Source organism: Melospiza melodia, chromosome 10 (genome assembly GCF_035770615.1).
Source record: "Melospiza melodia melodia isolate bMelMel2 chromosome 10, bMelMel2.pri, whole genome shotgun sequence".
Classification (NCBI taxonomy): Eukaryota; Metazoa; Chordata; class Aves; order Passeriformes; family Passerellidae; genus Melospiza; species Melospiza melodia.
The window spans coordinates 9,554,201-9,626,128 of record NC_086203.1 but is presented as its reverse complement, the minus strand read 5'-3'; the positions used below and the strand labels follow the sequence as shown (position 1 = coordinate 9,626,128).

General features: G+C 47.4%; 1 long non-coding RNA gene across 2 annotated transcripts; it reads left to right on the top strand.

Moving 5' to 3' along the window:
• Nucleotides 1–13,179: 13,179 nt before the first annotated feature.
• LOC134422303 (uncharacterized) lies at nucleotides 13,180–40,468 on the top strand. 2 transcript variants are annotated; one of them, XR_010028776.1, is made up of 3 exons: nucleotides 13,180–13,520; nucleotides 23,583–23,705; nucleotides 40,347–40,468. It is a non-coding gene; the product is annotated as an uncharacterized LOC134422303 (long non-coding RNA). The 2 variants fall into 2 exon arrangements; XR_010028775.1 differs by having other exon boundaries at nucleotides 23,554–23,705.
• The last annotated feature ends 31,460 nt before the right edge of the window (nucleotides 40,469–71,928 follow it).

Sequence of the window (71,928 nt, the reverse complement as noted above, 5' to 3'; positions counted from 1 at the left end):
CATGTATTCCCAGTCTGTGCACCAGTGATATCAAACTGTTTAGAGCTCTTCATGTGAGCAGTAGTTAACTGACTTGGATTTGTAAACACTTGAAAAAATTCTTGCAACTTAAGTAAATCTTATTATGACTGGGGAAAATTCCTATCCTTTCTCCACGTGCTAAACAGTCAGAAAACAAGGATGTTTTAAATTCCTTCAGTTTAAAGGAGTTTGAGGTGTTCTTTGAAATGACAAATGCATTACCTCTTCCTGCCCCAATTTCCATTTGCTGTCAATGGCTGAAGTTACTCTAAAACTGTCTCATATTTCATATAGCAGAAAAATGGATAGCAAACAGAAGGAACACAGACATTTCAGAGCTCAGTGTGTTTGTTTCTTTCCCTCCCCAGCTGCTTCTGTGTTGGTTATCAGACACAAACGGGGCCACTGCATTGTGAACCAAGTCCAAACCCCACTAAGCTTGCAGTGTGTGTATGGGAAAGGAGAAGGAACAGAGGAAACACCATTCTCATTCCTTCTGGGAGGGTTTCTCCTTTCCTAAGTGTGGCAGCACCCGGCCTTGGGGCACTCAGGGAGTCTCCCATGCCCTGGTCCTCCCTGCCCCTCTCTTCTCCTGCCCACATGGTCATTCACAGGAAAACAGACCAGGAAATTCTTTTGGCACTTCAGTTCAAATCAGTGTCCCAAATACTTCACTCTCAAGTGGCACAAAGCACAGGTACAGCTGAGTTTCCCCTGCCCAGGCATGGCCGTGCCTGTGATCCCACTGAGAGCTCCTTGCCAGGCCAGGATCTCTCCTGTGCCCAGAGGAACTCTCAGCTCTCATTCCTTGCATTTTTAAGGGAAGCAATTCCTGCACTTCACAGAAGCAGAACCAATGCTCAGTTGTTTTACCTCTTTTCTTCTACCAACAGGTGACTTTGAGCCGAATTAAAATAGGACTGGTAATGAAAAATAGCCACTTTTGCTCTGCAGCCTCTAATTGCTCAAGTCATTAAGCAGCTGCTGTAGAATGGAAAAGCTGCAGTGTTATTTTCATTTCTCTTTCCCCTTGTTGGTAACCCGTGCAGCATCCAAGGCACTGTCTTTGTGCACACTGAGCTGGGGCTGTAAAACAAAGTCTGTACTCCACACTCCATCCCACAAGGCTGTTTGAGGCAAAGAGCCCCCTGACACCCTTTGAGAGTTTCCCTCCTCTTATTTCTTCTCCTTTTTAATTCCATCTCAGCAATCACCAGAGCTCTGGCTGAATGCAAGGCCCTTCCTCTTCAGAAGCTGACTGTAGCAAGACTTAGATTCTACCCCTTTGGAAGAAAAATGCTTCTTGACAGCTCTTTGGAGAGCAGGGGGAGTTACGTGCAGGGGTGACACTGGCAGAAAGAGCTGGCTCTCCCCGTTCCTTGAAGCTGCATAATGAATGAAATGTTTAACAGAAGAGAGGATGTAGGCCTGGCAAAACCTATTAGTTAAAGGGCTTTTTGAAGCCATCTGTCCACCAGCTTTAGCCACCACTGAATGAAAATTGGTTTTGAAAGCAAAAGGAACAGACACTCTTAATCTTCCAGCTCCTCATCCTGCACCGCCAGGCAGCCAAAGGCACTTGCAGAGCTCAGGGAAGGAAGGAGTTCCTCAGCTGAGGAAGGGGTGCCTTGCCCTCTTCAAATGGCTCTGCTCACAGTATTTTTATCAGTTAACAGCATTTACAAGTGCAATGTACCAATGAGGACTGAAACAGCGAAAGCCAGCTGCATAAAAATCTGCTATCCCTTATGTGAACTTCAGAGGGCAAATCAAAAGAATTTTAGACAAACCAAGGAGAGCTGCAGTCTCTTTTCCAAAAACAAAACTGTGCTTTAGTGCACCAGTCAGAAGCCCTGACTTTTGACTCCTCTCTTTAATCACTGAACCAAAATTTCTGGGCTAACACTGGTCGTGGCCCTGCTAATGCTCATTTTGGGGGTGCCTGTCTTAATGGTTCATACTCACCTCTGTTTCTGCAAAGATTGAAGGACAATTCCTGTAACATGGGGATAATTTGTGATATTTGCTTTTCACACAGCTTAGGCCAAATGAAAAACTTCTAGTTGCTGAGTGCAAAGCTGAGATCTGCTAAGGGCATACAAGCAGTTTATTCACAAGTTTATGAACCCACCCAGAAAGAGGATAAACTGCAGGTTTTAGAACTCTACCACAGACTTGTAAGTCAAGAGTGAGAAACAGAGATGGTTTCCCACACAGCAACATGAAGACACAACAACTCTGTGATGAAGCTCATCGTACTTGAGACCCGCTGCTGATTCAGTACAAGAGCAAGAGAGAACAAATCCCTGCTGAACCACAAACCCTCCATCACCAAATGTGGGAACATGACGTGTTAATGTATGCAACAGGATCTGAAGAGCAATGTAAAAGGAAAGAAAACCATCTCAGCAAATGTCTTGGGTGCGCCCTGGCCTACTGGATCCGTGCACCTGGCAGATCAGCAAACTAAAGCAAACAAAAGTGGGAAGTAAGTTCATGTTTCTGAAGAAAAGAAAATAAGACAATTTCCCTCACCCCCATTCCAAGTTTGCATTATTCTACTTTCCCAGGGCTATTCCATTTTGGTTGTTACCCTCCTTCCCAGCCGTTGTTTAGACAGCTTGAGCAGTGGCTGCAGAAGTGCAGTAGGTGTTTATGCAGTTGAAACTGTAGCATACAAGTGCATCTTTGGTCCTAATTTCAGCAGGAAGAGATTATATGGAGAGAGAGAGAGAGACTTAAAATAGATATAGACTCCAAGGAAGAATAAGTCCTTGAAAGCTTTAACCCACAATGTTTAAAAGTAGCATTTGAACAGAGTGCTCCCTTAGTGGTACCTTGGAGCCCAAACAGCTCCCACCAAACTGCAGCCTGGACAAGAGAGAGAGGAGCTCCAGCCCTGCTGACAGAACATTCTGCAATCAGCCTGGCAAGGCCCAATTTGTTAATGACAAAGTGTGTGAGTGTGTGTGTGTATGTGTGTGTGTGTGTGGCAGGAGCAAATCAGGTACATTGGGAAATATGTGGGCTCTTGGCAAGGCCCTGAGTCTGTACCTGACTCACAGCCCTGAGGGACAGCCCTGGCACTCAGCAGCCACCAGCAGGGCCAGCGTGGTCCCTCTCGGGTGGAGCACAGAGGCAAACCTGGAAGGAGCCCCAAGGAACTGAAAATTCAGACCCCATGGTGAATGATGGACTTACCTCCCATTCAGGGGCCTAAAAATCTGAGCCTGGGACAAACCTAAAGCCAGGCTTGGCTGCAAGAGCAGGCACAGGGAGAGGGACCAGCAGGGCTGGGGCTGCTCAGCATGCAGGGGAGAAGGGTTAGGGGAGATTTCTTTGCAGGATTCCAGGGAGAGCTTATGAAAAGGAGGAAGAGGGGCCTTTTATATAGGCAGAGAGTGCCAGGACAAGGGGGAAAGGTTTTAAACTGTCAGAGGGTGGGGTTGGATTGGATATTAGGAAGAAATTCCTCTCTGTGAGGGTGATGAGGCCCTGGCACAGGGTGCCCAGAGCAGCTGTGGCTGCCCCTGGATCCCTGGCGGTGCCCAAGGCCAGGCTGGACACTGGGGCTTGGAGCAGCCTGGGACAGTGGGAGGTGTCCCTGCCATGGCACGGGTGGCACTGGAGGGGCTTTAAGGTCCCTCCAAACCAAACCATTCTGGGATTCTGTGATTCAGTGATCTTTAAAAACCTGGAGGAGTGGCCTTAGGGAGGGAGCTGGAGAGGTTCAGCACCCAGGAACAGCTCACAGACAGTGAGTTGTTTGCTATTGCTGTTGCTTCATTTATTACCATTGATCAAAATATTTATCTGCAAAGCACAGATTTATTGAAGAGCTCAGTCCTTTGCTGTACTCAGAGTACCAAATAACTACCAGCCTTTTCAAAAGAGTACATTGCAGAAAAATAAAGGAGCAAACTGAAGGTAGAAGGTACCATCCACCAATTCAACACCAGCCTGAGCAGGTGTGTGTGTGTAATTCACTGCTGGGGAAAAATGGTCACTGTGACTTGTGTGCTACTTTCTGCCCTTTATTTAATTTAAACAGGGCTGGACAGAACAGATTAAAACATAATATAATGAAATACAGAGAATGTGCTTTGCCCAGATGGAAGTGGCGTTTGAATGAACGGTTGTACAAAACAGAATGTGTATTCTTGTTTATGTGAAATCAGTATCTGCAGACTAAAAGGACTGAAAAGTATCTATATAGGTCTACTTAAAACTGGAAAGAGAGAGGCAATTTGGAAAATAACTATTTTATCTCTTAGCAAGCTGATAAGGGAAGCGGTGTGACTGAATGTCGCTTTTGTCTGAAAGCACCCGCAGAGATAAGAACCAGAATCCTTGCAGGGATGTGTGGCCAGGCTACATTACCCGCTGGACACCGCTTTAAAAACCCACCCCTGACTAAAATGGCAAATTACCGACTTGGCAAATGGAGCACCAGAGCCCCGGCCGGTGCCAGCTGCGGGCCGGCCCGGCGAGCACCTGAACAAAGGCGCCTCAGAGCGCCGTAACCGAGGATGCTCAGGTGGATGCGGGGCCTCCGGAGCGCAGACACAGACAGAGCCACGGGCAGGCAGCGCTCAGCCTCGCCTGGCAGCGGGACGCGGGCTCCGGGGCCGTTCCCAGCACAGAACACAATCACTGGCAGGTAATAAAGGAGGCATTTATGCGATATGTCAGCGGTTAGTGCAGAGCTTAAAAGAAATGAGATCATGTGGCGAGATAGCATTCTGTGCCTTCCCCCGGGGGAAGCGGCAGCGCTGTTATTACTGTGAGCCATTGTTACCGCTACTTCTTTGAAATAAAGCGTGCCACGGCCGCGTCAGCCGATACCTGTGCGAGCGGGGCCGTGCCGGAGCGGGGCTCGGCTCCGGGCTGCCACCGCCACAGCTGCGGGGACAGGGGGACAGGGCTGCCACCCTCCTGTAGCCCATGGGGACAGGGCTGCCACCCTCCTGCATCCTCATGGGGACAGGGGGACAGGGCTGCCACCCTCCTGTACCCCATGGGGACAGGGCTGCCACCCTCCTGCATCCTCATGGGGACAGGGCTGCCACCCTCCTGCATCCTCATGGGGACAGGGCTGCCATCCTCCTGCATCCTCATGGGGACAGGGGCACCGGGCTGCCACCCTCCTGCATCCTCATGGGGACAGGGGGACAGGGCTGCCACCCTCCTGTACCCCATGGGGACAGGGCTGCCATCCTCCTGCAGCCCCATGGGGACAGGGGGACAGGGCTGCCACCCTCCTGTACCCTATGGGGACAGGGCTGCCACCCTCCTGCATCCTCATGGGGACAGGGGGACAGGGCTGCCATCCTACTGCATCCTCATAGGGACAGGGGGGACAGGGCTGCCACCCTCCTGCAGCCCCATGGGGACAGGGCTGCCACCCTCCTGCAGCCCCATGGGGACAGGGCTGCCATCCTCCTGCATCCTCATGGGGACAGGGGCACCGGGCTGCCACCCTCCTGCAGCCCCATGGGGACAGCTCCCAGCGCTGGGTCCGGCTCTATCCTGAGCCAGGGCCATCCCCGGCTCTATCCTGACCCCCAGTCCTGCTCTATCCTGAGCCTTCACCCGGTCCTGCTCTGTCCCGGACCTGCTGCCATTCCCTGGTTCTCCTGCCATTCCCCGGTCCTGCTCTGTCCTGGACCAGGCGCTGTGCCAGTCACAGTTCCATTCCCTCCTTTCCCTGAATTTTGAAGTTAGGTGAGAGATGAGCAAAGGACATGGTCCAAGAGCTATTGGCTTTAGCTCATTGCTCTCTGGGGAACCATTATTGCATGTGTAGAGAAGGTTTCATTCAGTAAGAGACCCTACAGCTGACAACCTGCACAGTGGCCCCAAAGTGAACTAAAGCTAAAGCTGAAGTGCACTAAAGCTCTTATTCCCATCAGTTTATATGCTGTGAGATATTTCACACCGTAAACTCCACAGACTGAAGCAACAGGCTTTGATGTGTTTAGAATTAGCCCCATTTCTCTAATCACACGAGGTCACAGTTTTCTCTCAGGACAGTTTAGAACCTCACAGTCAGGTGTTAGTGCCCAGAAGGAGTGAATTGAATACCTGGAGAGTTGTTGATGCCTCATTTATGATTAACAGCGTCAGTGTCCTTACTCAGCTGCCTGCCAACCATGTGCCAGCTGCTGTTTTATCTCACACCTCAGAGAGGGCACAGAAGAAGACCAGGTGTGCTGCTCGTGCATGGAACACGTTCCCAAACCAAGGGCTGGCAGGTGCACAGGGGATTACTGAGGAAACAGGCTGGCTGTGGCTGGAAATCACAGTGATGCTGGGCCAGGAAAAGGACTTCTGGTGACCACTTCAGCTCTTGCATGACCAGCTTGAAACAGAATTGCTGGAGGAAACTGTGGGAGCACCTCACAGCAAGAGGAAGTCAAAGGGAGATTGCTGACGGAGAAAAGCACTCCATCTCCACTCCAGAGCAGCTTCCACCAGTGACTTCAAAAACTTCCAGGACCTCCAGGTAAGCAGGGAAAATGATACCACAGACTGAGATTTATATTGAAAAGCAACACATTCCAGCGCACAGGAACCTCACATCTCAGTTTACTGAAAGCCCTGCTCTTCCCTGCAGGCAGCTCATAAAATGAAGAGAGCAAGTGGGATTTTATTTCCAGTTTGTACTTAGCAACCAAATTACCATGCAGGCTTGGGCAGGAGAGCCAGGCTTTGCTCCATTCACACGGGGGCAGGGTGTGGGAAGAGCTAAAATCACCTCAGTCCTGAGAGCTCATTCCTTTGTTGGTAGCACTGCAGAGGTGCTTCAAAATGCCACAGTCCTTCAAGCCCTCCAACCCACCCATTTTCCACTTTTGAATTTTTGTTAAAACAGAAATGAATGACACAGTCTTTCCTTACAGGACCTAATGACAGTCTTCTTCCACCCTCAGAAGATTTATTTCTGGGGCATGGAATTGTAATTACACAGGGGATTCCACTAAGACAGTATTTCAGCCTTGAAACAAAAAATTAATTTTGCCCAGATTTTGCCAAGATAATTGCCCCTGGTATTCCAGTTGCAGTTTTAGATCCCATCACTTGTCCTTGTGAATATCATTACCTGACCTATAGACAGGACCAGCAATTTGAAAAATGATGTGTTTAACTATATTAGATTGTAACTCTATAGACAGTGGCTACTTTTCCCCTTTGACAATATTAGATCAAGAAAATCTAAAACACAATCCCTAGGGGGAAAAAAACCCAACAAACAAATAAAAAAAATATGATGTCTAATTAAATGGATTTTTTTTGTTGTTGTTGATACAGCACATACAGATACTTCTCTCGTCTGATCTGCCTCAACCCACAGCCTTACCTACAAGGAATCAAATAAAGACCTCCTGGAACAGCAGCTCTGGCACTGCCCAAAGATTTAGTCCCTCAAGGCTGATTGCCATAAATGATGAGATTTGCCAGAAATTCTCTCTACCTCCCTAGAATTCTGTGAGTAAGTCTCAGTTGCTGGAAAACTGTTGAATAATGAATTAAAAGGATGTTCTTTCATTTGCTGCAATCCAGCTTCGGTGGGCTCTAAGAATTTTTTAAAAAACGAGTGGATTAAAAATTAGCGTGAAGCCCACTCATTACTTAATGATAACAGATTTTAAACATTCTTTGTTTTCAAAATATTATCCTATTAAACATTAAAAACTGCAGTCTTAAAGGGGGTGGGAAACCTAATATGGGCTCCCACACAGAAGACTCCTCCTAGTCTCCTACACCAGGGCATCTGACCTTGATTTTCATTACATTTTCAGCCTGGGACAGATAACTCACTTTGTGGTTAATTATCCTGCACGGGGTCCATGGCAGTGGTTGGAGTGTAGAGCTCTTGTGGGCACAGCAGATCCATTAGAGCCTCACTGAGGACACGAGCAGACCCAAGCTGAAGAATTTACCAACTCACTCCACATAATTACTGCCAGCCTGAGACAGGCAGGTATGGAAGGAGGAAGAAAAAGGATTTTTTTCCCTTCCCTGCAAAGTGTCTGGTTATAAATGGAAGGCAGTGCTAAGGTGAGGACAACCTGAAATTCCTGTATAAGGAGACAGGATTCTGTAAGTTCCCAGCCTCCAATTTCTCCTTCATGTTTGTGATTTAATAAATACCTGAGCAGACCTGCAAGTAATTAGTTCAAGCAGGGATTGCTTTTGGAAGAGGTGGAAAGTTAAGGACGTGTTGTGCCAGAAAGGCAATGAGCAAATCACAGGGAAAGTGGTCAGAAGATGCAAAGAACACAATGGAAAGAGCTGAAAGGTATTTTGGAAGCAGCAATTGCAACACTGCAGACAAGTCTTGGCACAGAACTCATAAGCAATTAGAGAGAATCCTAATTGCAATTCAAGTATGTTGAAAACAGCCTTGCAGTTCCACATCCATGTGAAGTGGGGCTGGAGTGCAATTCCCTGCAGAGCAGAGCCAGCCTCTGCAGGGTGGCAGGGTCCCTTGGCAAAGCTCACCTGGGCAAAGCTCACCTGGGCAAACCCCAGCAGAGCCAGCAGAGAGGGCACAGTGCCCACACAGAGCTGTGCTGCTGCTGCTGCTCCCCACGTGCCACGCTCCAGCAGGGTGACAGTGACACCAACGTGGCCTTCAGGGCTCCTGGCCCTGCACAGGCAGGAGAGGCTCTGCCTTTGGGGGTTCGGGGAGTTCAGAAGGTGTGGGAGCCTCGGGAGGAGTGTCCAGGGCAGCAGCTGTGGGCTCAGCCCTGCTCCAGCAGCACCCCCTGCTCCCCCAGCCCCAGCACAAACCCCACGGCTGTGCTCAAAAGGAGCTGCTGTTCCCGTGAGAACAGGGGCTGCCCTCCAAGGTGTGCCTCCTGTGCACCCCAGAGTGGCTCTGGAAACAACCAGGACAACCAGGCTGCTGTTGTTAATGACTACAGACTTTCAAATACATATTCCCTTAAAATAAATGAAAAAAAAAAAATCACCTTTTCACGGTGAAATATTTGCCAGCCGCTAAGAGAGCTGCTAAGAGAACAATCTGCAGGTTCTCTTTAGAGAAAAGAGGCAGAATATGATGGGGGTTTATTTTCAAGCAGATGTGGTCACCAAAGCCAGCCTGGGCAGCTGCCACCCTTTCAGTTCAACAGCAGAATTCTTGAATTTAATTTTGGGTTCTGGTAGCACTGCTGTTCACCAGGATTTGCCATCTCAGCAGTTGGGGGTGAGAGGGAAGAGAGAAAAGGCTGCAGAATGGGATAATTCAGTCATTTTTGCCCACCAAGTGCTGAGCTGTCTTTTTGGTCCTTGTGCTCCTGCCTCCTAGCCTGTGCTGGCACTGTGAGGGAGGAACAGCTCCACTCTCTGATACAAACATCCCCAAAAACTCTCTGTGAGAGAAGTCCTTGTGTTTGTGTCCCCAAAAACACTCCGTGTTTCTCTCTGTGAGAACTCAGTACAAGCTAAGTACAATTACCTGGCTGCTATTTGTACCAGAATGGTATTTTAATTTCTTTCACACAAGCTGAAGTTTTGCAGGTCCTGGACAGATTTAATGCAATATTTTCCAGCAGGACAGACAGCTTGGGAGTTCTGGGAGAGGCTCTTTCTGGTGCTGCAGTGGGATCCTGACACTGTGAGCTGCTTTGCCAGTTCTGTGGCATAGCAGAGCCAGCCAAGCAGCTCCAGCCTCCTGGTCCCACTGAGCCCACTTTGTTGTCTCCTAGGAGATCAAACCCCTTATTTTCCATGTACCTCACTCTACAGGCTCAAGAAGGATTCATTCAACACTGTCCTGCAAATACTTTGAATATTCAGTTTGCAGTAGATTTATCGGAGGCTGAGATAAAGCTTTTCAGCATTTCAGTACTTGTTCAGTTTCACTTGGAATTTACTTGAAGTATTAAAAAGAAATTAGTACAAACATGACCTGTGCCTATATAAATATTTGCCCATATTTGGTAAATGTTTATATATGTAATTTCTGAAAAGCACCTCTTACTATGACAATTTCCAGGTTTTAGAAAGAAAAAAAGGATCTTTCCTCCCTGCTTTATTCACACTGTTACAGGAAATTAGTGGTTAAGCAAACTTTTCTAAAAGGGCTTAAAAAAGCACGTTTTGCAAGTTCGTTTAGTTTTGAATGAACTTGACAAATTTTGAAAGCAAACATCACTCGAGGTTGGCTAATTTAAGAGGACCAGGGAAAACCTCCTTTGCTATTTGAATTTTAAAGATTGGCCAAACTCTTATGTCAGCTGCCTTGTTCTGCAGCCTGTCTTTGAATCCTCTTAGGAAAGTCAGGGATACCCACTAACAATAGAATTAAAATCTGTCTTTAGGACTGGCAAACCATTCAGAGCTGTCTGGCTGCTTAGCATAGACTGTGCTAGGCCTCAAGAAGAGAATAGGCCCCTAAAGAAGCAATAATTTTCAGATTGTTGTGTACAATGCAGTGATAAAGCTCCCTGTCACATTTTTCTTCCCAGTTACTGAAGTTCCCATTCAGACGAATTGTCACAGCTTCTTCAATCCAAACAAGCACCCTTCCGGCCTTGTTTGCATTAAAATGTGATAAAACCAAAGGTGACTTTAGCACAGCTGTGCAGAAAAGTGGATTAGGTCAAAGTGACAGCGTTTGTTAGGCCTTGCCACAAAGGTGGTTCAAGATTTGTCTAGAGCGCTGATGTGGGAGAAGCAGGAGCTTCTTAAACCCAGACATTGGTAATAAGGCCACAAACAACAAACAGCGTTTCTTTCATCAGACATTGGTAATAAGGTCACAAACAACAAACAGCGTTTCTTTCATCCCCACGCAGGTTTCTGATGCCCTCAGGCCTTGCTGCTGACCTGCTGTCACGGGGGATTGGGGTTTGGGGTTCGGGCCAGCCCCACACGGGGAGGCCCTGCCGTGCCCCATGTCCATCCCGGCCGTGCCCCATGTCCTGCCATGCCCCATGCTGGGTCCTGCTGTGCCCCATGTTCTGCCGTGCCCCATGTCCTGCTATGCCCCGTGTTCTGCCGTGCCCCATGTCCATCCCTGCCGTGCCCCGTGTCCATCCCTGCCGTGCCCCATGCTGGGTCCTGCTGTGCCCCGTGTTCTGCCGTGCCCCATGTCCTGCTATGCCCCTTGTCCAGCCCTGCCATGTCCCATGCCCTGCCATGCCCCCCATGCTGGGTCCTGCCGTGCCTCATGCCTGGCCCTGCCGTGTTCCCATGCCCTGCCGTGCCTCATGTCCAGCCGTGCCCCATGCCCTGCCGTGCCCCTTTGTCCAGCCCTGCCATGCCCCCATGCCAGGCCCTGCCGTGCCCCATGCCCGGCGCTGGAGGTGCCGGATTTCCCCAGAGCTGGAGCTGCCGGCTGGTCCCACAGAGCCGCAGCTCCAGGCTCCCTGGGCACAGCACGGAGCCGCAGCTCCAGGCTCCATGAGCACAGCACGGAGCCGCAGCTCCAGGCTCCCCTGAGCACTGCACGGAGCCGCAGCTCCAGGCTCCCCGGGCACAGCACGGAGCCGCAGCTCCAGGCTCCATGAGCACAGCACAGAGCCGCAGCTCCAGGCTCCCCTGGGCACAGCTCGGAGCTCCCCTGAGCACAGCACGGAGCCGCAGCTCCAGGCTCCCCTGGGCACAGCACGGAGCTCCCCTAAGCACAGCACGGAGACGCAGCTCCAGGCTCCATGAGCACAGCACGGAGCCGCAGCTCCAGGCTCCCCTGAGCACTGCACGGAGCCGCAGCTCCAGGCTCCCCGGGCACAGCACGGAGCCGCAGCTCCAGGCTCCCCGGACACAGCACGGAGCCGCAGCTCCAGGCTCCCCGGGCACAGCACGGAGCTCCCCTGAGCACAGCCCGGAGCCGCAGCTCCAGGCTCCCCGGGCACAGCACCCTCAGGCAGAAGGGAGGCAGGGCTGGTGTCGGCAGCGCGGAGCAGCCGCCGCTCCCTCAGCCAGCAGGGCCTCTCCGCACCGTCCCTTCAACTCCTGCTCGCGTTTTATTTTACTGCTGAGGGAAAGCCCCACCGAGGCAAAAGCCCTGGGAAAGCGTACCCTTTGCATGCCCCCTGCTGGACATTCTTTGTATTTGTCCGAAGTGGGGGCAGAGCGTCATTTTCCGCAGGGCGAAAAGCGCTCCTCATGCCAAAGGCTGGCACAATAATCACTGCGAGTCCCACCTGAGCACTTCGGGTTATCTATGTGCGATCGGGGAGAGGCCACCAAAACCCACCTTCTCCACAACACTCTTCAGGTCATATGTGGTTTCTAAGCCAGAAGACAGAGATCTGCCATTAACCTTTACAGCCCACAAAAACTGCAGAAATGCACTAGACTATTTTACAGGAACAGCATTTACACCTCAGCTTCTCCATGGTGTACTTTTACTGGTCAAGGTAATAGAAAGCTTCCACATTTATGGGACTTATTTCCAACCCAAATTTTACAGATAGCTGTCATCATTTCCATGCCCTGTGCTGGTGGAAATGTGCACCAGGAGTTGTGGTCCTTCAGCAGGGGTGTCTGTGCCATAGGATGCTGCTCCATCCCATGGGACCAGCAACAATCACTGCATGAAGGAGCTCTGTGAGGCTAAACTGAAGAAAAAATAATAGAGAGCACTTTAAAGAATTTTGGATAAGTTATAAAAGTAAGAAAAGTATAAAAGATAAATCTCTGCATTGAATATTTCTTATTAGCAGAAGAAAAAAAATAATGTTATACCTTTGTTGGAGCTTATTAAAGGTATTGGTCTGCTCTTTTGATGTACATCAGTCATTCTCCAGCCCAGTGAAAGCCAAGCAGAAGCACATCCCTATTTTTGCATGTCTAACCAAAGTTAGCTGTCCACAGCTCTCCTCAAAGGTTTCCTCCAGCTGGTAAAAGCTGGAGATCTGAGCATATCCTATTGAACCAAACCCAAAACCAGACACAGCACCACTGCCAGAGAGCTGAGCACCAGGAAGGGTCAGGATTTGGGAGAGACACACTGGTTCATTGGGAACAGAGTGAAGAGGTCAGGCAACTCTCAAAGACAGCATTTAATATAAACTTAGACAATCCAGTGCACCTGCAGACAGTGAGTGTGCTCTGTCCGTGCAGGGACAGCCAGGCTGAGGGTGTCCAGCCCAGCACAGCCCTGGGAGCAGCAGTGCAGCCCCACAGCACAGGGCAGGGCACACCAAACCCGCTCCTGGCTCTGGCAGGGCTGCACAAGCCTTCCTGCAGACCTGCCTGAAACAGAGGCCTGGGGCGGAGCTGACGTTTTTGGAAAGAGTTCAGGAATTCTGAAGGATAGAACCTCAAAACAGAGGGCAAAAGCCTGACTTTGGAAATGAATACACCCTGGAAGCACGAGTGCCTGAAGCCCAGCCAGACAGAGCCAGCTGACATCTGAAGAGCTCTGGAGCTGGCAGATGCTCTCTCTCAGAGCTGGCTGCATCCAGCGCCCATCCAAAGGTGCAATCCCAGCACCTCCCCCTGGAGCTCCACACGGCCAGCTGGGCAACAAGGAAAGACAGGTGAGACAGATTTTAATGACTACATTGTCCACAGTTTGATTTATAAATGCATTCTCCATGGAAATTAACCCCAGAACTTCCAGCTAGGTATTTTTTCCCCCAATTACTACTGAAGCAGTGCACAGCAAATCTTGTATTTTTCTCTAAATAATGCCTTATTTGCCACAATTCAAAGATTCCCTCTACAGGGAATTTTTAAAGCCTCAAACTTCAGGATCCACCTTGTTTGTGATATTATTCCTCACAGAAGATTCATTACCCCCTTTCCATCTCTTCAAATGTATTGAAAACTTGAGTTTGAGGTCGTGATCAATTACAATTAATTAACCTCAGCCCACTTGTGCCTTTGCAAACTCTAACTAGGCAATCCACAAGTGCAAATATTTATTATAAATCCCAGAATGGTTTGGGTTGGAAGGACCTTAAAGCCCCTCCAGTGCCACCCCTGCCACGGCAGGGACACCTCCCACTGTCCCAGGCTGCTCCCAGCCCTGTCCAGCCTGGCCTTGGGCACTGCCAGGGATGGGGACTCCTTCTAGAAACTGCTGTGAAGGAAAGCAAGGGGAGAGAACAGAACATGGATGAGAAGTATATCAATGTGGAATCAGGTCTAGAGATTACTACAAGGATTCAGTCTTACTGTGGACATATCACAGCGTTATTACTTTGATAATTAGCCTGGCCAGGCATAGGGCCAAGGTGTTAACACTACTGACTGACTTTAATAATTGATACTAGGATAGAGTTTCTGTAGTTTATAACCTGATTCTTACACACTTACACAGCTTAATTGAAGTGCAAACTCTGCAAGCCTGTAAGAGTGGTATAATTCCCTTAAACAAACCCTCACTCCTAAGACTGACCTTTAATTTTATATTGATTAAATACAATTTATGTCTATGGCCCTGCACGCCCCCCGTACTCTGAGCACTGTAAGCACTGCAATGACACTCCCAGAAGTTTTTATCCCTTGGTCTCTTAACAATGATGATATTTATGATTCTTGGAGGGATTTTCACCTTGCCCCGTTCTCCGGAGGCAGGGATGAGCTGGCTGTGCTGCTCCTGTGCCTGTTGCTGCACGCCCCCAGGTCAGCAGTACACTCCTGCTCTAATCATGCTGAGATGACGTGAGCTGCAATTTTTCCCAACCTGAAGGCAAATGCCTTCTTCATCACCAGAGTGTGCTTTCATTCCAAGGCACACAGAGTTAAACCTCCAGGCTCTGGATTCAAAGTAAATGCATGAAGCACGATTTGGTGCAGCAGTTAGAGGGTGCCCACTGTTTAACCTGCAGTCAGGGCTTTTCCTTCTGCTTCTCCCAGGAAAAGAGAGAGAAAGAAATGCCACTCACTTTCAGAGATATGATAAATGGGACCAGCTCAGTTTGGCATTCTGTTTCAAGAAGTGCATTTTTACAGTCAAGTGAGGCAACACTTCACTGTAGAATAAACATGGGAATATTTTACATGCAATTTACTTAAACCTTTCTTTAAGTTGGAAGCTAACACTTCAAAATGTCTTTAGTGTTAATGATTCAAGAGCCTAACGTATCCTGACTACTAAATACAACTTTCTGTCGTTCTTTTCATGTACCCACTTGCCTCAGACCAAATAAATGTGAAAATCCAAAGCCCAGAGAGAGAGATTTTATAGCTCCTGGCCTGTGTGCACTCTGACAGAACTTTGATTAGATACCAGATATCACAGTGACAAGATCACTATTAGTGTTAAAGCTTTCAATTCATGCAGTGATTTTTTTTTACGTGATCTTTTCACTTCTCCCTTCTGCATCTCCCCAAAATTCCTGGGCTGGAGGCTGTGGGACGAGCTGACAAATGACACTGTGTGTTAATAAAGCAGGGAACTATTTGGGCAGCTGTCCAGGGGGGCAGAGTGCCAGCCCCAGAACACATCCCTCCTCTCTGGTGGACCCCAGAGGGTTTTCTGGGGAGTCTGCAAGGACAGGTCCGTGTCAGGGTGGTGCACAGGTGACCTGTGAAGCTCAGGTCACCCATCTCCCCTCTGTCCAGCCCTGTAGAGCTCTCCAGGGCTCTGCTGCTGCCTCACATAGTTGCTAAATCAGAGCAAACACACTCCAGTGCTGCCCAGGCACATCTCTGGGAGGGCTGGTATGTGGAGAGCAGCCCTGCTGGCTCTGGCACCGTGCAGGAGCACAGGGAGAGCAAACGGGGCTGTTCCACAGGGCAGGGCTGGAGCTGCTGCACCCAGGGCAGCTCAGCCAGCTCTGCTCTGCCCCCCGAGCATCCTCTGTGTTCAGCATTCCAACAGGGACACTCAGGGATACTCCCAGGCCTCCAGTCCCACCTGTTACATAAGAATAATTTATGTGATTCTGGTTAAAGAATGTTACAGTCAATGAAATCTAAACAAGTGCTGAGAAACTTCCACCAGCTCTGAACATTGATTTGTGTGTCAGGAGCATCACTGCAGGTATAAACACACTGAAATATCCATCCTGGAGTAACAACCTCTCCAACAACAGCCCCACAGCCTCCCTACCTCTGATTTTAATGAGAGATCACGGCTACAGGAACATCATCTCCATGGAAAGCTTTAGAGTGACTTCTTATCACTTCCAACAAAACCCAAAGCACCCTAAGCTTTCCAGAGCACTCCCAGAAGTGCCCACAGCTGACCCTCCACTCTGACCCAGACACTCAGTGATAGCAGAGTTCTGTGCTTAAGTCCCTTCACTGCTCTCCTCAGGGACTGCTCAGAGATGTTTCAGAGCTCAGTCAGATCCTACAAATGTTCACCACCATTTTCCCACCCTGCAGTGCCTCTCAGATTTTGTGGGAATGTAAACGATGGTGGGGGAAATCAAATCTGGACATTCTGGAATTTCAGTGCAGACATTGTGATAGTAACCTAAGACATTGTCAAAATCCTAGTGAGATACATAAAAAATTGAAGCAACCTTTTAATTCCTGCACTGATACTGTGAAGAAATCCCATGGGCATGGAACGTCTTTCACTTGGTTTAATTTCCATTTCAAATTACAAAGGCTTTTCTGTGCTCTTACTTTATAGTGAGTGTGGCATAATGATTCCATCCCTGATCAGAGATTTGCATAACTTATGTTAATAGTAGTTGGGTTCATGTTACATTCTTCATCTTAAAATCTAGAATTGATCAGAGACAATCACTATGATGAGCCTTATTAAAACATTCTTCCCCTTTCTCACACTGAATTTTACTGCCCCATATGTTGTGCTATACAGTGAAGGCAAAGAGCTCTAAAGGAAACCAGGGCTACACTCAATTTTCTATATAAGGAGGTCACCCTATCTTTATTCTTTTTAACCTTTCTCCAGGTTTGAAGAAGTAGGAGCATCAATGTTTGTTTCTAAATAGAATTGAAAGTGATTACTGCAAAGCCAAGCAGCTGAAACCTGCTCAGTACTGGTGAGCAATGCCAAAATAACTGCTAATAATTGCATAATAATTAAATAAAGGGAATATTATTTAAGCTCACTTGATTATAAAATCGATCAGAAATTAAGATAAAAGATGCCAACATTTTTAACAGCACTCCAGTCCACATGTATTATTACAATTTTAGAGAAATATACATAAAAGCAGAACAAGCAAAGCCAAAACACCAAAATCTTTTTTGTATAGTCCATTGCATTGCTTATCTTTATTTAACAGAGTCTTCTTTATTTTTTGAAAATTTGGTTGCTTAGTGTGTGGCTTCATCCTCTGTGCAGACCCATCAGAAAAATGAAGTGTTTGTTTTCTAAACACAACATTGTCCAGCATGGAAAATGTTTACACCAAAACTTTCCTTCCTTTTCACTTTCAAAAACCTCTTCCTCCAAGCTCAGACCTACTGAAATGTCTCAATGTAAGGTTTTCTCATGGGCAGAAATATTGAATTCTTACCAGACAAAACTGAGACATTTGCATGAATCACAGAACCATAGCATGTCCTGAGCTGGAAGGAACATACAGGTATGAAAGTGTAGGTAGGAAGAAAATAGAAAATAATAAATCCTTGAATCACACTAAAAAGGCCCAGTTATTTCCACCTTTGCAAATGTCTTTGGTCAAGTTTTGACCAGGAGCACAGTCCTAGGATAAGGCTGAGGGCTATTCCCTGTCACCTCCATGGGGAGCTCCCATCCAAAGAGCTCACAGCATTTCCCAAGTTACTTGTTTAACTTCACCCTGCCGCTGTTTGAAAGTTAGTAAATAGACCCGTGAATTTTATTCTTTTTCTATTTCAAAAGAATCCCCAGGGCTCAGTTTTTAGCTCCTGCTGGCAAGATAGAAGGTGAGCTTTGCACAGACTGCTCACATTCCCCCTGCACACAGGGGAAAACTTTCCTGAGACAAACAGGTACAGAAATTACAATGATTTGTGCAAAAATAAAAGCCAGTTCTGGTATTTCATGTGTTTGCAGGAGCTCACAGGAAGATCTCTTGGGGTAGAGTTTGGCCCACTGGTCACTGACACCCTGAGTGAGGCATTTTGTCATTCTTTTGGCTGAATATAAAGTGACATCTGCATTGTTGCTGTCACAGTTTGCTTGCTTATCATTGCTGTCACTATTACACACTGGAGATTTTACTCCCCAGTGATGGCTCAGAGCAGAAAGCAAAGTTGTTGGCAATAGGGTTTCAAGAATTCCCTTTCAAAACACTGCTGAGACAAAGCTGGTCAGATGCTGGAACACAATCCAAGTGCACCCAAATGTAATAATTTATTTCTGACTTATTTTGTTCTGCAGACACAGCCCATCATTACATGCTCCCAGCATGGGGGGTTCAGCTTTTAAAGGATTGGTGGGATTTAGCCCCAGTTTCCATTAACACCAGTGACCCACCCACCACCACATTGGGAGTTACCTGGGGCAGTTTTCCTCTCTGGCTGCACAGGGGTTTGTACCCCCAGCTCCCCCCACGGTGAGGAAGAATTAACTTTGTCTCTTTTAGTTCCCTGATCAGAGAACAGTTTTTGTAACTTCTGACTGATAATCTTCTAAGTCCCAAACTTAGGTGGCTGTTTTGCTTTAGGCAAAGGAGGATCAGCAGGCTCAAGGTTTTCCAGCCTTAATATCCCTGTTGTTAATGCTAAAGAGCACAGCACATATATTTTCAATCTTGCTGAGTTAAACCCTCATTTAATTAACTATATGTACATACACACAAACCATTTCTGTTTTACAGTCCTTAGCCAAAGCTGCATGTCAATCTAAAAATTAAATAATAGAAAACAGACATTTAGCTTAGTTTATATAACCTGACAGTGCTCCTATCCTTCCTCTGCTTCACCTAGTGTCATCTTTCAGTGTTCCTCTCTAATTTTATTTGGAACAAAATAAAAAGATTAAGATAAAATAATTCCCAAAAGATAATTGCAAAATGATTTATGTGCAGGTGTTAAATTATTTCTGGCATTGATGTTCCATAGAGTGCAACGTTACAACATTATGGTATTCAAAAGAGCATCTACATTTGATAATCCTGCTAATCATCAAAAGACACTGGATCTGAATCCCGAAGGCAATGTTACATTTTGATTAAATTTTATCATCCGTGATTCTGTTTACGGTTCACTAAGGTATGAATTTCTTTCACATTCCATTGGGTTTACAGCTTATTGTGTTTGACTTGGAACACAGTCAGCTGGAGCTCGCCCTGAGCCACCAGCTCTGCAGCTACTGCTTTTGCGCACTTCAGAGCAGTGATGGGTGTGAGCAATCCCAGCCCGTCCAGCACCTCCTGCTCCATCCCCACAGGGTTAAAAGCTGAGCCCCAGCACAGGCTGGGTCCCTGCTGGCTCCCCAAGAGAACACATTTCCAACCCCGAATTGCCAAATGGCAGAACAACTTGTAGGGCAGGCTGTTAGCACAGATTAGCGCTGTGTACGCTGCTGCAAGTGCTGCAGTAATGCTCGAGAGAGCTTGTTGTAATTAAACTCTACTCCTAGGAATCTTAATCCCGAGGCTTTCTGATTTGTGATCCCAACTTCACGGCTGCACAACCAATTTTCTGTTCTCCAGATAGAGCCCCGGGCTGTGGGATCTTTCCACAGCAGGGTGCACACGGCCGCAGCTCCACTTTGAAACCTTGTGCCTGGCTGGGAGAGCTCCTGGAGAGCAGCTCCGTGCCCCCTTCACAGTGATTCCACACCAGAGCACTGCGTGTCACAGCTCTGCCCCTCCTCACTGCATCTCACACCGCCTCCAGTGCGTCCCTCCACTTCTGCACACAGCTGGCAGCCCTGGACACAACACTCAGATGTGGCTGTTCCCAGCCAGTGGGAGGATTTGAGAGGCTGAAGGAGGGGAATTGCTGCACTGGGAGGTGAGGGAGCACACCCAGACACACACACCATGGGGGAGTGCAGCCCACACTGGCACTCAGCCTCTCACTGCAGCCATTCCTGGAAGTGGGACCGCACAAAAAACCACCCCAGACCCCTCCTTGCCCTGCACGGATTCTACCATCATTTGTAATAATAACAACAACAACAACAACAACAATAATAACCACAAACTACAAGAATCCCTCCAGACTGCCGAGCTGGCTGCCAGCTGCAGGTGCCAAGCTGCTGTCCCTGTATCTGACGGAAGTTGCCCCTCTGTCCCATCGTGGCCCTGGCTTTGCCTTCAAGGGCATTTGTGCCATGCCAAGTAACCAGAGTGGCTCTGGCAGTTCAGACCTTGGCACCAGAGCTTGTTTTTGATGTAGCACAAGGCAGCAGCTAAACCTCTGGCTGGGGGAAGGTGAGAGGAAAACAGGAAGATGGATGGTTCTTTCTATTCTTCAGTTTACACGTTTCTTACATTTAGAGGAATAGTTTCAAGTTGCTTTTTGATACATTATGATGTCTTGCATCAAACAAATAAAGAATAAAAAGAAAGGAAAATGCTTAGAGAACAAAGAGAAATGCCTTTAGCGCTACAGGTTAAAAAAATGAAAATATGACTATGAACGTTAACTTTATTTTCAACATTCCTCACATTTTTTTTGGTGATAAATGACTTCACATGTAGTTGCCTTAGGGGTTATATCCACAACTTCATTCTTCTTGTTATTCTGAATAAAATTTAAGGTGGACACTAGAAAGACTTTGGTAAAACCCAACTGGTGCATGCACACAACCCCCATTTGGTTTGCACGGGGTAGAAAAACGCTGAGAAACAATCATGAAACACTTGTTGCAAGCAAAGCTGGGATTTTCCTCTTGCCTACAAGTGCATTGTTGCAGGGTTGGCCTTTCCTGTTGGATTCAGACAAACTTCAGGGACACACATGGAAAAGGTGAATGGTAACAGCAACCAGGCTACTGAGGGAGCGCTGGAATTTGTGAAGTAGCCTGGATTCTTTCCTGCACACAAATAAATAATGATTTCTTGTAATGAATGGGTGGCTTTAGTTACAAGAATAAGGCAGAGGGAATGGTAAGAAATCCTCATATTTCATCACAAGTAATGAAAAATACCAACTTAACGCCTGTAACTTTCTACCAGTCAATCAATGGGGGCACACAGCCAAGCAGTGTGGGGGACGTGTCATTAGCCTTTGTTTTATGAATTTGCTCAGCTCCACTTAATTGTTTCAGAGGTTCAGTTTGAATGCAAACAAACATTTCTTTATTTATTTTCTTTTTCTGTGTAAACAAGAGTTTGGCAATGACAAAACTTCCAGCCTGACGGCTGAGCACCTGCAGCTCCCCAGCCCTGAGTGTTTCACGTGCAGTTACCCTGCTTGGGGTTGGGCTGGGGTGGTGGCGGAGCACCTAGGATATGTTCACTTTGTAGGAAATTCAACCTCTAAGAGATCTTGGGGCAGCAAGGGCAGTGGGAGGCTCCTGATCTTTCCCCTCTGTGGGAAGACTTAAGGTCCCACAGAATCCCAGGATCATTAATGCTGGAAAAGGACTCCAAATCACCAAGTCCATCCTGTGCCCGACCCCACATGGCTGCCCAGCCCAGAGCACTGAGTGCCACATCCTGGGTGTCCTTGGACACCTCCAGGGATGGAGACTCCAGCACTGCCCTGGACAGCTCTGTCCAGTGCCTGACAATGCTTTCCACTGGGAAATTCCTCCTGATGTCCAACCTATACTTGTCCTTGTGCAGTTTGAGGCCTGCACCCTCCTGCCAGGGAGTTGCAGAGAGTGAGAAGATCCCCCCGAGCCTCCTTTCCTCCAGACTGAGCAACGCCAGCTCCCTCAGCTGCTCCTCACAGGACTGACTCTCCAGACCAGCTTCGCTTTTCTTCTGTTACTGGAACCCCAATAACATCCTCTGATTCCATGGGACAGCTGGTTCCTACCAAACCAGCTTTGTGGTTAATTTGTGACCCAGCTCTGGCTCCCAAAGGGTTAATGCCCACTGCATTCGCTGTCTATCTGTAAAGCTGGCATTTTTCTCCTCTTTTTCTCGCCAGAAATTTTCAGTGAACATGAACACTTTACAGGACAAATAACTCAGCTGGGCATGAAGTGTCTGGTTCAGCGAGAATTTGCTTTTCTTCCTGCCATCCAGAGATTGGATGCATGGGCTCCATTATACAGGGAGTCACAGAATCCTGGAGTGGGTTGGGTTAGAGGGACCTTAAAGCCCATCCAGTGCCATGGCAGGGACACTTCCCACTGTCCCAGGGTGCTCCCAGCCCTGTCCAGCCTGGCCTTGGGCACTGCCAGGGATGGGAAGGCACAGCCTCTCTGGGGAACATTGATACCAGCTCAGTTCCTGTTTGTCCATCAGATGTGAAAATAGATTAAAAACACCTTCCTCCAGAGGGGCATTGAAAAGTGTTTCCCCAGGACTCCAAGATTATAGCTTGTCCTATGGGTTTTTAAAGATTTCTTTATTGTGTAACAATTAACCGAACCTTAGCATGCTTTGTCAGAAGAGAACTTCACCACAGCATGTTTTATTTGGAGCACTGTACTCTGAGGGCTTAAAAGCTGAAGTGAAGGATGACAGAAACTCTTGACTGGATTCTTATCAAAACATCTTCCCTATAAATACCTCGGCATTATTTCCTGCATGTAACGTGACTTTTATATCAAAATGGGAAAAAAATCAAAAGGCAGTACAGAGCACACAGTAACTACAAGCTGACAGACAGTTCAATTTACACTTGAGTGAGCTGTAATCAATTTATTCTTTCTCCATGCTCAGCTGGATCTTTCAGCCCCCATTGGTGCTGTCTGCATTGCCAAATACGACTCCCAGAATTTCACTGTCAGCCTCTAGGAGACACAGTCAGTGCCAGACCTTCCAAGTAAAGAACCCCTGGAAATAATCTTCTAACTGTAACCTCGAGGTTAGAGGGCAAAATGGGCTCATTTCTCTGTGAGTTAAGTGTGTGGATGTACCCAGAAAGTCACGAGTGGGGCTAAGCTTTCCAGCAGCATCACCATTGAGGGGTTTTGTCAGGAGGCAAAGTGAAAGTGGGGTGAAAGTGAACCCACCTGAGAGTGCAGCACCTTGGAATGAGCCATTTCCCTGCTGCAGAAACAAAGTCTGAATTGTGAAGGGAGATGGCAAAGTCTCCTCTCTGCAGGCTGCAGGGTGGGAGCCCTGCTGACAGTAGCAGAGCAAGGGTAGATTGGTATCAGGGCAGTAATCGAAGGAACTGCATTCACAGCAAGGAGTTTGGGAATTCAGAAGAATAAAATTCTTGGCTTACCTTTTTTGTTAGCGACAGAAGGAAAAGAGGCAGAAATAGCTCCAGGAACAAAGATCCTGGCTCTCTCCAAAAAGATTCCAGTCAGGTTATGGCCATTTTGACTCAGTTATCTAAAAACACCGGAGGGACAAAGATTATGGGGATGACAGGTACGCTATTATATTGTTTATATGATCTGTCTTCTAATAATCTATATTGAATTCGGTAGGTAATTTTCTGAAAGATGATGCTTACTTATTTGAACAAATTTAGGGAGCCACGAGCTGCTTTCAGGCAGCAAAGATCTGTGCTACTGGATATTGGGATCCAGCTGAGTCTCCACTGCTGTGCTTATCTGAAATAATGTTTTTTAAGATGCCCTACAGAAGGATGTGCTTCTCTAGGAATGGAGCCCTGCTCAGAGGAAAATCCCTGCAACTGGATCATGTAACAAGAGGTCTAAAAACCCTCCTGGAAACAGCTGACAGCTCCTGGCTTTGGAATCCTCACAGTCTGCTAATGTAAAGGTGAGCAGAGAGAATCAAACTGCAAGGAGCTTGTGAAAAAAACTCCCTTTTCTGTCTTTGTATGTCACTTTGCAAAACAAATACAATTTGTGTTCTTTGTGTAATTTATTTCTGAAGCCACTGTAACAATCTTGTATTCATAGTAATCTTTTCAAGAAGCAGGTATGGATTTGGAAGCCTCCCTTGTTCTCTACATTTTTGGAAAGCTGGGTTTTGGTTTAGTAGTACTGCAGCTCTGCCTTTTTTTAACAAGAAATTTATATAAGCATTAGAAGACTCCATATTAGACTTGTTCTGGAAAAGCTAATATGCTAAATAATCACCAGACTTGCTCCTTGCTTGTTCTGGAAAGCAAAAAATACTGCCCATGTTCACAGATGACACTTCCAGTTAAAAGAACATACTGGGACAAACCCAAGTGAATGGCAAAGATCAAAAACACCTAATGTCTTTCATTACATATTGTTATTGGTCTTTACAAGGGGCAGTAAGTCATCATTGGCCAATAATATCCTCTAGATACATGGCCTGTGCCTTCTGCAGAGACAGGGACAAGTGAAGCTCAGTCCTGCTCTGCCAGGAGAGGCTGCAGCTCTTGGCCTCCTTGAGGAGCCCTGGATCTGCACAGGTGAAAATTGACTTCTGCTCTAAATGTGACATTGTATGGGTGGTTTATTGCTTCATTTATTTATTTGAAGACAGCTTCATTTCATCCTCATGAAACAAAAGTGAAATCCCATTTCTTGGAAAGGAACCACTGTTATGAGCAATACAAGGGGAAGGTCTTTGTTCGTGTCAAGCACCAGTCAGATTTTCAGTTTACAATGCAAACAGCTGCAGATTTCAGTTTCAAATTCTTGAAATTCAGTTCAAACCTGGCTTGGCTGAGGAGAGCTGCAGCTGCCCCATGGCTGAGGGCTGAGTTGCAGCCAAGCCTCAGCCACCCTCACCAGCGTCCATCCATGTTCCAGGATGGGCAGCACGGACCAGGTGAGCTGGGCACTGCTCCAGCCCCTGTTCCTTGAGGGGCTCCTCTGACACCTCTGGCCATGGAAGGCTGCAGGGGGACACAGTATGGGTAAATGAAGGTGATGTAGAATGTCATCTTAGCCCCTAAAGAGTTGCAGCTGGACCATATTAATAAAGATTAGGAGCTGGCTGGATGGTAACAGGCCACACCTGTAGCCAACAAGAACAGTGGTGTAAAGGAGTGGATTGGTGGGAACTGGAGTCAGAGGGCTCAGGAGGCTGCTGCAAGGATCAGGAACAGGCAGTGCTCAGAAGAGCTGCCTGTGAGAAACATCAAGGAGGTATAAAACTGAGGATATGGAACCCTTTTACCATAATGATAAAAGAATTCTTGATCTATAAGACAACATATAATGGTGATAGAACTGTTGCAATATATAAGACAACGGAAGGCAGCAGGGCACAGAGCTTGTTCCAGCAGGGTCTGGTCAGCAGCCCCCATCCCCAAGGGCAGCAGATGCACACCTGGAGGCACCTCCAGCTCCTGGGCTGCAGTGGGAGATGTAAACACGTCCACTGACTCAAGCTAAAGCATGGTGAGCCTGAAGCTAGGCATGCTTAAGGAATCTGACGAGGAGAAAAGGAGGATGGAAAGAAGTGAAACACAGAGAAACCTGCAATTATCAATAGGATGGATTTTCTTCCCTTTTTGACAGGGATAGAGTTACCCAACCTATTATTACATGTACTTAATTACATATCTCTGCAATAGATCACTCAGGTAAGGAGAAATATCTTCTGCCTGGGAAACATCACTAATTGTTCCTTTTTTGTTGGCATACTTTCTGATTGGAGTAATTATAGAGCTGCTTCCCCATTCTCTTTTGCTCTGAAGATTTTGAAGACATATTTCTTCACAGATTCCATAAAATTAAGCACCTTGAACCTCTTAAATTTGGCTTTTTTTGTTCCCCTTTCCTACCTTTTCTTCCCTTGTACAGAATATTTCACTGTGTGTGAAGAAACCTAATGCAACAGCCTCAGCATCCTACCATGCTGTGCATTGTACATGCTACAAAAAGTCCTTGATTTCCACCATTATGAAATTCTTACACTAATTTTAGAAAAGCTTTTGACTTCCAAAATTATCACAAGTAGCAAAAAGGGAATAAAAGTTTAGATCCATTAAGCAGCTTATCTCTAATATAAGTAGATAGCTAATTGGCTTTGGTGCACTGAAATCAAGTTCTGACAGTCTGGGAGATGCCTATCTCAGGTGTGTCAGCGAGCTCTCTATCTGGCTGCACACCCAGCAGAGCTGCACAGCACCCACTCACACAGGTCACAGAGCATTCTGCAGCCCAGAGGGTGAGCAGGAGAGCACAGGAACAGAGCCAGGCCCTTGGACAGGCAGGATTTACAGATTATGGCTGATTCTTCTCTCAGCTCCACAGCCTGCGTTTCTAGCAGAGCTCAGAGGAGGACAGTGCGCCATGGCTGGGAGACCCTGCAGTGATGAAGACTCACAACCTCTTCTGACAGGTCTTTCCCACCTAACCTGAGAGTTCTACATCCACCCTTTGTTGCTGTCTTGAAGATAAATTAAATCTCCTGACCTACAGAGATCTGCAGCTGCAGTCACCCTGACTTGGACCCTGATGGTCCATTTTATTTCAGCTACAAACACTGATCTTCATTAATATCCTCAGGTCACTTCAGACCTAATCCTGCTCTCCTGCCGTGTTTTTTGCTTTTCTTTAGTTTCTAAATCCATCAAAATAGGAGGAAAATATTTATGCCACACTTTTGGGTTTTGCTGTAGAAATGAATCAGTTAAAATCTCCAGCCCTTCCAGGAGGTTGCAATCTCCTGACCATGGATCTCTGGAAGCCTCATTCCTCTATACAATGAGATGCTACAAGGTTGAGTAACTCAAGTTCAGTTTTCCTGGCATGGGAGTGCACTTATTCCATGAAAAATCACCATGAAAAGCCAAAGCTCAGCAGTGCCCTTGCCTTTCCTCTAATCCTGCACCATGGGCTTTACCATGGGTTGAAAGACAAATCCTCACCTTGTTCTCTGCCCATCCCATGCCAAGTCTGCTCTCACCTGGGGGTTTCTGCTCAGATCTACATGAATGGAACGGGCAGAAAAGAAATTCAAGAGCTTGGTTTTATTAAGCAAATCTTAAAACTAGATCCAAGCACCAGTCCAGTCAGGGGGAAGATTTCTTATACCACACACAGGTTGTGGCTGAGCCTGAAGTATGGGATGATTTTGTTTATTTACTGAATCGATCTCCCAACCAAGAAATGTACTAAATTTTCCAAGCATCTGCATAACCTGATGATACAAAGCTCCTTTATGAAGATGTGTATCTTTGGAGTAATTAATTTATCATGTGATGGAACTGTTGCCCTGGTTACTACAGAAATTATTCAATAACAGAGCAAATTGGTATGTAAACAGTAACAGTTAGATAACTCATTGGCACAAAAATAACTGCTGACAAGTGCATTCCACACACTCCAAAGGCTCTGTCCAGCTCCAAAGTACTTCCTTTTTCAGACTCCTCCTTTATTCATATCCCATTCCTTATTTCAGTGAAGGGCTCCTCAGCATCCCAAACCCCCTGACAGCACCACTGCCAATAGAACTGCTGAATTTATCTTTTCCTTGGCCTGGAAGCCCTGCAGACATCAAACACATGGAGCAGTGTCCAGTCCCTCATTGTTCAGCAGGGTGATGCCAGCAGCAGCTACTCCTTATCCTAATCCTATTCTTTATTCTACTCCTCATCCTATTCTTTATTCTATTCCTCATCCTATTCCTTATCAGATGGAGTGCCAAACTGAGGAGAGCGCTGCTCCCAAGGTCACAGAACCCAAGAGTGCTGCCCCTCCTGGCTGGCATTCCTAATGAAGGATTCCTGGTGTTGAAAACAAGGCTCACCAGGAGATTCACAGATTCCCTCCCTCCCCCAGAGGAGGCTGGAAGGGTCCCCAATGGCAGGTCAGACCTGGTGTCCATATAAATAACAGGGTCCCACTATGCCCAGTGGGGCAGGAGTCACCAGAGGCCGTAAACATGTGCAGTTGTGGATGCTTGAAACCTGCACAGGATCAATTACATAAAGAAGCAGCCCCAGAGCTGCAGACACACCTTTCTGTAGAGCTCCCTGTGCAAACACAGTGTGTGCTCCCAGCACTCTGGGCTGCTGGGCAGCCATTCCCGTGGAATGCTGAAGGCATGAGCACCTCGATAGTTTTTCTTCTTCAACTACACTGATTTTTTTTTTTAATAGTCTGCAAAAACACAACCAACTACTGCCTTGGTAAACTATTGCATTCATATCATGCAACTACATAAGTATCACATATCATGCACTACAGAGTGCTTTTAACCCTTAAGGTAGCCTAGTTATTGGCTTCTTTTAAAGAAAATCTCTCTAAAAGCAATTTCAAATGTTATGGCCTGTTCAGTAGGAATTTCCACAATGCCTGGCCTGGATCAGCCACTGCTGTGCAGGGACACAGGGGCTGAGGTGGTGATTTCTGCATATTGTGATGGACAAGACCAAACTATTGCCCAAGAGTGGGCCTTGGCTGTGTCTGAACATCCCTGTGCCCACCTGGCTGCTGCTCCTGTCCTAAAATGAGCCTGTGAGAAAGTTCCTACCTTTTAAATTTGCTAGAGGATTTAAGAAACACCATAGCATTGCATGGCAGAGTTTTTAACTATTATTTTGTGCACATAAAAGTAGCACAGAGAATTTAAAGGTGAATCCTAAGTTCAGACAAACTAAGATGTTTATTTCAACTGGATAAATTTAGACTGATGGGGTAATGAAAGGGGCATTGACAACCACTTGTGAGCTCCTTTAACATATCTATTTCCAGGAAATGTAACATCTGGTGTGTACCACATCCATTATCCTATCTGTCCAACTTAAGTGCACACAAATAATATATGTGCATGACTGATTTCCCTGCTGATGTCTTTATTATTACTTTGAGCACATGAAATCTAGACCAGTCTTTTACTGTTACATTTTGTTTTCTGCATTCCAATGTCAAATTGCTTAATTATGTGATATTTGGTCACACTCTGCAAATGTTTCTTGCTGTCATTTTAGTGCCCAGTAGTTAGAGCAACAGGTAGAAAAACCAGTCAAAGTGCAGAAACATGAATTATTTTGGTTCAAAATGGTGTAAGGTCATAACTACATCACTTATAAAAAAACAGAAGCAAATCTTAAGTGATTTGTCAGACACACAGTAGCTAAAACTAGAGTTTGCTTCCTGTGATTCCATGCAGTCCAACCCCTGGCCCTGCACAGGACCCCCAACAATCCCACCCTGTGCCTGAGGGCATTGTCCACACTGAAGGCAGCACTCGTTTGGTTTTACAGAACTTCCTGAGGATCTAGACCTCCACAGGATAATGCTTTGCACACAATGAGACCTCAAAAAAGAAAAAAATCATCCCAGGCTCATCTTGCCTCCCTCAGTAGATACATGCTTCTATTTTGAGAGGAAAACAGCTCTTAGAGGAAGCAACTTGTAGATTTAGAGCACTACACAGCAGCTTGGAAGCAGTGCAATGCAAATGAAAGGAGTGGGAGATGAAAGATTTCAACAAGCATTGAGAGCAGGAGAATTTGAATCAGTCACAGCGGTCATTTCTCGGCCACGGGACCGAGTGCCAGGGGTGTGAGCAGGGTGTGAGCAGGGGGTGAGTAGGGTGTGAGCAGGGTGTGAGAAGGGTGTGAGCAAGGTTGTAAGCCGGGTTGTGAGTAGGGGTGTGAGCAGGGGGTGAGCAAGGTGTGAGCAATGGTGTGAGCAGGGTGTGAGCAATGGTGTGAGCAGGGTGTGAGCAGGGGTGTGAGCAGGGGTGTGAGCAGGGGGTGAGCAGGGATGGAGCAGAGTGTGAGCAGGGTGTGAGCAAGGGTGTGAGCAAGGTTGTAAGCCGGGTTGTGAGTAGGGGTGTGAGCAGGGGGTGAGCAAGGTGTGAGCAATGGTGTGAGCAGGGTGTGAGCAATGGTGTGAGCAGGGTGTGAGCAGGGGTGTGAGCAGGGTGTGAGCAATGGTGTGAGCAGGGTGTGAGTAGGGGTATGAGCAGGGGTGTGAGCAGGGGGTGAGCAGGGATGGAGCAGAGTGTGAGCAGGGTGTGAGCAAGGGTGTGAGCAAGGTTGTAAGCAGGGTTGTGAGTAGGGGTGTGAGCAGGGTGTGAACAGGGGGTGAGCAAGGTGTGAGCAGGGATGGAGCAGAGTGTGAGCAGGGTGTGAGCAAGGGTGTGAGCAAGGTTGTAAGCAGGGTTGTGAGTAGGGGTGTGAGCAGGGTGTGAACAGGGGGTGAGCAAGGTGTGAGCAGGGTGTGAGCAGGGTGTGAGCAGGGTGTGAGCAATGGTGTGAGCAGGGTGTGAGTAGGGGTGTGAGCAGGGGTGGGAGCAGGGGGTGAGCAGGGATGGAGCAGAGTGTGAGCAGGGTGTTAGTAGGGTGTGAGCAGGGTGTGAGCGGGGTGTGTGCGGGGTGTGAGCAGAGTGTGAGCAGGGGTTGTGAGTAGGGGTGTGAGCAGTGTGTGAGCAGTATGTGAGCAGGGTGTGAGCAAGGTTGTGAGCAGGGTGTGAGCAGGGTGTGAGCTGGGTGTGAGCAGGGTGTGAGCAGGGTGTGAGCAGGGGTGAGCAATGGTGTGAGCAGGGGGTGAGCAAGGTGTGAGCAGGGTGTGAGCAATGGTGTGAGCAGGGTGTGAGCAATGGTGTGAGCAGGGTGTGAGTAGGGGTGTGAGCAGGGGTGTGAGAAGGGTGTGAGCAGAGTGTGAGCAGGGGGTGAGCAGGGATGGAGCAGAGTGTGAGCAGGGTGTTAGTAGGGTGTGAGCAGGGTGTGAGCGGGGTGTGTGCGGGGTGTGAGCAGAGTGTGAGCAGGGGTTGTGAGTAGGGGTGTGAGCAGTGTGTGAGCAGTATGTGAGCAGGGTGTGAGCAAGGTTGTGAGCAGGGTTGTGAGCAGTGTGTGAGCTGGGTGTGAGGAGGATGTGAGTAGGGTTGTGAGCTGGGTGTGAGCTGGGTGTGAGCTGTGTGTGAGAAGGGTGTGAACAGGGTGAGAGCTGGGTGTGCACAGGGGTGTGAGCTGGGTGTGAGCGGGATGTGAGCAGGGTGTGAGGAGGGTGTGAGCAATGGTGTGAGCAATGGTGTGACCAGGGTGTGAGCAGGGTGTGAGCAGGGGGTGAGCAGGGTGTGAGCAAGGTGTGAGTAGGGGTGTGAGCAGGGGTGTGAGCAGGGGTGTGAGCAGGGGGTGAGCAATGGTGTGAGCAGGGGGTGAGCAAGGTGCGAGCAGGGTGTGAGCAATGGTGTGAGCAGGGTGTGAGCAATGGTGTGAGCAGGGTGTGAGTAGGGGTGTGAGCAGGGGTGTGAGAAGGGTGTGAGCAGAGTGTGAGCAGGGGGTGAGCAGGGATGGAGCAGAGTGTGAGCAGGGTGTTAGTAGGGTGTGAGCAGGGTGTGAGCGGGGTGTGTGCGGGGTGTGAGCAGAGTGTGAGCAGGGGTTGTGAGTAGGGGTGTGAGCAGTGTGTGAGCAGTATGTGAGCAGGGTGTGAGCAAGGTTGTGAGTAGGGGTGTGAGCAGTGTGTGAGCTGGGTGTGAGGAGGATGTGAGTAGGGTTGTGAGCTGGGTGTGAGCTGGGTGTGAGCTGTGTGTGAGGAGGGTGTGAACAGGGTGAGAGCTGGGTGTGCACAGGGGTGTGAGCTGGGTGTGAGCGGGATGTGAGCAGGGTGTGAGCAGATTTGAGCAGGGTGGGAGGAGGGTGTGAGCAATGGTGTGAGCAATGGTGTGACCAGGGTGTGAGCAGAGTGTGAGCAGGGTGTGAGCAGGGTGTGAGCAGGGTGTGAGCAAGGTGTGAGTAGGGGTGTGAGCAGGGGTGTGAGCAGGGTGTGAACGGGGTGTGAGCAGGGTGTGAGTAGGGGTGTGAGCTGGGTGTGAGGAGGGTGCAAACAGGGTGAGAGCTGGGTGCGCACAGGGGTGTGAGCAGGGTGTGAGCAGAGTGTGAGCAATATGTGAACAGGGTGTGAGCAGGGTGTGAGGAGGGTGTGAACAGGGTGTGAGCAGAGTGTGAGTAGTGTGTGAGCAGAGTGTGAGCAGGATGTGAGTAGGGTTGTGAGCAGGGTGTGAGCAGGGTGTGAGTAGGGGTGTGAGTAGGGGTGTGAGCAGGGTTGTGAGCAGGGTGTGAGCAGTGTGGGAGCAGGGTGTGAGCGCGGTGTGTGCGGGGTGTGAGCAGAGTGTGAGCAGGGATGGAGCAGAGTGTGAGCAAGGTGTGAGCAGGGTGAGAGCTGGGTGTGAGCAGGGATGTGAGCAGGGACGTGAGCAGGGTGTGAGCAATGTGTGAACAGGGTGTGAGCAGGGTGTGAGCAGGGTGTGAGCAGGGCAGGCAGCAGGAGAATCTTGGGCCCTGTGTGCAGAGGGGCTTTAAAATCCAGGCAGAAAGTCAATACCTGCATAATGGGCCAGCTCAAAATTCTCTTCCAAGGTTGGCAGCTTGGCGTCAGGCTCATGGCAGCAAAGAAGGGCCATGAACACCTGTCCTGTTCTTACTGCAGACTTCTGCACTTTGCTGCTCCCAAAAATCCCTGTACAACATTCCCTTCCCTTGTCAGCTGCTGGCTGCGAGTTACAGACTCTGCTGTGCCAGTGCTGAACACTGATCTCTCAAGAAGGTCAAAAAGTAGAAATGAGCCTCAAAGCCCCCCTTTCTGGGCACTGAGAAAGTGAAGAAACCAGAGCACGAGTACAGTTCAGCACAGCAGGCCCATTTCACCTTGGAACAGCCCAGCAGCCCTGAGGGACAGGGATATCCCTGCTCCTGTGACAAACCAAGGTATTCCTTTCAGACCCTGCACACTGCAGGCTGGCAGGGTGAAACCCTTCCTCACCCACCCACAAGAGTTCCCCTCACAACCACCCCAGTGAATCTGGCACTGGGAGGGGAAATCCCCATGGAAGAAGGAAAGAGGGAGAAAACTCCTTCTCCAGCACCACCAAACCGCTCAGCATCCAGTGTGGCACACCAAGGGAGCATCAGAGAGCTGGAATTCATGGACAAAACACTGGAATTCAGCTTTTCGGGATGCCAGCCCCTGTCCCCAGGTCAGCCCTGCCTCACTGCAGTTGTTTGGCAATGCCAAAGGGAACAAGTCACACTGACTGCACCCTCAGGACTGGGAAGTTTTAGCACCATGCTGCAAACTTGCCACATAGCTTAGATCTGTTCTTCTGGTTCCCCTAAAGCACTGGGTCTGTGCTACTGCCGCCTTAACTCTTGGTGGGAGGAATTTGGAAACTTTGGTAAAGATATACTGATGTTTTGGAATATCATAAGTCCTCTTTATGAACTCATATAGCATAATCGTCACTTTATGAGTTGTTTTCATCATCTACTCAAACCATTAAAATGGCTGCTCTGTGTGTTCACAAATGTCCAGGCCACCTGGTATTCCTCAAAATGTTATTTTTCATTTTAAAATCATCTGAATGGTGCCTTTGAAACAGCATCACCTCTGCACAGGTGAAATGCTACCGAAAGAAGAAATGAAAAAAAAAAAAAATCAATATGCAATGAATTTTGCAAGAAATCATGAGGAGAGAGGGTTTCAAACGGAAATCGTGAGGAGAGAGGGTTTCAAACAGAAATCATGAGGAGAGAGGGTTTCAAACAGAAATCATTCAAAACATTCTCTGAGCTCAGGGGCTCCAGGCTCTGCTCCCCAGCTCCCAGCCAAAGCAGGACCTGAATTAAAGTGCAGCCACAGCTCTGGGACTTTCATGCTGATGCAACACCCCCCATTTTCCAATTTGTGTTTTTGTTTGCCAAAACAAACGTGAGGATTTGCATTCATGTATCTAGACCCAGAGAGGCACAGGAACATCCCAAAAGAGCAAGCCAAAGCTGCTCCCAAGGAGCCATTCACTCTGTCCCACCCCCAATCACTCTTTCCATAGGAAGTTGCTATGGTGATGGTAATTATTCTTGATCAGCAGGATACAGTAATTATTGCAATAAAAATCACATAAAGCTTGTCACTACATGTGTGAGACAGGGATTGTCTCTCCAATTATGCACCTTTCCTTGCCCTCCCCCTCCCTTTAAGGTAGGGTGTTGGGGTGTTTTTTTTTTGTTTTTTTTTTTTTTGTTGCAATTATGTAGTAAAAGACAAGAAATTCAATTATTTCTTGCTAATGTCAACTTTGCAGGAGATGATGGCAGTTGCCAGCAGCTGTTTGGATGAACAAAGGAGGTAAACAATACTTGAGAATTTATGGCAAAAATTAAACGGCTTAGTATTTCAAAACATATTCTGGAGAGTTTTGAATGGTGGCTAAAGGTTTGCACCCACTGGAGCCCCTCAGTTGTGCAGTGTGAGGTTTGGTCCATGGGTCTGAGGTGAGCAGAGGAGCCCCAGGTCCAGCTCACAGCTGGTCCCTGCTGGTGTTCATGGCCCTGGCTCTGGAGCAGCTCAGAGCATCCAGCCCAGGGCTGGTGCCTCTCACCCCAGCAGCTCTGAGGCAGCTCAGGCTCCAAGCCTTGTTCACCCCCTGTTTGTCATTTTAATTGCTCCACCTTCATTTTCAAAGTAGTTGCAAGCAGGCTGTGATGGATGGAGGGAGTAACCTGATATCGACATTCTGAGGGCATCCATCAGGAGCTCTAATCTCAGACAGAACTCTATGCTGAAGCCTTTCTAGAAGTCAGCCTCCTCTTTGTGTGCCTGAGCGCACATCAGAACTTACACACACATCCAGACAAACCCACTCTGCTTCAGGACATCTGCTGGGAGAGCACCCTGAGTCACTCCTGCCTGGCTCTGGGCATTTGATGCTTTGGGTATTGCTCACAAACTGTGCCAGACACGGGGCCCAAACGTTCCCATCTCCCCAGAGCCCACAAACAGCATCCCTGTCATTACCTGTGGATCAGGCAGAATCCATCGAAATTGCATTTTACAGTATCTTATTTCATCTCTGCATTCTGTAACTGCTTCAAAAGAAGCAGGGGGGAAAACAATATCACAGGATATTTTCAGCAGGTCGTAGGTTGGACAATAACACAGCAGAAATCAATCAGCATTTCAGTAATGCAAATGGTTTAAAGAGCACAAAAAGTTGTTGATGCGAGTTTAGGATCTGCTGAACCAACAGGTTTTGAAGCACTGCCTTAGGAAGGTAACTGGGTTTTTTTAGTGCCTATATGACACAATCTTTTGTTAAACTCCTCTATGACATAATGTTCTGTAGTCATTAATATGGGACTAATCTCACAGGCATCTCATCTGCCCTCAATGGAATGGGAGTGAGGCCAGATCCGTAAGTATGCAAAAATCCAAGAAAAAGATTTATCTGTCTATCAGCATGTATTCATTCCACTTAAATTTTTATTTGTTCATTATCAGCTTAACCAGCACTTCACAATGTAGAGAAATCAGAGGGCCCCTATCAAAAGGCTGGGTAGGTTTAGGGGAAAACAAGAATTCTGCCTCCCTTGAACCCAAGGCAAGAGGGAGAAGCTGCAGAGCAGAGTCAGTACAGGGAACAAAACTATCTTTTTGTCATGTTATAGGAGACAACAGGAAAAGAAGATGGCAAATTACCTCTGATGCCTTTGACAGGTCTGTTTGGTTTGTGCATTCAGCCTGTTGTAATTTTAAATTGTCATAACTGCAAGTCTTAAAGCAATATAAACTGGAATTTGAGATGAGGATCCTGCAGCCAGAATTCATGTTCTACTGCCCACTCACCCTGAGCTTTCTCTGTGAAACTGGCCATGTTTAATCTAATCTCCATATTTAATTTAATCTCCAGTAATCTGAAGGTTTTCAAATTTGGGAGGATTTAACAAAGCCCCAGATCTTAGTGCTGGCACCAGCTATCAAGTGAAATCATGTCCATGTCCTTCTTGCACATCACACATCTTAAACACAGAAACCACGATAAAATTCTTCAGAAAATACTTCAGAATCACTGAACACAGAGGGTGGCACAGCATGAGTTCAGCATCATATCACAGAATCACACAGAATCACAGAAGTTCAAGGCTGGAAGAGACCTATAAGATCATCAAGTCCAGCCCGTGTTCTAACTGTTCAACTAGATCATGGCAGCAAGTGCCACATCCAGTCTTTTTTTGAATTCTTCAAGGGATGATGACTCCACCACCTCACTGGGTAAATGATTCCAGTATCTGACTACTCTTTCTGTGAAATATTTCCTTCTTAATTCTAACTTACATCTCGCTTGACGCAGCTTGAGACTGTGTCCTCTTGTTCTATCTGTTGTCGCCCATCAGAACTTTTTACTTTGGGCAGGCTGACCACCAGGAACTTCTGCTGTGCCTTCAAATGACAATTCTCACTTCCTTACTAAACCTCAACTTGCACACACAGCAAGTTTCTAAATTAAAGCCAAGCACCACCTCGTGCTCAAGCCTTCCCATCATTTTGCTGTTTGTTGCCACCTCCAGTTAAACTCTGACTGCTCTGTTTTCTGATAGTCTCATTCAAGAAAACCAATGTTTTCCTTGCCAAAGAAATCTCCAGAACTTGTGCACACTCACCTGTGGGTGCCCTGCCCACCCTGGCCTGGCACTGACTGGCCAGCTCATTAACAGCATGTTGTTGTTGCTTTCTTTTTCTTCCTGAAAGACTCCCAGTTTTCCACCCAGTCCAGCCCAGAGGAGGGGATGGGTGTTTTCCTGCCTGAGTGAGGAATGCAGACCCCTGTGCCCCCCAGGACAATGTTTCACTTGTTCCCCTTCCCAAGGGGGTGGCTGGAAGATGCTCCAGCCCCAAGGAGATCAAAGAGCTGCCAGGACAGGCTGGTCAAGCATTTCCCTTTCATCTGAATATATTGTTTGTGATTCTGAGCCATTCCCAAAGGTGAGGAAGGCTTCTAATCATTGCAGGAAGAGCCCTTGGAGATGACAGCAAGAGAAAAAAGAAGATTAAGGATTGCTTACAAGCACCAGGGAGCAGCAGGTTACATATTTGGAGCAAACTGCATTTGCTGATTTTACTTAAACAGGTCTCTAACAAAGAGTTAGAAATTCAGGCAGCATAAAAGAAACAATCACTTAACATTGGTACCTTATAATGGAACAGGGGCTGTTTTATTGCCAGGATATCTATTATACTGTAAGGTGTGCATTTTGTCATATTTTGCATTTCTAAGAAGTATCACTGCACTACAATAAAAAGAATTTAAATTATTTTCATTACAGTCAGTAGTTTTGCAGAGAATCACCAAATTCACCAAATAAAGAAAAGCAGTTCTGTGACCTCATGAATCACACAGAGAAACTGAAAACAAGACAGAGCTCTTTAAAGTGCATAAAACCACCCTAGACCACAGAATTTTAAGTTTCTTCTAGCATAGCCTTTTCTCTTAGTTCAGCAATCCATTTTTAAAACAGCGAACTGAAATTTATCCAAATTTCACTTTGTTGTTGTCATCTCTCATAACAAAGCAGACCAAACTCCATCTACACCATAATGCTGTAAGGATGAGCCCATTATCCCTAGAAGGAATCTGATAAGGTTTCTGTAATTGAGCCAAAGGGAATAAAGATTTTTTTTAAATTTTATTTTTCACTTCTAATTTTCCCCACTGTGGCAGCACTGAAGGAAGAAGCAGCGAGGGGCAGACCCCAGTGAGGGCTCTGTAAAACTGCTGCCAGCAGCTCTGAGCTGCAGTGAGAGGGTGCAGGGTGGATTTTGGTACAGGGGGGTTATGGAGACAAGATGGAGGGATCAGGGCATGTCTTGTCCTTCTTCTTTCTTCTTCTTGTCGTCCTTTTTCTGTGGTGATGTTGGCACTTTGGGATTGGTTCTTGGTGAAGGTGCACTTGCTAATATGGGTGTAAGGTATTGGGAACTAAAGGTAAATATGGTGTATGTAGCTTTTAGTATAAAAATAGATGACCGCCCAGTGGGAGATCAGTGTGCCCTTGGCTGCCTTGCTGGTCAGACCTCTGTCAGGCTGGAAGAACATTTTGTAGGTAAGAAATAATAAACAATATCGAAGACTGAAAATCTGAAGAGTGCAGACTCATCCTTAGGAGCGCGGGCTGTCCCAGGGCCATCCTACGGGTGTCCGTGCAGAGACAAAAGGCCAGAGCAGTCAGGCTCTGACATCACAGAATTGTCAGGACTCAAATGTGTTTGACATCCAAGAATTGCAGCTCTTCCAGATCCATCAAGGGGTTTAAGTGCTGGATGAGGGCCCAGGGCTGCTGTGCTTGACCTCCCCAGGAAGGAAAGAGGCAAATCCTGGTGCTGCCCAGTCCCTGAGCCCCTGCCAGGGACGCTCTGTGCCAGGGGCTCCTTGCACTGCTGCTGTCACAGAGCTCCCCAGTGAATCATCAGGGAAACATCTTCAGCCTTCAGGAGCACATGGAGCTGCAGATATTCCTCTCCTGCTCTCTTTTAACAGTAATATTTTCACTAGAGCAAAAGGAAAACAAGCAGTATTGAGTGCAAGTATCTCCTGTATAAATATTTATCTAAGGAAGAAAAAGTGTCCTTGTGTGGATCCACAGGTGCACAGACAAACACTTCACCACCAAATTCCATCAAATAGCCTTCGGACAAGGAGCTGAGCAGTGTTTGGACAGATGGCCAGTTCTTCTAGAAATGCTTCATTTTACCCCCATTGTTTTAGTCAGGGCAGGCTGCTGTACTGGAAACAATATTCTATAGTGCCCTTTTCATTCAGTAATTTCCATGAATTATACAAATGAGAGTTTACCACAGCCTAGGAGTAAATTGCAGGGTCACTAAAACCTCAAGGCACTTGTCTGTGCACAGAATTCACAATTGCTCAGCACAGGCTAGGGCAGTCCTGCTGGCAGACAAGGAACTGGGAAAGCTGAGAGCCTGGAGGGTCCACAGCTGAAATCCTAAAGAGTCCCATCAAAACTGAGGGAGGCACATTAATAAATTTTCTTAAATAAATAAATAAAGGGAGGAAAAAAACCCCAAAAACCAACCAAACAAAAAAACTCCAACCAAAAAGGCTTCAGTGAGAAGTGTCTGCAATCTGAATTAGAGGGAGAAATTCTTTCAGCTCCTGCAGCTAGCTGAGGCAAGTTCCCTGGTATTTCTTCACTGGGAAGTTTCTTCCCTTTGGCTATACAGCAGCTCATGCCTACAGGAGAGGAGCAGGCTGATAACCAGGATTAGGTGAACTGGTCTAGATAAAGAACTGACTTGAACCTCTGCCCAAGGTTTGAACCCAAGGCTTGCTCTCAAATCAAGTATCAGGAGCCAGTTTTCCCCTTTCCTTTTTTTCTTGCTTCCCCTTGCCCAAAATCTCCTCTGTTCGGGGTGAAAGCAGAAGTTTTAGGATCTTGCATCCCAGAGAACCCTTTTCCTCAATGAGACAGTCCTGTACCCCTTGTGGCTCCTTCCCAGTGAGAGGATTTCCCAGATTTGGGAGGACAGGGAGTGGGGAAGCCTCTCCTGTGTCACAGCCTCCCACTGCCCCTCCCAGTGCTCTGAGTCCTGAGACCCCTGAGGGAGCCCTCTATTCAAAGATTGTTTAAATCACAAGGGGATGATGATATGCTGCATCCAAAAATTTTAAGCAACCTGGCATTTTTAGGGGCTCCTGCAGCCACAGCATCCTCTGTCCTGCATGGGGGGGACACATCCATACAATGCATGGGGCTGGTGCACATCTGAAAGCTTTCTTGGAAGCATTTCACCAAATGGTCAGTCCAGGCACTGCTGCTGGCCACCGAATCACAGGCTGAATGCACTTTGAGAATATTCTCTCCTAAAACTGCACTCTGTGTGTTCTGAGAAGAGAAAAACTTTCTTAGGACTTGAACATACGCTCAAAAGATCTATAGGGCTGCCAGTCACCATCAAATGTCTCTTTGCAGACAGTCTTTTTTCTACAGCCAGGGGATGGTATCAATAAAAAGAAAAAACAAGGCCTTCAATGCAGTAGTCATTCCTGCTCCCTTATTCTTTAACTGTTTAGCCAATTTAGGAGAAATGCAAGATCAAAATGCAGGATAATCGATGTAAGCTGACACAAGGCCTAAATTTTATCTGCCTTTCTTATTTCTCCTCCAAAATATCAGAAGATGAGGAAATATGATTTTTAAATGAGCATAGTTAATACACCCTGGAATGAACAATAAACAGCTGAAATGAGCTCCTCAGCCCATTCTTTTAAAGTGTCTAATGTGTAATCCTGGTAACACTTAACATTCATTTGAACATGAAAAGGCTTCAGGCTAGAGGTGCTAATAAGAACACCCCACACTTCAGCTTTAAACAGACATGGCAATTTGTATTTCAATAAGGGGAAAAAAAAATCAGTCTTGAGGAAAGAAATACCTGCACTCCTCCACTGTATCCATTTACAGCACTCACGTGCACACGTTTCAGCATCACTAATGCAAATCCAGCATCTGGGAGACAATTTAAATTGCCCTTCAAAAGGCAGAAAAAGAAATATATCATTAGCATGACATCTCACTCCTCTGAAATGCATGAAAGGCTGCTTGTGCTGCATAAAGGTACAGGTAGGTGTAAATGAAAAAATGCATTCTTTGCTTGGTGATAAGGAAAATGTGGAAACAGAAATGCCAGGGTGACAGATTATCTTCTGCTTTTTCTCACTCTGCAGATCTGACAGCTTCACATTGAAGCCACATTATAATAAGGCTGGAATCCTTTACCTGTTGGGAATGGAGGACTCGTGCTGGCTCCTGCTTTAATCAGGAAAAAATAAAAAATCAACTCACCACCAGCACTGTGTCTTGTTCTCTCATTTCTTGGGAGCCTCATCAACATTTTCTGTACTGTCAAAGTGAATGTTAATTGCTGCAGGATGACATGATTTTGGTGCCACCACTTTTGGAGCCAGGTCTGACTTCAGTTCCTGTATACAGAAGAATGTTCTGTAAGAAACCTGGAATGTCTTGAAAGCAAAATCCCCAAGAAAATTTAGTTTTAACTGCCTTGATTTTTAAATGTGATTAAAATTGCCTGAGTTTTTGTGGAAGTCAGAAAGAAATCATTTTTATGAACTGCTTCTCTCACTTCTAACTCATCAAATTGAGTTTAAATGACAAATAGTTACTTCTAAGAGCATGTTAGCAAAGCTGTCCCAGAAAAATCATGTGCCTGTGTATGGATGAACATTTGTCCTGTATATTAGAAATTCTCACTTGTAGATGCTGGAAAGCTGAGGGGAAAATCCAAAGCATAAATTGGAATGAAGAAATCAGCATTACTCGTGTTCTCATGCTAGAACAGAACTGATCTGCCTGAGCTGGTTCAGATTTGATCCCTGCAGATCCAGGGCACATTTTTGCTGAGGCTGCTGGTGGAAGTCACACATTGCAGGGTGTTCTTTGGGAAAGAGGAGAACATTTGCTCTATGGAAATCAGTGCAGGCTGTTATGGGAACACCTTAAGCAATTCCATGGAAAACCTCAGGAGCTGCCAAGCCAAGTTTTAGGCTACAAAGGGGAATGAGAAAGATAAGTAGCTCTGAAAATATGTGGTGGAAATAAAGAGCTGCACAATAAACCCTGAACTTCTCTCTGTGATCTAAAATACGGAAAATGTGTAAGATTATAAATAAATCTAATATTAAGATTTCTGATATAAATTTCTGACATAAATTTCTTAAAGTACACAAGTTCCTAAAATCTTCCCTCTCTTCCCCATGCACACAAACTGATTTCATCAGCCCCACAAACCTGAGACATAATGTTGCTGCTGCTATTTTTTTTTTTTTTTTGTGAGCTTTTTCCCCCTGTGCTTTTTATGCTTTTGCCACTGTTCAAAAATATCTCCTAAAATCTGATGTAATAAAGACAGAATTACATCCCTGGGCCCTCAGGAAGATCAATAAGTAAGTTAATTTCCTGAGTGGCCATAGAGCTCCTGGTTTGTGAGAGAGGAAAAAGAACTGAAGGACACAGAAATGTGGGCCCAGAGAGAGCTCCAGCAGCAGCCCTGGCTCCCTGCAGGCTCAGACACCCCTGGTGCTGGGGCTTTGCTCTCTCCCCCAGCTCTCAGAAATAGGAGAAGGTGTGACCCATCCCTGGGGACCAGGGCAGGGATGAGGGAGGGAGAGGGGCAGGGAGGGAGGGAGGAAGGCTCTGGGAGGGCTTTGCCCCATCCTGCCCTTGGCACAGGAGCAGCACGGCCTCCCTGGGCAGCCTCACCCTGCTGTCCCTGCCCGTGCTGGTGCCACTGCTGGGAACAGCCATGGGGCAAAGAGAGCTGGGCAGGGACAAAGAGGGCCCTGTGCGGGCAGTGAGCAGCCATGGGGCAAACAGAGCTGGGCAGGGACAGAGAGGGCCCAGTGTGGGCAGTGAGCAGCCATGGGGCAAACAGAGATGAGCAGGGACAGAGAGGGCCCTGTGTGGGCAGTGAGCAGCCATGGGGCAGCCATGGGGCAAACAGAGCTGGGCAGGGACAGAGAGGGCCCAGTGTGGGCAGTGAGCAGCCATGGGGCAGCCATGGGGCAGCCATGGGGCAAACAGAGCTGGGCAGGGACAGAGAGGGCCCAGTGTGGGCAGTGAGCAGCCATGGGGCAGCCATGGGGCAAACAGAGATGAGCAGGGACAGAGAGGGCCTTGTGTGGGCAGTGACTGCCCTGCCCTGCTCCAGCCATGAACAGGTGCACACAGGGATGGGAAAGGGGAAGGTTGTCAGATCCTCCTGATGAAGAGAACCCTGAGCTTTCCCAGCCCTGCAGCACCAGCAGCTCCTCTGCTCCCTCCTCAGCCAAGATCCTGCTGATGCAGCCCCTGCATACAAACTGCAGCCAGGGTAATGACAAAGCCCAAAGCAGCCAGCTTAGATTGCTCTGGAAACACCCACAAATGATCACTCCCCAGTTTACAGTCAAAGGTCTCATTTGAGCAGATTTTAATCCATTCTGAATGCACAAGTTTCTTTCACTGTTCCGATTTAAGCCAGGAACACCCAGCCCAAACCCAACTGGCACCCGGAGCACTGCAGCAACCAAGGGGCTCTGGAGAAAGAGAAGTGTTAGAGAAGTTAGGAAAGTGAAGCCACTCAGTCTTGTGGCTGCTGGAAATGAAGAGAGTTCATTTTTCCTGCACTGCAGCCCCTAAAGCTGGGTACCCAGATAAAGACTCGAGCTTCTCGTGGTTTGCACAGAACCAAGAGAGATGCTGCCATGGAAAAGTGCAAGAGTCTGGTCTCTGCACATCCAGCCTCACCAAAACTCAGTTCTGACTTGAGGGCTGTCTGGAGCAGGTATTTCATCAGATTTGCCTGTGGGGGAGCTCTAGAAATTGCCACCTGTGAACGTTTCCAGGAGGCAATGAATGAGTGCTGGAAAACCATCATGTTAAATTTAAGGTAATACAGACAGCTTCTGCAGTGTGGCCTCAGTTTTCAGTCAGCCAGGTTCAAATGTAGCTTATCAAAAGCTCTAGGAGCAATCAAATCCACTTTCTTGGGCCTTTAGTAAAAAGGGTAGCATGTATAAGCCTTCCTAAGCAGCCTGAAAAAAAAAAAGCTTACATTAACAGATGTAACAGATACACAACTATGCTCAAATATTTTTATTTGTCTAACATAAGGAATAAAACAAGTTACAGCAAAGCATGAAATCTGATGAGGATTCTACCTTAAGGAAAAAAAAAATTGTCTTTTATAATAACAAATAGTTGGAACCAGCACATTGCTTTCGCGACATTGTTCCCTCCAAGACAAGTCCAAACTGTTCAACATTATGAAAACTCTGCCTATTGCTTTGTACCAGAAAATTTATTACCCCCAAATCATTTACAACAGACAGCATGCATTCCAAAACTGATTTGTTACTTTAGGCCACAACAACTCACTTTCAAAGCTTAAAGAATCCATTATCCTGTGCAAAGGAAAGCCCAGCCCGTGAACAGGACACGGAGAGGCTTCAGGTGGAATTCCAGGAAGAAGTTTGGATGGAGGACGCCTGCAAACCCAGCAAAGGATTCACTGGGAGCCTTCTGGGCACAGGGATGGGGAAAAGATTGAACAGGATTTTTATTCTGTGAGGTGTGTGAGCATTTGTCACAATTTCAGCAAGCTGCTGGCTGGGCTGGGAGGAGGAAGCAAGGCAGTTGGAGAAGTCAAATATGATTAACACAGGAACTCTGCTCTGTGGGAGATGTCATTACCTGCTGACACAGAGCGGGGCATTTGTCTCACTTTGCTGCAGCACAAAACACAATGTGTGTGTTCAGCACTACTTGCTCCTCTGATTTTGTTATGAGCCACAACAGACACTTGGGCCAGTTTGATTTATTTGATTAAAACGCCTCAGACATTTTTCAGCTATGGAGATCACTGCAATTTACCAACTGCTGGTCTCAGAGCCTGCCTGAGAGCAGAGCCGTGTCCCAGCTCAGGGGGCAACCCCAGCTGCAGGAGAGCCAGAGCAGCCCCACAGAGCTGAGCCATGGAGGGAATTCTGTGTGAGGGGCCCAGGAGGGGCAGCAGGGCACAGGGGACGGCACAGGGGAAGGCACTGAGCCCCGGGCACAGGGGAGGGCACTGAGCTGGTGGCCCAGGGGAGGGCACAAGAGAGGGCACAGGGGAGGGCACTGAGCCGATGGCACTGGAGAGGGCACTGAGCCCAGGGCACAGGGGAGGGTACTGAGCTGAGGGCACAGGGGAGGGCACTGGACTGGTGGCACAGGGGAGGGCACTGAGCTGAGGGCACAGAGCTGACACAGGGCCTGGGGTGCTGACTCTGCCCTGGCACAGGCTGAACATCTGCACCTGAACATCAAAGACCTCAGCAAGCAAAGCAAGGCTTAGAAAGTTACCTACACACTTGATTTACAGCCTCTTTAATCACAAGGGACAATTCTCAGGATTTTTTTTAAATCACTGCAAATTCACATTATTAAGAGTTTTTTTCTCCTGAGTTGTCACAAAATTTGAAAAGTGACATGGAAACAGCATCTAGAAGTGATACATGTTTGGTTAGCATCGGCAAGTCTGTATTTCTTTGAACTTGCATACCCAAACAGGTCAACCAGGGCTTTAAATTGTAATCCTATATGACCAAAATACAGGAAACTGCTTTGAAAAGGAAACAAAACCCCGGGGCACGAGTGTGAGTCACTGTGTGACTCAGCTCTGGGTGCTCAGCTGCCCCTGGGTCTGCCCAGAGCAGGAGGAACTGAGCTCTTTGCAGGTACAAATGTTGTTCTTAGTCCTTTGGAGGTGGCAGTGTTCTGAGTTTGACACGTGGTGATTGCAACTCAATTTTTAATTCAAAGCTGTGGGACCAAGGAGCCCCAGCAGCCCTGAGCCCAGCTTGGTGCCCTCAGAGCTTCCCATGGCCTGCTCAGGGACAAACTGGGCTCCTTTACCCACTGTCTTTCCCTGGAGTCATGTTGTAGTGGTCTATTCCATAATCACTACTGCTGGAAATTGATTGTTTTTATTTTTAAAGCTGTCTGACATCTGTTGTTCGGTTAATGTAAACAATTCTCCTCTCTCTCTTTTAATCCCACACCTATTTTGCTTTTCACTTCTCTTGAAAATATTGACTGTAAAAAAATCCAAACTGGCCAAATCCACTCCAAGCTATTCTGAGCACACTGCTGCAGAACGAAGCACAGAGTGAAACAAGAGCATCATTAGCTACCATTTCAATGATTTCCAAAGCTACCATTTAAGTCATGGGGTTTTCTGTGATCTTTGTCCAAGAAAACTCACCAGTGAGCTCAGTGAGATTCCTGTGGGCACACACAGCAGGGCAGGGAGTGACCAGGGGATTTGAGAGCACTCAGAGCCGAGGTGCTGCAGGTGGGCAGGGATGGCCAGAGGGGCTCCTGAGCCCTGAGCTGCTCCCCCTGTCCTGCAGTGGTGCCACACCTGATGGGAGGTGGCACATCCTCAAAATGCACCCACTGTTTGCTGACAGCAGCACAGGGACAGCTGGGAGAGCTGGGGGAGCTCACCTGGAGAGGAGAAAGCTCTGGGAGAGCTCAGAGCCCCTAAAGGGGCTCCAGGAGAGCTGCAGAGGGACTGGGGACAAGGATGGAGGGACAGGACACAGGGAATGGCTCCCACTGCCAGAGGGCAGGGCTGGATGGGATATGGGGAGAATCCTTCCCTGGGAGGGGGGACAAGCTGTGGCTGCCCCTGGATCCCTGGCAGTGCCCAAGGCCAGGCTGGACAGGGCTGGGAGCACCCTGGGACAGTGGGAGGTGTCCCTGCCATGGCAGGGGGTTGGAATGAGATGGATTTAAGGTCCCTTCCAACCCAAACCGTTCTGGGATTCTGGGATTTGTGTTTTGGCACTCGGGTCCACTGGCCGTGCGTCTGTTCTAAAATCCATTTCCAAACACAGACAAGTTCTGAGCTGTGAGTTGGCCTGGAACCAGGCAAGCCGACCAAGAGCAGGCCCAAAACAGATTCCCTGGGTTCTGGAAATCCAAACACTGCAGCTCAAGCACATGCAGCAGCACACAGCAGTCCTAGAAAGCACCCAAGGCCAGGTGAGTCCCCACCCCAGCCGGGCTCTGCAGCCAATCTCTGCCTCATCTCCATGAGGTCAGGTGAGGAAAATGCAGCCCCGCTTCCAATGGAAACACCGCTCCCTGTCCCTGCCTGCATCGTGGTGTCGAGTGTTCCCCACAGCCCGTGGTGAGCGCACCAGGGTGTGATCCCAGCTCCAAGGGCAGCCAGGTCCCCAGGGATTTTGGCTCTCTGGCAGCAGGGAAGGTGGGACCAGCACACACAGTGCCCAGCACAGGCATCACTCCACAGCCTTTGTTCCACCACAGCCCTGCTCCAGGCAGGTGCTGAAAAGATGGGTTAAAAGGTGAACTTTTACAGTCCTGAAGGGGTTTTTTTGTTTCCACCCTGGTTTTTCTTCACATTTCTGGTCACTTAGTAGTGTAGCTGAATAGTGATAAAAAGGACTTTTGATTATTACTGTGTTGGAGGAGTTATTTAATCAGACAAATGAAAAACATTTGTAGCCATCACAGCCAGCTCTGGGTACCAGAAGCTTTTGACAGCTGGCTCTCCTGGCCCTCTGTGATAGTTTGGGGCCACATCCTCATTAAAAACAGATGCACAAAACAAAACTTCCAACTGCATGGACATGTGAGCACCCTGGTAGCAGAAGAGACCCATTTAGAGGATGCTGAAGTATAATTACATCATATTTCCATTAGAGGGATGGTCTCTGCAGCTCCCAGGGAACTTGGCAGGGCATTAAAAGCCCGTCAAGGCTGACCACACAATAACTGAAGAGGAGGAAGAAAAAAACACATCAAACCACAGAAAATGCCCGAGAAAGGATTTCTGGTGTGCTACTGCCCTTTTCTTTGATCTAAAACAGAAATAGTCTTCTGGAAGGGTACCTGAGGCACCGCACTGAGAAAGTACCCAGCACACCTCCACCACGACTTTGCTGACTTCCAAAACTCAAAGGGCTTCTTAGCAGAATCCTCTCCTTCCCAAGGACATCCCTGTGTCCTACCTCATCCCCAAGGACATCCCTGTGTCCTACCCCATCCCCAAGGACATCCCTGTGTCCTACCCCATCCCTTTCTAAGGACATCCCTGTGTCCTACTCCATCCCCAAGGACATCCCTGTGTCCTACCCCATCTCCAAGGACATCCCTGTGTCCCACCCCTTTCCAAGGACATCCCTGTGTCCTACCCCATCCCCAAGGACATCCCTGTGTCCCACCCCTTTCCAAGGACACCTTCCACTGGAGGTGGAAAAAGTTCAAACTCCACGAGTGGAAAAGTTCTGCAGAACAGCTACTGAAAATTTCCCAAACAAGTCCCAGCTGAGCATCCATCTTCATTTGAAATTTGCAGGTTTTTCCCAGCTCCTGTTTAGGGCTGTTTTTAGGGGATAGGAAGAAAAAGTAAAACAGAAAGCAAAACCAAAAAACGCAGAACCCTCAAAACTCAAAGAAAAAAACCTTGAAACCCCTTGTGAATCACAGCTCTGTTCATCCAGTGCATCTCCTGGCCTAGGAAATCAGTTTTCTACCTCTGTGAGGGAAAAAATTACAAACTCAGAGTATTCCAACTTTCCTACTCCATGCTGGTAAGGACACTGATGCAGGTGCTGCTGCATGTTCCTGATTCCCAGTCTCCACAGGAATAAAACCCCACAAACCCACAAATCATTCAGGGAGACAAGCAATCTTCAGAGAATCAATATAATATGCTGGAAATTAAAACAACAAATGCTCAGCCAAGATTCCTCCATTATCTTACAAATGTTTTTATTAGAACTGAAGTGAATTAGTTTTACAGGAAGATGACAGAGAAAGTCAAAAAAAGAAAGCAAAATTATGGAAGTGGGGTCAGATCAGACTTTTGGACCCAGGCACATTGACACAGAACCTGTTCCACCACATGGCAAGTGCAGTGTGAGCACTGACACTGAGCCTTTCTGGCTCCCCCTTCTGCTCACTGTCAAATGAATATTGATCTTTTGGATGAAACAGAAAATCTCTTCTTTAACTGTGTGCTTTTCACAGCTAAAAACATTGCCTGAAGCATCCTCATGGCCTGATCCCATCGAGTTCCAGACCTGCAGTTCTCCTTCCCCTCAGAGATTCACTCACCTCTCGGCAAACAGCCAAGAGGTGAGAAAGATGAACACTTTCAGTAGGCAATTCTGCAGGAGTGAGTGTAGGGGCAGAGCAAGAAAACCCACCAGGTAAATGTTCCATGCTCATACGCACCACACATGGCTCAGGGAGAACACTGTGCACACCTCAGTAATGCCAGAGCAATCCTCTCTCACCCCTTTCTATCAGTATTTTAATCTCCTTGCACTCCAAACATGTAAATCTGCCTTCGTGTGCCAGCCAAGCAGAATTGCCAGCCCCAACCTCAGCCCTGAGCTGGGCAATGCAGGCATCTCAGATGTGTTTGGACCCTGCTCTAGCAAAACCTCCCTCAGAAATGCCAAAGGCAGCTCTTCTTTAGAACTTCATCCTCCTCCCTCCATGCCTCTCATCTTCACTTGCAGAAACCCAGAGGTGAGGTGTGCTGTGCTCCCAACACACCGAGAACAATTGATGGAATTCAATAAAGCTCTCCTGCTTTCCATGCAGGCACTATTGCTTTATAGATTGTGCTGCTTTTGATGTCCCCTTTGATCAGATGTGCTCCTGAACTTCAATGGAGCCATTTCAGAGCAGCACCTGCCTGCCTGACAGCAGAACCAGCACCTTCACATTTCTTATTTCAGCATTGACTGAGAATATTTGTTCTCAACTGCAACAACTGCAAATGAACAGGCCAACAGCTTCCTAAAAATAGACAGAGTGCAGCATTAGCAGCATATCATGCCCACCTAGTGCATTTTTTTTCTTGTTAAAAATGTATGAAGTACAAAATTCCCTCAGCAGAGTGTAGGACAAAGCAAGAGGCAGTCCCTGTCCAGAGCTGATGTCCAGCAGCTCCCACAAGCAGGACCTGTGGACATTGTTCATGTGCTCCATTTCCCTGGCACAGGGAGACGAGTTACAGAAGATTTTACTCACCACGGAGAGATCAAATCCCTACACAGAGCACAGGATTGGTAGAACAAGGAAGAGAATCAGATTTTGTTGCCATGCTGCAGTCTGAGCCTTGTGATGTCCCAAGGGAGTGACACAGCCAGTGCCACCCCCAGTGTCACCCCCAGTGTCACCCCGGGCTGAACCCTCCTCTCTATGGACACTTGCACAGAGGGCAAGACTGGGACAAAAACAAACCCAAGGAATTTCCCAAACACCATGTGTTCTTCAGGCAGAAACTCCCAAAATGGCTGAGAGGTGAACATGGCAGTGCTGGGTTGACAGTTGGACTTGATGATCTAAAGATCTTTTCCTACCTTAAGGAATCCATGATTCTGTGGTTCTAAAGCCTCACACAGAGCCAGGGAGCAGTTTGCTTGGCAGCTGACTCCATCTGCTGCTCTTCTCCTGGGTGCCCGGGAGTTTTAGCTGGTGACAGATTGTCATCTGCTGACAAAGGAGAGCAGGGATGCTCAGAGCCTTGCCATGCCACTTGGCTTCACAGCCACCCAAATCTCCTGAGAAGAACTCAACTTCCAGCCAAACAAAACCACAGTTCTGCTCATATCTGCACTGGAAGATCTGTAGGGCAAGAAGCCAAAGCTCCAAGGCTGGTAGGCAACAGAACCCTGAGATATTTGGCTGGAGCCTGCAGAAGAGGCATGGAGGAAAACTTGCTGTAACTTTTCAACATTTCTACACAAAGAAGGGGCAGAAAAGGGAGCAGTTTCTAAAGCATTCTCCAAAACAAGGTGCAGGGGAAGGCAGATTATTTCTGTCTGTGTGGGTGATGGCAACTGTTTAGTTTAATGCATGAACACAAGAAGAACAAACAACGATTTTAACCATAACAGTTTGCTTTTCCTCTCTCAATTTTACAAGCCTGTCTTGCTCCTGTTCTATTTGCAGATGCACCTGGCTGTTACCCATACATAACACAGTGCAGAGTGCCCTGAAAGCCCCTCAGACAGATTTGTTCTACCTTCCTTTGCAGAAGTACAGAATGAAAGAGCTTTATAATTTCTAGACAAGGAGAAATTGATTTGTTTGCAGAATGACTCTCTGGACATGCAGTAAGCTGAGGCAAGACCAGGAAATCCTGAGGCAGGATTTTGACTTGGGGCAGAACCTCTGCTGGAGAACTGCCAGAAAAAGACTTTCTGGAAAGGGGAAAGGGATGGGGAAATATTAATTTAAAAACATAAATCAAATCCAGGAAACCATAATTTATGGCTTAATGAAAAAAAAAAAAAAAAAAAGGCCTAATTTGCCACAGTGTTAAAATGGGGTGATGATACAGAACAGGCTGAGAGCTGCAAGTGGTTGAGGAAGGGATCAGGAGGTCCAGACAGAGCTGGGAGGAAACACTCTAGAGTTATCTCTTCTGGAGGCAGCAAAATAGTGATAAATCTGTGTACAAACACATTTCCTGAGCGTGTTCATTAAAAATACAGTTTTTAGATCAATAAAATTCCCAGAGAGAAGCGTCCTGCTGGGGAGCACGGTGTGGCTGTGGCTGTGCACAGGCAGCTCTGCATTGAGGCTGGGAATGGCACAGGAGAGCAGGCAGGGCACTGGCACAGCTACCTCAGCCCTGCACAGCCAGGTGATAAATCATCCACGGCTTCAGGGCTGATGGACGCCTGCCAAACCCTCAAAAATGTCTGAAACTTGATAAGAAAGAAACAAACAAAGAAAAAGTCAATACTATTTAAGTGCTAGCTCTCTAACTTGGGCAACATTAACACAAAAAAATTATCAGAGTGTTTTCTACAATTTATGCCAGAATTCATTACTCCGCACAACCTGGAAAAAAAAAGCACCAAATAAGACTGAAATTAAATCCCAAATTTGTGCATCCAGTTATTTTATTGAAGGCAAATGGTTTATATGTAGAAGCAGCTCTTGATGATTTTCCTGCTGCTATGACAAGGGAAAGGGGGGGCTTCTTAGCTACCATTTTAACCCCACTGAGATCCTTTCCAAAAACTGCTTTCAAAACTGAAGTAAAGAAGAGCTCCGGAATTGGTTAAAGCATCAATAACTCGTTTTGCTGGGAAAACTATGAATTCTTTTTCTGCCAAAGCGGAGGAGTTACCCTGCAGGGTATCTGACAAACCAATTCCCTGTGGGTCAGCTCCATGCTGTCCTGCTGGGGTGGCAGGGACACTCCAGGCCCTCCAGTCCTGTTGCTGTGGTTCTGCAGGGCCCACCCTGCCTTTGGGCTGTGGGCAGGCCCTGCTCAGCCCCGTGTGGGCACATCCCAAAGCACTGCAGGGCCTCTCAGCCCCGAGGTTTCACTCTGTGCAGGGAAATCACTGATATTTACTCTCAGAGCCCCTGCCCAGGCCCTGCCCAGTGCTCCCTCAGCTCAGCGCTGTCTCTGAGCTGTGCCAAGGGGAAGCATCACTCAGACAAGAACTGAAGGCCAGGCACTCCCTGCAGAGCACCCCTGCACATCCCTGAGGCTGCCAGGGAGCCATCCCTGGCTCTGCACACTGCTGATGCTCCTTGTGCCCAACACTGCTTTGGGCAGCCAGGCCCAGGCAGGCCCAGCCCGTTCCAAAGGCAGCTCCTGCTGTGCACAGAAACATTTCCCTCCTCTCAGTTGTGTTAAGTCAGGCTTACAGCATTTCCTTCAGGCGTTTGCCAGCACCACTCTTGAAGGATTTGGTGCACAGTTCCACACTTGGTTCATCCACCACAGTTCAGATTGTCCTTCTGGGATGGCCAATCCCTCCTAAAGGAACCCACACAAGGACAGCACAGAACCCACAGAAGGACAGCACAGAACCCACAGAAGGGCAGCAGAACCCACAGAGGGGCAGCACAGAACCCACAGAGGGGCAGCACAGAACCCACAGAGGGGCAGCAGAACCCACAGAAGGGCAGCACAGAACCCAGAGAAGGGCAGCAGAACCCACAGAAGGACAGCAGAACCTACAGAAGGACAGCAGAACCCACAGAAGGGCAGCAGAACCCACAGAAGGACAGTACAGAACCCACAGAAGGGCAGCACAGAACCCAGAGAAGGGCAGCAGAACCCACAGAAGGGCAGCACAGAACCCACAGAAGGGCAGCACAGAACCCACAGAAGGACAGTACAGAACCCACAGAAGGACAGTACAGAACCCACAGAAGGGCAGCACAGAACCCAGAGAAGGGCAGCAGAACCCACAGAAGGGGAGCACAGAACCCACAGAAGGACAGTACAGAACCCACAGAAGGACAGTACAGAACCCACAGAAGGGCAGCACAGAACCCAGAGAAGGGCAGCAGAACCCACAGAAGGACAGCAGACCATGAAGTGACAGGAGCTTCTCCAATCCTTGCCCCAGGCACACACAGCATTACTCCTGCAGGGTGTCCCAGCACAGCAAACTCACACATTTCAGTTTCCTGTGTGTGCTGTTGTACAGTGGAGGCTCTGATCACAATCTACTGATACCTGACTAAGAGATCAGCTCTCAAAACCCAGTGCTGTTGAGGAGGATTTACTGAACAGCAAGACCTCTGGGTCCAACAGAAATACTCAGCCTGTGGTTTTGCACATTCTGATATTAACTAAATAAAAACTGCCACAGCAGCCTTGGGCCCAACCTGAGCTCTGCAGAACAAGGGGTTAATCTTTGGTGTGTGAAGTACAGGTGCCTTCCATCAGAGCCAAGCACAGGATTTCCCCCGAGCCCTCCAGTGCAGGGCTGTGTCCCTCAGGCACCCAGGCTGGCACTGCCCGAGTGCCCAGCAGGGGACAGAGGCATTGTCACCTCCCACCTGCCCTGACCCCCTTGTCTGGGGAAACTGCTGCATCTCCTCAAGGCAGTGATTTCCTCTGGCCCATGAAAGCAAAGAGAAAGTGAAGATGAAAAGCAGCGTTCAAAAGGTGGAAATCAGAACTGTAGCAGAGCAATTTTCTTTTGAAAACATGACAATTGCTCAAGGCACAGGAACAAAGTGGCAAATCCTATTCCCCAGTGTGCTGGGATCAGTAGCAAAGTCTTGATGCATCTCTGCACCTCTGAAACAGCTGCCTGGCAAGTGGAGACAGCTCCTGCTCGCTCTGCATGAGCCCTGCTCAGGGGCTCCCAGCTCAGACCCTGCTCCCACCTCTGCTCTGGGCACGGCTCAGGTCACAGAGAGACCTCCTGGGATGGAACCTCCTCACAGCTCCCCTGATTCCCAGTGCCAAACCAGCTCCAGAGGCCCAGCCCTGGCTCACAGGGAGGATTTGTTCCCTCCCAGGAGATTTGGGTTTTTCTCTCAGCACTCCCAGGCTGACCTGGTGACCACGCCTGAGCTCCACTGCAGCCCCGTGACCACACATCTTTATTCCATTTAATCCAATAAAAGAACAAATTCCCCAGATCTCCCTCAACATCCCCTTCCTTAGAAAAGCACAGTGCAGCAGCCAAGACACTGGAGCACGGGTCTGTTTAGCCTCAGGAAAGTGTACACAATACCTGCCTGCCTCCCAACTTGCTGCAGCTTGTGCTGCTTTCCTCTGTGGCCATGAAATAAAATTAAAGATCAATTTAACCGCCTGGAAGAAACAAACCTATAAATAAGTAGTCATAAAACCAAGAGGACAAGACAGGAAGAAACAAAATCTAACGAACAAGAATAGAGGCTGAAAATTCAATTCCAGAACTCGCTAAAGAAAAAATGCAGAATTGAACAGTTCTGGGAAAGAAAGGAATTCGCTATTTTTCCTGGAAGCACTTGCCAGTGATACATATGCTCTCAACAAGGCAGATTTGTGTATTTTAGGGTTTTTGCACTTTTGTGCAAACTAGGAGTTGCTGCCCTGAAGATTTTACAGTCTGAGGGTGTGATCCCACTGCTGCTGTACGTGTAACAATTTAGAAACAAACAGGATCTCATTAGCAAACATCTACATAAATAACCATTCTCCAGATGAGGATAACACGGCCCAAGACATCATAGCACAGCCTCAGAAATGATAACACACACTCCATATTTGCAAAGATGTGCAACTCCTGGAAGAACTTCCAATCCAACCTTTTCCAATTCAGAGTGTGAAACCATCACAGAAAAAGTACAGAGGAACCAACCTGAAACTCAGCCATCTGGGGGACAAGTGCTGGTTGGGGTATACTCAATTTTTGCATTGCATATCACAGAAAAGACACTTTGCCAAGCTAAAAGTTTCATCAAATCAGTGTCAAGGATCCCACTGACTGCTCTCCAAGCAAGATTCATCCTCACAAATGTGGCATAAGAACCTTGCCCAAAATCCAGATTATTAATGAACACTGACAAGAAATAGAGTCAGAAAGGCCCAAGATTCATCCTCACAAATGTGGCATAAGAACCTTGCCCAAAATCCAGATTATTAATGAACACTGACAAGTGATAGAGTCAGAAGGGCCCCTCTTTGCTGCTGTAAGGAAAACAGGCTGTGGAAACCCAAAGGCATCCACATTCACATCCTTCTTAAGGATGGTGATTACAGTCTTAGGACAGATTAAGCAATATATTCAAGGGGTGAGGAAGAGGGAAATCATAATATTACTCAATTCTTTCACAGAGCAATTTATTTTCTCTAGTTCTCAATGTTTATTTTAGAGATTTAATATGAGATATTTCAAACTGCAGTTCTGATGCTTCTGGTGCTTCACGGCTCACTCATTAACCTGTTGGAGAGGGAGTGTTTTAGCCTGAAATGCAGCCCTGGAGTGTGTGATCCCTGCTTGGCCCGGTGCCTGTGCTCAGGTGAAGCCGAACGTGCGCGCGCGGGGCTGGAGGTGTCTGCTGGGCTGGGTGGGGATTGCAGGGCTCACGTCCCAAGGGGTAAACAGCTGCTGCTGCTTTCACTGCCTGCTGAGTGAGTTTTCTTCACTGCTGATTTGCAACATGACAAAAAACAAAGAGTAACTCAGAGTAAGGAGTACCAAGACAAAAACAACTCTGTCTCTTTCCTTAGGGTAAGAAAATACCTTGACTGTTCACCAAACACTGAGGCTGCAGAGCATGAGGATTTTATGTGCTAGGTGCTTTGATGATTCAGAAGAGCCTTTTAATGTCACTTCCAAGTGACACTGGAATCTCTTCTGCCTGATATGCTGATGTTGATCTTCTCAGCAGGAAAAGAAAAAGATTTTCACAAATAGATCAGAATTTTCTCTTAAGTGTTTCTCTTAATTGCTTTTAGGTGGAAAAAAAGGTCAGGAAGTTTCCTTTGCCTGAAAGAGAATCCACAGAGCTGAGTAGGTGGCACTGTGTGGTAGCAACAGGAAGAGACAATTTAATAGGGTTCTTTCCATTTCACCTGGAAAAAACCCCATAAAACGTGGATTCTTCCTCCAAGTTTGTTGAATTGTGAGTTTGCCTTTTAGCATCCCAGTATGAGATCCTTCCACCTCACAGAAACCAGGGAATCAACACAAGGACTTTAAGTGCAATAAGGAATAACTGTTTGTGTGTGCCCCCTGTGCCATGTCTTACCAGGCTTGTGCTGTTGGCTACAAACAATCAGAAATTTTTGAAGAGCCTATTTTTCTTCACCAACCAAACAGATTTGTGTTCACCCAGAATATTTCGTGAGGCTTGGTTTTTTGGGGTGGGGTTTGGGTTTTTTTTTACTTGTTTTGGGGCTCTTTGCTGTGTTTTTTGGGGCATTTTGCCCCTTCACACTCCATCCCTCCCTGCCCCAGCCCTGCTGTTCCTCCTGCTGCCTCTCCAAGGAGTTGTGTCCCTGCCACTGGGCTGAGCCAACTCTAATCCTTCCACCTGGGCACAAATGCAGTTTTACAAAGGCATCTGGAGACAGAAATTAAGCTACTTAGGACAGAAGAGTATTAAGTAATGAACTTCTTTTGGAATATTTATTCAGCTATCTATCTGCATTTATGAAAGCTGAGGTGAGACTGAGGAGGGGCAGGGGAACTTCAAAGCCCCAAGCCACAGGTCTCTCTTGGAGATTTTTGCAGAAAGCACCTGAGGAAATATGTCAAGTGGTGGGTGTTATGCAGTGATTTTTCATTAATTTTAATTACTGTCATTCTATAGGATAGTGAGCATCCTCAGACCTTCGCCTCCAAATTGCACTGGGATCGATGCCAAATTTCTGCTCCCTCTCTGGTTCCCTCCAGCAGTATTTAGTAATGGAATCGCTTAAACATGTTTAAATAAGAAAGGTAAATGCCAAACACTTCTGAATGAGGAGGAACATGTATCTTAAATAGCACATGAAGCCTTTATTCATAATTCTATAAACTGCAAACCTGGGCTATTTGGGATCAAATAGAAGGCTTGATCAGGCTTGAGAAGACAGTAGATGGAACATCCCCATTTAAGGAAAAGCAAAACAAAACACAAAGTGACTCTTAACTTTTCATAAGCATTGGGAGTGCACACTGGGGGAGGGGGAGGAAGAGACAAAAACACAGAATCTGTTCCCTTGATGGGATCTCAGTGGTTCACTCTTAAAAGAAAAAACAGACCAAAGTATTTTCAGCACTAGATTTGCAATACAGGTGGCATCACCACCACCACCACAGTTTTCATCATTATCATCACCACCATCTCCTCCTGGCCCCCTTGAGCCATGGTGACTCCAGACCCCATTCTGCCCTCACACCCCCAGCAGCCACAGCAGAGACGCTTTTCCAACCTGGGCTGTTTTGGTGCAGAGCCCATTTTGGTGCAGAGCCCATTTTCAGACAGGTTATTCTGCCAGGCAGAGGCCCAGAGCTCCCAACCTGCCCTGCCATGGCCACACACCAGCCATGGGCAGCACAGCTTGGCTGACCACCTCCTACGAGGCGAGGGCACAAAATAGGGAAAGGGAAAACAGCAAATTACAAATTTCACCTTTGGAATGATCATTAATGGCTTGAGAGCAAGATCTCACTGGTTTGTGATGTAATTATTCCATTAAAGCCTAAATCCTAGCTGGAAGTTTAGAGGCAGCAATAGCATCACTCCAAATTTTCTATTTTTGGGTAGCAGATGGTGGGGCAGACATGGCAAATCCACATTAATCAGAAGGATCTCATGAAAGCTGTGCTGCATTTGCCAAACCAGAGTCTTTCTTTCCCACAAAGCCCTATTTGCAAGGATTCACTTGACTGAGACTTTCACACAGGTGTGCTGCATCCAGCATTGCAAATAAAAGGAATCCTCCCCCAAAAGCAGCTGTCAGACTGTGCTGCCCATGGCAGCTCCCCTCCAGAGACATTCTGTTTGTCCAGTGACAAACAGCCACTCGTTTTCCTGAGCTTTCCACAGTTAACCAAGGAGTAACTCACCATTTCCCCCTGGTTTATATCCTTCCACACCCACAAGTAGAGCTCACCCACCAGCTCAGTTTTTTCATGTTTGCAGTGCCAGCAGAAAGGGGAGCACCTTCCACCCTGCCCACAAACAAATGCCAGCTTGGGGTGGTGAGTAAATACAGCCACCATTTCTTTCCAGAGGCACCCACATGATCCTCTCCCAGCCATTCCAGTGGGAATCCTCCCCTCCCTTGTCCCTGCCCCAGGCTTGCCTTGCCCCACCTTCCCCTGCTCGCCATTCCATTCAGGTAAACCCAGCTGTGTGCCAGGCCCTGGGCTTGCACAACACCTTTTACTCTGTGTGTCCTACAAAAAGCCTCCTGCAGGGCTCCATCTGAAGAGGAGAGTTTGCTTGGGGTGTGTTTGGGGTGGGTCTCTTGGTGTGTGTTTGGGTTTCCCTGTGTTTGGGCTATGTGTGTGTCACATCCCTCCAGCTGCAGATTTCTCTCTAGTTCTCTCTATATCTAGTTATCTTGAAGCTATTTTAAATTCAGTTTGAACTCATTAACCAGCACTGCACAGAAGACTGAGGCATGTTAGGCACCAGAGAGAAGATACAAAATAGTGTGATCAAGAAGGGGAAATTCTTACAGGCACAGAATACAGGAGAATCCCAAAGATCAGGAGAGGTGTCTGAGAGGGGAGAGATAAACCAGGAGAGCCTGCACTAGCAAGGAGCAGATCAGGAGCTCCTGAGGGACACAGACAGGTGGGAGGTGTCCCTGTCCATGGCAGGGGGTTGGAATGAGGGGATCTTTGGGTCCCTTCCCACCCAAACCATTCTGGAATCCTATGAGAAGACAGCTTTGTGTTCTCTTTGGGACACACTGGATAAAGCAGAGGTGAATTTCTGTGGGAGAGGATATTTCACTGTGCAAGCATTTCACATGAGTAGATGGAGTCAGTGTAAGGCTTTAAATGCACCTGTGGGCCTGAAATGCCTCTGCACTCTCTGCTTTTCCAGAAGGACAGGCAGAAGCAGCAGAGAGAGCATCACTGCCCTCCCCATCCCCGTGCTGCATTCTCTCCTGTAGCAGATAAAGCATTAATGAGAATTCTCCATGTTCCCCTTACCAACAGCCTGAAACCTTGCACTTATGAGGAACACTGAGCCCTTTTTATATCAGGACATGATGTTTGTTTACTTTTGCATGACACATTGCAGCCCAACCTTCAAGAAGTGTAACGAGGTCACTCCCTTACCAGAGCTCTCTGTGGCTGTTTGGCTCTGAGGTTTGGGCATGTGAGGAGCCACATCTTTCAGCATCAGCAGATTTACAGAAGACATGCTCTGCTTTGAAACACGGGGAAATTGATCCTGCAGGGCTGTTTACTCCCTCAGCACACCTTGGAGTGCTCCACAGCACCTGTGCCTTGCGTAATTGCTGCTGCTCCCTCAACCAAACATCAGCAAAATTTGTAGTAGGCAAAGGTGTAATCACAGGGAGTGCTGCAGCCAATTTTCACAGCTCAGACATAAAAAAAAGAAAAAAACTAATTAGGAGCATCTCTTCTGGACCTGCCTGCACTCTTTGTTTATCACCTGCCCCCTGGAGCAGCATTTCTGGGGAGGGAGCTGGTTTGAGCACGTGTGATAACCTGGTACATGCACACACTGCCCTGACACAACATTCAATGGAAATTCATCCAGTTCGAGTTGCCTGAGCTTTTAAAATTGTTTCTCTTACATGATTCATCGGCCTTATTTAATTTTCATGTTCACAGAATTAATGAGGATAATCCTCCACTGCCTGAGGTCTGCAAACAGATCCTTCCCACCCCTGTGGGCTGCAGCTCCTTTGGCCCAGGCAGCAGTCAGAGCTGACCCCCAGCACGGAGTGACACACTGTCATGCACAGGCAAGGTCTGGGCTGCCCCTGCTCTCCCATGCCCATCACCTCCCACCCTCCCCTGCAATCCCAGGCCGTGGTTTGTTCTGGACTCATCCCCACATCATGAAATCTAGCAGAGCTCATCTAGGAATGCAAGGAAACTTCATCAAGAAGTTAATTTTTCAGGAAGCACGCAAACCTTGGAATTCTTCATTTAGCAGACTTCTTCCCCCTTATTTTTTGACTCACATTCACACAACTTCGTTGGCCTCACCTTGTCCACCTGCTCTTTTTAAAATAAACTGTGGTCAACTGCAACATGCAGCAGTGTTGTGGCTTCTAAAAAGGCCCCAGTCTTCATCTGTGACAAGCTCATGCTGCATTTTCTGCACAACTAAGAAAAAAAATTTAGAAGAAAAAAACCCATGTCAGAACATTAATTTGGACCAATAATACGAGCCTATTTTGTGAAGAGTTTAGTAAATCTTCCCTTTCACCGCTTCCTTCTATTCCTCATGAAACTATTCTTAAAAACACCAAACCAAAACAACAACAAACCCCCAAATCTTGAAGATTAAGAACCAACAAGGCTGCTCCCATCACCACACTCCTGGCTGGGTGCTCTGACCCAGTCCATCAGCCCCTGAATTTGGGCTCAGCCCTGGCTTTGGGGGCATCCTCAGTGGCACTTTGAGGACGGGCTGCCTCACTCCCAAAATAATGAGCCCTGGCTGAGGTCTGTACATCAAATAATGGTGGAGAGGAGGCAGCACTTGCCAGAATGCACATATGGGTGAACAAGGATGCTTAAGGGGATGCAGCAGTAAGGAGATACTTCTCATGTGACTGATCAGAGTGAAAACTATATTCCAGTTTATTACACTGCCTGCAGATATAAAATTCAGTGGTAATTGTTTGAACTAGATTCAGCAATACCTACCACGATCCTCTAATGAAAGAAACCTGTGTTGTCTTGCACTGTTGGATTAGGATTGTTGAGTACATTGTATTTTTAGAACAGCAATGAGGATCTTTTACACTGCTCATGAAACACACAGCACAGGTTTAACCAGGCAGAGCAACTTGTCTGGCTGGAGCAGAATGGCAGCAGGGGAAAAGCTGGGACTGCTTTCTGCAGGGCATGGGAGAGAGGGCTGCAGCCTTAACAATGCTAAAATTCTACTCTATTTTGTACCCTGATCAGGATTCTTTGGTGTTTGCAAAGTAAAAATGGTTCAGGTTTTGGAGTTTTGTAGGGGTTTTCCTTTCCCTTCCCTTCCCTTCCCTTCCCTTCCCTTCCCTTCCCTTCCCTTCCCTTCCCTTCCCTTCCCTTCCCTTCCCTTCCCTTCCCTTCCCTTCCCTTCCCTTCCCTTCCCTTCCCTTCCCAAAACAAGAACATAAAGCAATGTCAAATATATATATATATATGTTTTTGCTCAATTTCCCACATAAAGAAGCAAGGCTTGGAGCACAGCTGGGGAAGCTGGAATGTCACCACAATCCAGTGCACAGTCCTTGCATGAAAATCAGCGACAGAAACCAGAGATTTTAGTCCCAGCTCTGCAGGATTTGACACTGATTGTGTGAATTTCAAGAAGCATGGATGAACAGTTGCATTTCCTATATGCAGGAGCTGGATTTGGTCTATTTAGGAAATCTTGATGTAAAGCAGTGTGAGTTGAAGGGTAATTTCTGAACTGCCAGCTCCCCTGTAAGGTTCTCACCCAGAGTAACTGGGCTTTGCACTTGATCCCACAGCAAGGCCTGTGCCAGGTTTGTGGGGCTGAGCAGAGCTGAGCTGGGTGCATCAGTGCTGGGGAGCAGGAGCCAGCTCAGCCCTCCCCTGGGAGATGTCAGGGCAAACACCCCCTGATTGCTGGGCAGGAAACACACGGAGGAGGAGGAGGAGATGGCTGAGGAGGAGCCATCCTGCTCCCATTGCCTCTCAGCACGCTGGGTTTGCAATCATATCTCCCTGCTCTTCGGGAGGAAGCTGAGCACATCCACGCCCAGTTTGTCACAAATGTGGCCCTGGAGCTCCCGGGGACGTTGCAGCTGGTGGCATTGGCCAACAGCACCAGGAGCTCTGCTCGGGACAAGGCAAGCTGGAGTGCAGCTCAGGAGCGGCTGGGATGGGAAGGAGAACACCAGAGCATGGCACAGTGAGCTGTGCTGCTGCTGCATTTCAGTGCTGGCCTCAGGGAGCTCATTCCTGGCATTCTGATTCCCCTCTCTGCTAAGTCAGTTCTGTTATCAAGGAAGAAAATATATACCAGCCTTTTTTCTTTGTTTGTTCTGGCTCTTACCCTCCCCTGCCAGGGCCTGTCCCATGTCAAACATCTGCTCCTCCCTGCCCAGCAATGCTGTTTGCTGCCACCTGGTCACAAATGTCACCAACATGGCGAGGGCAGTGCTCAGACAGCCCAGCCTGGGTGTCACACACACACACACACAGGGACTGCAGAGGGCAGGGAGCACCCTGGCTGTGCCTGGGGCACAGGGACGGGAAGAGATGCCAACACAAGGGATTCCACCAGAGCAAGGGCTGCAGAGCCCCAGCCCAACACCCAAAAGGGCCTCCCCCAGCCCAGCCCAGCCCAGCCCAGCCCAGCCCAGGGGGTTCCTGCTGGAATGGGCAAGGAGAGCAGCACGGCTGGATGCAGCTGGCTCACACCCACCAGGGCTCTGTGGCTGATGCTGAGCACGGCTCTCTAGGGGTTTGGCACCTGTGAGCTGGGCATGGTGATACCCACCTCTGCTGGGCAGGGTGATTGCCACCTCTGCTGGGTATGGTGATACCCACCTCTGCTGGGCAGGGTGATTGCCACCTCTGCTGGGCATGGTGATAGCCATCTTTGCTGGGCATGGTGATACCCACCTCTGCTGGGCATGGTGATACCCACATCTGCTGGGTATGGTGATACCCATCTTTGCTGGGCATGGTGATAGCCACCTCTGCTGGGCATGGTGATTGATACCCACCTCTGCTGGGCATGGTGATTGACAGCCACCTCTGCTGGGCATGGTGATACCCATCTTTGCTGGGCATGGTGATTGATACCCACCTCTGCTGGGCATGGTGATACCCACATCTGCTGGGTATGGTGATACCACCTCTGCTGGGCATGGTGATACCCACCTCTCCTGGGCATGGTGATACCCATCTTTGCTGGGCATGGTGATTGATACCCACCTCTGCTGGGCATGGTGATAACCACCTCTGCTGGGCATGGTGATACCCACATCTGCTGGGCATGGTGATAGCCACCTCTGCTGGGCATGGTGATACCCACATCTGCTGGGCATGGTGATAACCACCTCTGCTGGGCATGGTGATTGACAGCCACCTCTGCTGGGCATGGTGATACCCACATCTGCTGGGTATGGTGATACCCACCTCTGCTGGGCATGGTGATACCCACCTCTGCTGGGCATGGTGATACCCACATCTGCTGGGTATGGTGATACCCATCTTTGCTGGGCATGGTGATAGCCACCTCTGCTGGGCATGGTGATTGATACCCACCTCTGCTGGGCATGGTGATAACCACCTCTGCTGGGAGCAGGGCTCGGGGCGTAGCTTCATAATCTGCGCTGGAATTTTCACAAAAGGCCTGTAGTACGTCAGCCACAATATTCCACTTATGTCTGGCTGCAAAGGGGGATATGGAAAAAAAATCAAAAAAAGTGTTAATCAAGTGCTAATCTCGCTGCTAATTATTGTAACTGCTTACATTTGGAATTTCTGTATATGTCTCTCTTCTTTTCCTTCTCTAAATGGGAGTAAAATGTACAAAAGGGCAGGTATTTCCTGGTCCTACTCCACCTATTTATTGGGCCACACTACATGCCTGGGAGTTTCATAATGGGAATTGGAAATGGAATTAAAGAAAAGGAAATTGCTACAAATTAAGCAATTTCCTGGGTGTAAACAGGGTTTGGAATTTTGAAGAACAGATTTCACATGAAAATATATTTTGTTCTGTCAAACAAATGTGACGATTTCTTGTTAGATACTATTTAGCTGAGAACACTAACAAATAACCTCGTTGTGATTGCTGATGACATAAAGGAACAAGGACTGAGTGCTGAAGCCCTAATTTGGGCAGAGCTCCAGAACTTCAGTGATACTTTTGTCTCAGTAATCACATCAGGATCTGCTCTTGGCAGGTTCAACCCTAATGGATAACAATACACCCTGGACTAACTTCTCTGCAGCTTGTTAATTTGCTTTACAAACATTGAGACTGGAGGAGCTGAATCCCATGGACTCCCACCAGGAGTGAAGCTTGGTGCCATTTTATGGCACCATTTGGACACCTGGGTGTCTGCACAACGTGCAACCTGGCCTTGGACACTTCCAGGGATGGGGCAGCCACAGATTCTCTGGGCAGCCTGTTAAATTATCTCAGAAATACCACTCTGAGCTTTTACTCATTTAAACTTCTTAAATAATTTCCCTCTTCTTTCTTTCAGCACTGAGGGTTGGACATTGAGGGCTGATCTTCACATCTGTGAGTGCCTTTGAGTGCAAAAGGTTCAGTTAACTTGCCAAAACTAAAAGAGATAGTTTGAAGTTTCTGTATGAACTGATATTTTCTGAACACCTTGTAGATTACCCTATGAGCAGCCTGCAGACAGATGGTTGATTGGAAGTCACATTGGTTTGGACACTCAGGGTAATTTCAGCTCTCTGAGGAGCCACTGAAGTTACCTGCCTGCCATGAAGAATGCATGTGGTGGTGTTTGTTTTCTGCATGTTCTACAACTGAAAAGAGTGAAAGTATTACAAACACCGTCAACACTGTCTCCTGCCAGTGTGCATAATTTTGTTGGTTTGGTGCATAATTTTGTTGGTTTGGGCTTTTTTTTTTTTTTTTTTTTTTTTTTTTTTTTTTTTTTTTTTTGGAAACTCTTTGAAGGCTTTGGATCAAATTTAGAGGAAATAAATTCCATTTCAGCCCTCTCTCTTCCAAGTGTGGCCTGGTGATTGTGTACACCATAAAACATCAGTATCAAAAACCATGAGGGAGCACACCCGCTGCACGGCATGGAATGGATTTCACCAGCACACACTGATGTTCCACTGAGGCAGAACATGTGGTTAGCTGTCTGTCACAGCAGCAAAAGCAAACCCTGCATGTACCAGAGGTAAGAAAATCATTCATCCAAGGATAATCAACTTTTGGAAATCATTCACTGCTGCTATAACTGAGCACAATGCACCAGCAATTAGTTGTGCATCATTGCTTTTAAATTGCACAAAGCTGGGCTGCAGTGGGGGTGGTGAATATTTGTTAAGCTGGGTTTATATGAAATAAGAGATCACATGGAGGAGGAATATTACTGGAATTTACATTTCAGGTCATATCTGGGAATTTACATTTCAGTTGTAGAATGTCTCCTCTTGGCTTCCACAAGCAATGATGTCATAGATCAAAGATACTGGGTATCTTAGGAAGCCCTGGTAAAGACACAATGAATAATTCAACACTTGCAGACCAGCTCCCGCTCTTATTTGCACTGGAGTTAATAAGAAGTGATTCCACTGTAGCCAAGGGAAAGTTTTCTTCCAGTGTGAGGGATATGAAAATGGGAGAAGCATCAGAGTGCACCCATGGCTTTGCTGCCTTCCAGAGGGGGTCAGACCCAGAGCCTACCCAAGGTAAGGGAAATTCCTGGGCTGCCCTCCATGGAGAGAGGCCCTTGGAGAGGGCAGAGCCTGCAGAGCTCCAACAGGAGCCAGGCAGCTGAACCCCGAGCCCAAGGATCTCCTGGGAGTATGTGATGATAGACCAAAGAACCCATTGCACACACAGGAAGGACAGTGGGAACACAGACCTGACCAGGCACCAGCTCTGCCTGTGGATGGGGCACCAAGGAGAGCTCTGCTCTTCGTGTGAACGTTTGCAACAAGAGGGGGGGAACCTGGCAATGTCTTGTAATCACTTGCATGCAGTCCTGGGAAGGGCAGAGAAAAACCCAAACAAAAGCATGGAGATGCGGGTGTCAAGCAGCCACTGCCAGTCCCAGGGCAGCATCAGCCCTGGCACTGCCAGGGTGGCACACAGCCTGACCCTCAGCCCTGGGCACCACCCTGTCCCCTGGCACTGCCAGAGTGGCACACAGCCTGGGTGCACACACTGACCCTCACTAACCCTCACCCCCTGGCACTGCCAGAGTGGCACACAGCCTGGGTGCCCACACTGACCCTCACCCCCTGGCACTGCCAGAGTGGCACACAGCTGGGTGCCCACACTGACCCTGGGCACCACCCTGTCCCCTGGCACTGCCAGAGTGGCACACAGCTGGGTGCACACACTGACCCTCACCCCCCTGGCACTGCCAGAGTGGCACACAGCTGGGTGCCCACACTGACCCTGGGCACCCCCTGCTGCTGCTGCCTCCTCCTAAGGTGCCTCACACTCCCTGCTCTGCTGCTCTGCTGTGGCTGCAAACTTTGCATGGAACTGCCACAAGAACCAACTGATCCCCTCATAAAAATACAAAATGTAATGCAAATCCGGCTTCTACTCAACAGCTGAGAAAGACAAAATAAAGCACATGGTGACTGTGCTAACCTTTGTTTCTCAAGGCTTATTGGTACCACTGACAGCTCTGTAACTTTCCTTTCACACTCCTGTTCTTGCCTTCACTTCTCCTGTCCCATTCCTGATCCTAGAGACCTCCCCCAGTCTTGAAGCCTCAGATGAGTCCTGACTTTTCATTTAAATCCTTCTGTCAAGCACCTTTCTCTAAGAATCCTTTACTGTAATTTCAGATTCTTATCTTTTTTCTTTCCCATGTGCTTGTGAGAGTGATTTAATTTTTTTCATGGGAAATTTTCAGCAGACTCTCTGTCCCTTTATGCTGCCGTGCAGGAGCAATTTCATTGACACTGGATAAGTGAGAAACACCTCTGGGTAAAGGGAATGCCTGAGTGAGTTAATAGAGAGCCCCAAGTTACAGCAGACTCCTCTGTAAAAGCAACTGGAAGGAGCAATAAATACCATTATCATTTACAATTACAATATAAGCACTACCCACCAGCAGCCTGGCAGTTCAAAAGTGAGCTATGAACTCCATCAGCAGCCTGTTTTGCTTTGAATAATTACTTTTATAAGAGAACATTGATCAAAGGCATTGGTAGCAAGTTTAGTGAAGTGTTCATCATGTACAAAGTCGCTGGAAAATTACTCAGCCCTGAACTCAGCTCAGCCAAAATCAGGTAAACCATAAATAACCAGGCTTAAAGATGAACAGTCAGCTCTGAACAAAGGAATTCCAGCAAAGCATGGCTGCAGTCTGGGCAGCCATGGGTGGGTTTTGGAGCAGTGCAGGAGAGCAGCTCCCCTCTGTGCAAGCTGTGCAGGCCACCAGAAACCTGCAATGTAAAAAATGCAAACATTCTTGGTGACATCTAATCCACTGCTAAGATAGGGAAGCACTGGGGATACAGGGAGAAGTTCTTAATATGTGGTTGTAAACAGAGAAAATAATTCAGGATTTCTGGAAGGAGCTCACCCAGCTGAAACATGGGCCAACTTTGCTCAGGGCTGCTCAGTTTTCTGCAGAAACTGAGGTTTACTGAATGGTTGTCTATAATTTTTAGAACATTTTCAGCTAGTTAATAGCTGAACCACTTCCCCAGTTTGACAGAAAACGTTTTTCCCCAGTGTGGAAGTAAACTCAAAATTTCAAGCAATTCCACGTGCACCTGCTGAACCCACAGGTACATATATTCATTCCTTATTCCTTTTTCAGGGGTTCAGGGAAGGAACCACATTAAAAATGTTCTCTACCAAATGCTCATTGTAGGGTTATAATCAATGAAAGTAAATTAGAGAGGGCAAAGCAGATGCTGCTTGAATTAATTTCCAATCTTTGAAGCAGTTACAGCTCCTTCCAGCACTGGAGCACAAGCCAGCATGAGCCCTCCTGCTCTTTTAATGCCACCACCAACACATTGGCTAGAATTTGTCACTGAGAAAAAGTTACATTTTCTCATTCCTTGTTGAAGTTCACATTCAAGACAAAACTCCAAGGAACTGAATTTGACCTTGAACCGATTCCAAAAATTTAGTTTGTGCACTTCCAGTTGAAAGAAAAATCAGGGATCCTGGCTCAAGGGTGAAATGGAAGCCTTGTTTGAACTACAAAATTAGTGCACTTTGAGAAAAATGACTGTACTGCAAGGGAACATAAATTAAAGGTAAATCATGAAAACAATGAAGTTTTTTAAAAATAAAATCGCTTTCCGTTAAAAGCCAATTATTTCTCTAGAAGTCAAACTTATTTTCAGTAATAACACTGTTCACTAGTAGACCATGAAGACCTGTACATGTCTGAAATATGTAGAACTTTTAATATGCACAACAGAAACTGGATGTTGGAACGGTGTCAAAGAGTCTCTGCGAAATTACAATGCAAGCCGGACCGCATGAAGTAATCAAAGTCTCCGTTTATTAAAATGTGTTATTTATGACTTACAGAAAATATTTCTGCTCTGTGAAAGAGAAATGAGTTAAGAATTAACCCTTTTAATATTAAGAGGTTCCTTTTTTTCATGAAATACACAAATGCTGAATTTTATTCGCGAAGCAGGCAAAACAGAGATGCCAAGTCTCCCACATTATCATCCACTGGATTCATTCTCTAGCTAATAAATCTTGTGATTCACATTTTCTGCCTGCAGAATGCTGATGCCTTCCCTGCTGGCTGTGCTGCTGACAGGGTGTCTGTGAGGATTGCCCTGGCTGCTGGCACAGGGTGGCACAGTCCCACAGCCCTGCAGGGCAGGCAGGAGCTGCAGAATGGTTCATGGCTGGTGCCAAGACATGCTGTGAAAAGGGTCATAAAATAGCTCATCAGCACAAGCACTTTGCTTGTAAAATAAAAGCTTTGACAATCTTATTTTTTTGTTGTTGTTTGTTTGTTTTGTTGTTATTGTTTTGGGTTTCTCTTCTCTTCTCTTCTCTTCTCTTCTCTTCTCTTCTCTTCTCTTCTCTTCTCTTCTCTTCTCTTCTCTTCTCTTCTCTTCTCTTCTCTTCTCTTCTCTTCTCTTCTCTTCTCTTCTCTTCTCTTCTCTTCTCTTCTCTTCTCTTCTCTTCTCTTCTCTTCTCTTCTCTTCTCTTCTCTCTTTAACCCCAGTCTCCCTATTCACCTTTAGACAAAAAGCTGAAGGACCAGCACAGCATTCTCCACCAGTGCTGTTCCCTGTATTTGATCAGATGCAAAACCAGCTGTTAAGAACTTTGAAAAGTGTGGGTTCAGCTCATCTGACTTGAGATGTGTGGCCAAAAGGTGTCCCCAGAGCCAGTCCCAGGGGGATGGCAGCTGTGACCCTTCCAGTCTGGGGCCAAACCTGCTCTCATCCACCCCTTGGTCCTCCAGGGCTGCTGGATCACCCCAGCCAGGAGAAATGGGGCAGGAAGGGAAATCCAAGGGAATTTCCTTGGGAATCCAAGGCTGGATGTGGCTCTGCTCACAGGGACTCCAGCCCCAGGGAGAGCCCCAGGCCCAGCCCTGCTGCAGGGCAAAGATCCTGACTCAGGGAAGACGCTTCACCCCTCACACATGGACACACTCCCCTCCTCTCACCTGCAGCCTGGATGTGTGATAGATTTTAATGTGGAATGTTAATATTTTATGTGTACAAATTTTTTCCCTTTTCAGGAAATTTCATGCTTTGCCTCTTATTCCAAATTTTCAGCTGAAGTTGAAAACCACATTTTTACATATTAAAAAAAAAAATACTTTGACTTACACATAATCACCACAGGTAGTGATTCCTGCAGTTCCCTGGTGAGGGTTCCTTGGCTCAGTGTCTCCTAACTCATGTGACAACAGCTGACAACTGATTGATAGGAACAGCAAGTCCTAAATCAATCCAGGACAAAAGTGGACAATGCAGGAGGTACCTGCTGCTCTCTGCAGCTCTGTGCTCAATACACTGACAATAATCCTAAATATCTACATCTCAAAGTGTTAGCAGAGAGTCCCGGAATGCTCTGGGATGGTAGTCACAGAAAGCTCAGCTCATCCCACCCCAGGGATGGGAAGGGCATCTCCCACTGCCCCAGGCTGCCCCCAGCCCTGTCCAGCCTGGCCCTGGGCACTGCCAGGGATGGCAAAGTTCAGCATTTCCCCTGTTCCTGCCCTGGAGAAGGAATGGGTGGGAAAAGCAAGGCAGGGACAGACAGGCACATCAGGAGGTTTCACCAAAGCTGGCAGCCCCAATGCTGGGGCAAACAAAGCTCTCACCACTGGCCACAGCTGCACAGCAATTTCTGAAAGGGCACAAAGTCCAAGTTCTTGTTCAGCTACTGTGAATATATGAAAGGTTTACACAAAACACACAGCAGTGGTGCTCTGCTGCTGCTTTTGTACAAATTCAGGAAAATGCCTTTAGCACACAACAGCTCCTTGTACTGCATCTGTTCTGTGAGGCTCTGCTGGGCTTTTTAAGCCTCTGCATTGAAATGATGGTGGGTTTAACACTTTCCAAAGGCTTTCAAGTCTGAATAGTTCAGACCTGAAGTAAGTCTTCCCTTAGGGATTTAATGTATTTAATTATCTCTGAAGTTTTATCCATCATAATAGCTAAGTGAAATCACTGCTCTTGTACAGAACAAAGGGAAGTCAAACACATAAATCAATATTTGATATTTTAAAGTTATTTACTGGAGTAACACATGACAGACATTGAAACAGTAAAAGAATTCCCAATAATTATTTGTTTTTCAAAATAAAAACTCAACAAAAGGTTATTTTAAAACAACAAAATTCAAGACTAATTAGCCAAGAAAAATGGAAATGTCAGCAGCATGGTGGGAGACGCAGAAGGATGAACAGCAGAGACTTGTAATTACTTCTGCATTACTTCTGTGGGGTTAGTTAAGACTTGACTGGTCAGTGCTTTTATGAAAGTGATCTTGAACTCACCTCAAGATGCAAAAGACCTTCACAAAAACCCTGGGCAGTGAGACCATTGTGTGAGTGTTGTTCCACTGGGAACTTGGTACTGCTTTCCTTTGTGGTCACATCCTTGTGCAAACTCTGGAGCTCAGAAAGGGCTTGGGGACATCAGTTGTTTTCCAGTTCTGTTTCTCAGCAAATCACAGCATTCCTCCCCCTGGATGCACAGACCTATGGATCCCATGCAGTCTGTAAAGTGGGAAGTGTGCACCCAGGTGTAATTCGGGGAATTACCTCAAAGTGCAGAACACCTCCATTTACTTGTTATTATATCCCTTAGCTTTGTTTCACATTGCATGTATTTCCTATCACCCTATTGAATACACAATCTACGAGGGATACAATTTGAATCATATCCCAAGTAGGCATAAAAAAAATGGATTGATTCTCAAGCCCATTAATCAATGCTTTGCCTCTTGGCAGGGATGGATCCCTCGTTCCCCCTTTGCAGTGGTGGTGCTTGGAGCTGCTGCCCCTGCAGCTGGAGCTGGGCAAGGGCCCTGCCAGGGTGGCAGAGCTCCCCCTGCACTGGGGAGCCAGCACTGGCACAGCAGAGAGGGAACAGATCAGAGGGCGCAGCCCCCAGTCCTGCTCGGATCTGTTCCCCCCTGCAGTACCTGGAATTCCTGTGTCCTCCCCCAGCTCTGGGACATCAGCAGGGCCCCACCCTGCTCAGACAGACAAAGGCAATGCCACTCCTCTGATAAGGAAGTTTGAAGCATTTCCTTGGATTTATCAGCTCCCAGTGTTTCCTGGCCCAAGGAGGGTGAAATCTGAATCTCATCTCCTGTGCTATTGTAAAGGATACAAGGACAAAGCATTACCCCAAAAATACAGCGTGGAGAGGTTTGATAGAAATTAGAAATCAGCATTTTATTCTTTTTTCATTTTATTATCATTGGATGTGGCTATGCTGACAACAGTGGAATAACAGCTTTATGAAGGAGATTAAAACAGAATCCCAATTTACAAACAATAAAATAAAAGCACAGGGAGGAAAACAACTTGCATATCTTCCCGAGGGGAACCAGGATTCCTCAGGGAATAGAATCCAAGAGCCCACATCACAAAATCCCAGTTAGAGGTCATTCATTTGGCAAACATCATGGTGAGTAACAAATGGTAACCAGCACTTATTCCAGTTGTGCACTGGGTCTCAGGTACAGCCAAGTGTGCATCCAGACTGGATCCTCCCTATTTACAGTGGAGAGGACGCAGTGAAGGACCAAAAACTGAGCCACATGTTGCAGAATTAATTCCAGGTGAAAACTGAAAGAAGAAACACAAGCACAAACTGATCGAGGAACAGGATGTTCTGTAAATTTACCAACACCTGGAGAGATATTCAATTCAAGGAAAATAAATTATCCCAAGCAGACTGTTAGGAAGTGAGTTCCTGGGCCATTCTGGTGCTCTGTTTAAAGGTACCCCTGCAGCAGTTAGATACCAATCACATCACCACCACAAATATCACAAAGAGCTTAGAGGAAAGGTGCTGCAGTCCAACACATCCACCCAAGTTTCTTTAATCCTTTTTTCTTTCAGGCAAACTCCAGACTATTCCTCCTGCCTGC